The sequence below is a fragment of the Coregonus clupeaformis genome, chromosome 35 (genome assembly GCF_020615455.1).
Source record: "Coregonus clupeaformis isolate EN_2021a chromosome 35, ASM2061545v1, whole genome shotgun sequence".
In the NCBI taxonomy this organism is placed as follows: domain Eukaryota; kingdom Metazoa; phylum Chordata; class Actinopteri; order Salmoniformes; family Salmonidae; genus Coregonus; species Coregonus clupeaformis.
Window position 1 is genome coordinate 7,040,073 of NC_059226.1, and position 70,293 is coordinate 7,110,365.

Sequence of the window (70,293 nt, forward strand, 5' to 3'; positions counted from 1 at the left end):
CCCTCACTGTATGTCAATTGGTATTGGTATATTATGCTGATCACATTTACCATCCTCCTCCCTTACCTCTTCAATAAATATCCCATAGGCCTCTACATTATTGACATGGTATGTGTATGAAAACCATTATCAAAACAGTTTATTTCATTCACATTCACCACAAAAACCAAGGTATGAATTCTGTTATGTGCATGTTTTGTTAAATAATCTGTATAATTCAATTTTTGGGGATTTACAGACTTCTCTCCCTACACCTCTGATGAATATAACAGGAAACCTGTTCGATCACCATGCACTGCAAAATCATTCTGGCTATGGATACGGAGAACATCAACACATTAACATCAACACGCCAGAGGATATACCCATTTGACTTGGGGCTCTGCTGGGACTTTACCTCATATTTAGATTTTTTAATTCTGCTTTACCACTAAATCCTAAATTAACCCCAAAACGTTCTTCAAAAGGTTCTTTGAGGATCCATTAACAGGGGTTCTTTGAAGAACCCTTTTAAAGGGTTCTTCGAAGAACTTATAGGGGTTCCCCCACCGTTTCAATTTGAAGAAACCCTAAAGGATAGTCCAGGAACGTTTTCTTTTTAGAGTGCACATAGGAGATCTGCTGCACAACCCTGATCCTTGACATCTCAACCGCCTTCACCCTAACAGGGCACTCAAGGAAGTCCGGAGTATGATCCCTACCACAGTTGCAACATTTTCCATTGACAGATTCTTCAATACTATACTTCTCCCGTCTGCTAACATTTGACACGTGACAATATCCTTTACAATTCCCACACTGTAATGGTTTGGACACAAATGCTCTCACCGCATACCTCACATATCCAAGTCTCCTCAAACACCAATAATATCGATAGGCTTTTCTCCTTCCTTCCATTTACCATACGGGTCAGGCGATGTGCACTGACCACTCCTGGGATTTTGTGACTAAGGTCCTCGTCATCTATATCCAATGAGACTCCAGCTATAACTCCTTTGGCAGGCGCCCTGCTCCGAAGATCAATATGTTACTTCTGATGTGGACAATTTTGCCAGATCTAGTGCACGCTTCTTCTGTTCTTCATCAACACAATTAACCAAAACAAGGCCGCTTTTAGTCACCTTGATTGAATCCACCTTTCCCACTGCTTTCTTCAGTCCTCGATATTACAAATGGATTTCCCAAATGAATATCCTTGTCCAAAAAAACGCAGTTATTATTGGACCGGTCCTTGTCTTCTACTACAACTTTTGCTCGTTTTGTTCAATTCTTTTATTTCACTATTATTGGACCGGTCCTTGTCTTCTACTACAACTTTTGCTCGTTTTGTTCAATTCTTTTATTTCACTATTTTCCATTCATTGTCACACACTTCACTTGCCGCACTTTCAGATTCAAGCACAGTTGCCATTTCCTCTCTTTCCACCCAATTGTCACTTCTTCTTCAATGAGGTTTAACGGCGGTTGGCATCCAATTTGTTGCATTACCGCCACCTACTAGACTGGAGTACAACTCCCTTATCTTTTCTTGAAAAATAAAATAAAACAAAGCAAAGAAATATCCTACCATCTAACACTACACTCACAACTTCAAAACTAATAATAATAAGTAACCCCACCCTTCTCCACTATTTAAATATACTCACTCCTACCTCATGCCCTCAACCTGAAATGATGGGACATCACCACTTAACACTCCCTGTAACTCTTCTGCTGTCAAGTCTCGCACACCAAAATATCTCTCTGCAGCTGCCACCACAACCTCAATTTTCTTCGATTTGCGTTCCATCCCTACAGTACAATTAATAACCATTGCTATAAACGCTAAAAACCCAATCTTACTGAAACATAAATCACTTGCTTGCCTATCCCACTGTACTGGTATATATCTCCTACTCTCACCACTCCCCCCATTGACCTCTCTTCCTCTACTTTCTTCACTGCCTCCGCATATGACAACTTCTTCTCTACTCTTACCCTGGAAACCTCAACCTGCTTCTCTCGCACTGGACATGTCTGATCCCCAGCCCCATGGCCACCCCTACAATTAGCACATACCACCACTTTCCCCACTGCTTCACACTCCTTAGTCTCATGCCCTTCTGCACACTTCTCACACCTTGGAATCTCCCTCCTACATGCTGCTGCCACATGCCCATAAGTTTGACACATATAACATCTTAACGTACTCTGCACATAAGCTCGCACAGGATAACTTATATATCCTAACTTCACTTTATCCGGCAAAGACTCAACTTCAAAACTCAAAAGAACAGACAATGACTCTTCTGTTTCCCCACTCTCGCCATCCTGTTTACGTCGCACCAAACGACGAGCATCACACACACCGGGAATCTTCTCCTTCAGTTGATCCACTTTTACATTTACTGCTACCCCAGTAATCACTCCTCTCAATGGCGCCCTTTTCTTGAGAGCAAAACAATTCACAATTCTTTCCCCCATTTGTTTAACTCCAAGTGCCTTCTCCCTCTGCCCAACAGAAACACAAACAATTATCACTAGACCACTTCTGGTTACCCTCACCGATTCCAACGCTTTTTTCACCCATCTTGAAACCACAAATGGATCAGCCAAAAGGCAAGGATCCACTTTTTCCACAAACTTCACTCCTACTGTCACAGACTCATCTTTATCCTGACCCTCTGCGCAGGTCTCTGACTCCGAGCACTTCACCACACCTACCACCTCTGATACTTCACCCTCTTCCATTTCTACTCCTGTCTTCAGCTCACTTTGCTTACATTTCCTACCACTCTTCTTTAACAAACCTTCTCCCTTTTTCACGCCATTTTTTACCGACTCAAACTCACAGTCTTCCTCCCTCTCTCTCTTAGACCTCCTCTGCCTCTCTCTTCCCCTCCATTCCTCCTCATTCATCCAAGTATAATTTACATTTTACATTTACGTCATTTAGCAGACGCTCTTATCCAGAGCGACTTACAAATTGGTGCATTCACCCTATAGCCAGTGGGATAACCACTTTACAATGTTTTTTTATTTTATTTTTTAGGGGGGTAGAAGGATTACTTTATCCTATCCCAGGTATTCCTTAAAGAGGTGGGGTTTCAAATGTCTCCGGAAGGTGGTGAGTGACTCCGGTGTCCTGGCGTCGTGAGGGAGCTTGTTCCACCATTGGGGTGCCAGAGCAGCGAACAGTTTTGACTGGGCTGAGCGGGAACTATGCTTCCGCAGAGGAAGGGGAGCCAGCAGGCCAGAGGTGGATGAACGCAATGCCCTCGTTTGGGTGTAGGGACTGTTCAGAGCCTGAAGGTACAGAGGTGCCGTTCCCCTCACAGCTCCATAGGCAAGCACCATGGTCTTGTAACAGATGCGAGCTTCAACTGGAAGCCAGTGGAGTGTGCGGAGGAGCGGGGTGACGTGAGAGAACTTGGGAAGGTTGAACACCAGACGGGCTGCGGCATTCTGGATGAGTTGTAGGGGTTTAATGGCACAGGCAGGGAGCCCGGCCAACAGCGAGTTGCAGTAATCCAGACGGGAGATGACAAGTGCCTGGATTAGGACCTGTGCCGCTTCCTGTGTACGGCAGGGTCGTACTCTCCGAATGTTGTAGAGCATGAACCTGCAGGATCGGGTCACCGCCTTGATGTTAGCGGAGAACGACAGAGTGTTGTCCAGGGTCACGCAAAGGCTCTTCGCACTCTGGGAGGAGGACACAACGGAGTTGTCAACCGTGATGGCGAGATCATGGAACGGGCAGTCCTTCCCCGGGAGGAAGAGCAGCTCCGTCTTGCCAAGGTTCAGCTTGAGGTGGTGATCCGTCATCCATACTGATATGTCTGCCAGACATGCAGAGATGCGATTCGCCACCTGGTTATCAGAAGGGGGAAAGGAGAAGATTAGTTGTGTATCGTCAGCGTAGCAATGATAGGAGAGGCCATGTGAGGATATGACAGAGCCAAGTGACTTGGTGTATAGGGAGAATAGGAGAGGGCCTAGAACTGAGCCCTGGGGGACACCAGTGGTGAGAGCACGTGGTGCGGAGACAGCTTCTCGCCACGCCACTTGGTAGGAGCGACCGGTCAGGTAGGACGCAATCCAGCTCGGAGAGGGTGGAGAGGAGGATCTGATGGTTCACAGTATCAAAGGCAGCAGACAGGTCTAGAAGGACAAGAGCAGAGGAGAGAGAGTTAGCTTTAGCAGTGCGGAGAGCCTCCGTGACACAGAGAAGAGCAGTCTCAGTTGAATGACCAGTCCTGAAACCTGACTGGTTTGGATCAAGAAGGTCATTCTGAGAGAGATAGCAAGAGAGTTGGCTAAAGACGGCACGCTCAATAGTTTTGGAAAGAAAAGAAAGAAGGGATACTGGTCTGTAGTTGTTGACATCAGTGGGATCGAGTGTTGGTTTTTTGAGAAGGGGTGCAACTCTCGCTCTCTTGAAGACGGAAGGGACATAGCCAGCGGTCAAGGATGAGTTGATCAGCGAGGTGAGGTAGGGGAGAAGGTCACCGGAGATGGTCTGGAGAAGAGAGGAGGGGATGGGGTCAAGCGGGCAGGTTGTTGGGCGGCCTGCAGTCACAAGTCGCAAGATTTTATCTGAGAGAGAGAGGGGAGAAAGAAGTCAAAGCATAGGGTAGGGCAGTGTGAGCAGGACCAGCAGTGTCATTAGACTTAACAAACGAAGATCGGATGTCGTCAACCTTCTTTTCAAAGTGGTTGACGAAGTCATCCACAGAGAGAGAGGAGGGGGGAGGAGGATTCAGCAGGGAGGAGAATGTGGCAAAGAGCTTCCCTAGGGTTAGAGGCAGATGCTTGGAATTTAGAGTGGTAGAAAGTGGCCTTAGCAGCAGAAACAGATGAAGAAAATGTAGAGAGGAGGGAGTGAAAAGATGCCAGGTCGGCAGGGAGTTTAGTTTTCTTCCATTTCCGCTCCGCTGCCCGGAGCTCTGTTCTGTGAGCTCGCAATGAGTCATCAAGCCACGGAGCTGGAGGGGAGGACCGAGGCCGGCCGGGAGGATAGGGGGACACAGAGAGTCAAAGGATGCAGAAAGGGAGGAGAGGAGGGTTGAGGAGGCAGAATCAGGAGATTGGAGGGAGAAGGGTTGAGCAGAGGGAAGAGATGATAGGATGGAAGAGGAGAGAGTAGTGGGAGAGAGAGAGCGAAGGTTGCGGCGGCGCATTACCATCTGTGTAGGGGCAGAGTGAGTAGTGTTGGAGGAGAGCGAGAGAGAAAAGGATACAAAGTAGTGGTCGGAGACATGGAGGGGAGTTGCAGTGAGATTAGTAGAAGAGCAGCATCTAGTAAAGATGAGGTCAAGCGTATTGCCTGCCTTGTGAGTAGGGGGGACGGTGAGAGGGTGAGGTCAAAAGAGGAGAGGAGTGGAAAGAAGGAGGCAGAGAGAAATGAGTCAAATGTAGACGTAGGGAGGTTGAAATCCCCCAAAACTGTGAGGGGTGAGCCATCCTCAGGAAAGGAACTTATCAAGGCGTCAAGCTCATTGATGAACTCTCCAAGGGAACCTGGAGGGCGATAGATGACAAGGATATTAAGCTTAAATGGGCTAGTGACTGTGACAGCATGGAATTCAAATGAGGAGATAGACAGATGGGTTAGGGGAAAAATTGAGAATGTCCACTTGGGAGAGATGAGGATTCCTGTGCCACCACCCCTCTGACCAGATGCTCTCGGGGTATGCGAGAACACATGGTCAGACGAGGAGAGAGCAGTAGGAGTAGCAGTGTTTTCAGTGGTAATCCATGTTTCCGTCAGCGCCAGGAAGTCGAGGGACTGGAGGGTAGCATAGGCTGGGATGAAGTCAGCCTTGTTGGCAGCAGAACGGCAGTTCCAGAGGCTGCCTGAGACCTGGAACTCCACGTGGGTGGTGCGTGCAGGGACCACCAGGTTAGAGAGGCAGCAGCCACGCGGTGTGAGGCGTTTGTGTAGCCTGTGCGGAGAGGAGAGAACAGGGATAGGCAGAGGCATAGTTGACAGGCTGCAGCAGATGGCTACAATAATGCAGAGGAGATCTGAATAAAATGAACTAAACATCTGGGAAAGGAGAGAGCCACAACTCCCAAATATAACTCTCCCAACTTCCACCTCAGAAACTATAATTGTTGTAAACTACAGCGGTTCAATGTTTTCTAGGAATAGACTAACCTAGTTTATTCAGCTAGCTAACTAGGTGCAGTATTATTCCGTGAAAACGTCCGGGCACCTCGTCATAACACACGGCACGAACACACAGAGAGAGCCAAACTAACGTTAGCTAGTCACCCATGTCCCGAATTCCTTGAGCGACTCGGGCTATCAATATGTAAAAAAACAAAACAGAAGTGTAGGTTATGACTTACCCCTAGCAGCTAGTGTTAGCTAGCCAAGTGCAAAGCTAGCCACTGAATTGACTCAGCCAGTTCGCGTCTGTTCGCTCGGTCGTTCCAGCTATTGTTTACAAGTAGCTATCCAGGTTGCAACAAGCTTGCTAATTTTCAAGCGCAGTAGCCACTTGCTACCTAACGTTAACGGTTCAGACAATGAGGTTAGAAAACAGCTGAATGGTAGGCAATTATTGTATGTAATTATTGTAGGCAGCCAGCTGGCGTAATTATAGGCACTCTCAGGCGTGAAACAACTATACCGTTGCTAATAGCTACTCGCCAGCTAGTCCAGGTGGTGAGTTAGCTAGCTAGCTAGCTAGCTCAGTGCTACACCGGCACCGCCGAATACAATACTTAACCTACAATAATTACATACAATAACTACCTACAACAACCCACAATACCTACCTACAATACCTAACTACAATCAAAATACATAGTTTTAAGCCTTACTCGACAAAGCCAAGCTATGTATAAAGCCAAGCTTACCCGACGACCTCCTCCTCCTCTATATAAGGAGGAGGTTGTCTCCTTGTGATAATACTGCATTTCTCCTGACCAATATCTATTTCTTGCCTTCTCAAAGGACTCAATTTTCCCCCTCCTTTCCCTTCTGGTCTACTCTATCCTCTGCCTCACAGTCCACAATGACCTCTTTATTGCTCCCTCCGGCGTCTATTCTATCCTCTGGACTTGTGTCGACATCTTGACCTGCGTCTTCCATCGGAAAAAATGTGGTCCGCCACATAGTCCCCAATCGCCCGACGTCATCCCTGATTCAAATTCCAGTTTCGTTTGAGTTTGCGCTCTCTCCCTCCATGAACCAATTGTCACTGCTCTTGATCCTCCCATTTCTTAAACCTATTGCTCCCAATCCTCACACTTCTCTCGACACGCCCATTATGAGTCACTCCAGCGAGGCAGCCACCTACGATTCAGCGCGAGGGCTGAGGGGGTAAAAGTAACGCGATTGGACGGCTGCTTCTGACTCTTGTCGCGTTGACGTACTAGTCGGAACTACGAAACTCGGTCATTTCAGACCTGCTAACTGGTTGTAGTTGTACACGTGACGCGTTCAACGAATCATCAAGTCAGATATTTTCGAATTTCTTAGTTCCGACTACCATATGAACGCGGCATCTATGGATTTTTCTGTTAATTTGCGGGCGGGCATAGCGGGTTGGCCTATTGGTCACATGACACATATCTACAATTTATCACGTGACGTGTATGAGGAAATATCGCAGCCAAAGAGGAGAAAGGTGGATGTTCTACACATTTTGATTGATATCCGCCAAAATCGTCGAAAATGAGTGCTAGTTTGGACATCAGACTGAAAAGAGCAAATAAAGTATATCATGAGGGGGTAAGGGTCAATTTGCCTAAATCTACATCGTGAGATATACAGTATAGCTATCGATGCTAACAAACTGTAAGAAGAGCAGACATTTTTTCAGGCTTGTTTGGGTAGAAAGCTGTCATTCCAAATGGAATAGCTTGTACACGTGCATCAGTGACAGGTGATACAGTGAAGTGTCATATAAGTAGATAACCACGTGTATTTTAACCTCTTCTACCCACGACATGTTCTGTTAATAGCTCGTGTTGACCATTATGTTATACTCCAAACTTCACAATACAGTGGCTAGGTTAACCGTGAGTTAGATTGCTGTATTTCGTACCTCTGGCAACTTGGCAAGTCGTGTGCATGAGAATTGTTTTGCTTGCTTCTTGCTACAGAGCAATCTTTCGTGTGTGTGTGTGGTGAAGAGATGATAATGATTATTTTGACTGATCAGTAGTTATCCATTTCTTCAATGTGTAAGATTTCTACTGTGGATGTCCTGCGTTGTCGAACATGAGTTATCTATGACGATGACATACAGGTAACTGCCAAAATAAAGGAAACACTTGAATAAAAGAGCGATAGGAAGTATATTGAAAGCAGGTGCTTCCATACAGGTGTGGTATCAAAGTTAAGTAAGCAATTAACAACCCATCATCGTGTGTGTGTGAGTCACCAGATCTCAACCCAATTGAACACTTAAGGGAGATTCTGGAGCAGAGGCAGTGTTTTCCACCACCATCAACAAAACACCAAATGATGGAATGTTTTGTGGAAGAATGGTGTCGCATCCCTCCAATAGAGCTCCAGACACTTGTAGAATCTATGCCAAGGCGCATTGAAGACACTTTGCAGGTGTTTCCTTTATTTTGGCAGTTACCTGTATCATCTCACCAAATACCCCCTCTGGTCATAGTACAGCTTTATAAACACCCTAAACACCACAGTGTGATACTTAGCCACATTTCACATTTGTAATATCATTTCTGGTTTATCATGTCAGGAGGTCCTTGCCGGTGTTGTGGCGATAGTGAGTAAGGAGGCGGTCCAGCACCAGGGCATCACTCTCACCATGGAGGGCATTGTCAACCTACAGCTTAGCTCCAAGAGTGTGGGAGTCTTTGAGGCTTTCTACAACTCTGTCAAGGTGAGAGTCCAACAGTATTTCCAAGCCCAAGGATCACCACACGTTGAACTGCCTCTTTAACATTTTTTGATTAGAATGTTATTGTCATGGACTGTTTAGTGCCAACATGGAGGATAGATAGCTTGCCTAGGTCTGTATATCAATGGCTCTGATGTCACAGATTGTTCTCTCCCCTCTTTCTGTAACAGCCCATTCAACTTATCACAAGCAACATTGAAGTGGTAAAGCAAGGGAAGGTGCCTGGAGGCAAGACAGAGATTCCCTTTGAGTTCCCCCTGCACACAAAGGGCAACAAAGTGCTGTATGAGACCTACCATGGTGTTTTCGTCAACATTCAGGTAATGACCACAGAGCTGGGGCCTGCCCTGCACTTTGCAGATGGCTGTCTCCTGTGTTTTCAGACTATGACCTAGATTCTTCTCCATGTCAGACAAGGGCCAGACCAGCCAGAGAACCATACTATACCTCCCAAAGCAGATATTTCAGTGTCCAAAATTGATTGTGTATTCATTTTGTCTATTTTTGGGTCAGACCTGCTTCAGCTGACGCATTGCCTGTGCTATTTCTGAGGACTGTTTAAAAGATCCCTTTTATTGTCATGTCATCAAAAAAATAAAATGTAAACCCCTCTGTATCTGTAGCTAATGAGGTGTAATGATAGAGACAGAGAGGCACAGATTGACATTTCCTGTGTTTCAGTCGGTTGTCATCTCAAGGAAACTGAAAAAACTAAAAACTAAAGGGAAGTTTGCTTAAAAAAACATGTTTTCATCACTGCAGATGTATAGGCCTAAGCAATGAGATAATGTTATTAGCAGATGCTGAAAGGTCATTTTCCAGCAATCTTACATTTTGCTGGAGTAAAAATAATGGGACATTCTGTAGTTGCCGAGGCATTTTTTTGTCCCCTGAATCAGTCAAGCTTCAGAAAGGAGCTAGACGTATTCTCTGTCTGCTAAATTGATGAGATGTAGACCAACATTTGAATAGCCTAATGCTTGAGCATTAAACCTTTGGAAAACAATGCTCTAATAGGCTACATCTTCTTGTATTCATAGGCTTTGTTTTTGTCCAATAAGAATGTTTACCCTTGAAAACCTAAAGTTGTGTGTCTTCTGAAACAGCACTATCTAGTAGATTAGGTATTTTTTTATTGCTTTCCAGAATAAGCAAGGCATTCAAAGGACAGAGGGTAGGCTCTGTACTGCATCTAATATTAGACTTAAAATTCAGATAGTACTGATGAGGAACCTCATAGGGGGTGACTTGTCAGTCTCAATTCTACTACTGGAAAAGGTATCCAGCTTTATTTTAAGGCAGGCTTCTAACAATCACTCTGCCTGTTTCTCCTGACAAAATCATGTAAGAAAAAGTATTTGTATCCACAAAAGCCTTGTTACTAATGTTAATAATTGTATGGTGTTTATGATCTCAGTACACCCTCCGTTGTGACATGAAGCGCTCCTTGTTGGCCAAAGACCTGAGTAAGACCTGTGAATTCATGGTGCACTGTCTGGTGAGATCAACCATCATCCTGATTCAGACCACTATCTCATCTCTTCTGATACCATACAAACACACCAACTTAACATGATCTGACATTGCTTGATTTTAAGTTTCATGTAGCTACAGTAAGAAACAGGCCTGTAGATTCTCATACTTTTCTTCAATATACAGTGGGGGAAAAAATTATTTAGTCAGCCACCAATTGTGCAAGTTCTCCCACTTAAAAAGATGAGAGAGGCCTGTAATTTTCATCATAGGTACACGTCAACTGACAGACAAATTGAGAAAAAAAAATCTGAATCTGCAATAGGTAAGCAGCTTGGTTTGAAGAAATCAACTGTGGGAGCAATTATTAGGAAATGGAAGACATACAAGACCACTGATAATCTCCCTCGATCTGGGGCTCCACGCAAGATCTCACCCCGTGGGGTCAAAATGATCAGAAGAACGGTGAGCAAAAATCCCAGAACCACACGGGGGGACCTAGTGAATGACCTGCAGAGAGCTGGGACCAAAGTAACAAAGCCTACCATCAGTAACACACTATGCCGCCAGGGACTCAAATCCTGCAGTGCCAGACGTGTCCCCCTGCTTAAACCAGTACATGTCCAGGCCCGTCTGAAGTTTGCTAGAGTGCATTTGGATGATCCAGAAGAGGATTGGGAGAATGTCAGATGAAACCAAAATATAACCTTTTGGTAAAAACTCAACTCGTCATGTTTGGAGGACAAAGAATGCTGAGTTGCATCCAAAGAACACCATACCTACTGTGAAGCATGGGGGTGGAAACATCATGCTTTGGGGCTGTTTTTCTGCAAAGGGACCAGGACGACTGATCCGTGTAAAGGAAAGAATGAATGGGGCCATGTATCGTGAGATTTTGAGTGAAAACCTCCTTCCATCAGCAAGGGCATTGAAGATGAAACGTGGCTGGGTCTTTCAGCATGACAATGATCCCAAACACACCGCCCGGGCAACGAAGGAGTGGCTTCGTAAGAAGCATTTCAAGGTCCTGGAGTGGCCTAGCCAGTCTCCAGATCTCAACCCCATAGAAAATCTTTGGAGGGAGTTGAAAGTCTGTGTTGCCCAGCGACAGCCCCAAAACATCACTGCTCTAGAGGAGACCTGCATGGAGGAATGGGCCAAAATACCAGCAACAGTGTGTGAAAACCTTGTGAAGACTTACAGAAAACGTTTGACCTGTGTCATTGCCAACAAAGGGTATATAACAAAGTATTGAGAAACTTTTGTTATTGACCAAATACTTATTTTCCACCATAATTTGCTAATAAATTCATTAGAAATCCTATAATGTGATTTTCTGGATTTTTTTTCTTCTAATTTTGTCTGTCATAGTTGACGTGTACCTACAGTGAGCTCCATAATTCATTGGACAGTGACCATTTGTTTGTTAATTTGGTTCTGTACTCTAGCACTTTGAGTTTGAAAGGATACAATGACAATGAGGGTGAAGTGCAGACTGTCAGCTTTAATTTGAGGGTACTTTCATACATATCAGATGAACCGTTTAGAAATGACAGCACCTTTTGTACATGGTCCCCCCATTTTAAGGTACTACAAGTATTTGATAAATTGGCTTCACAGATGTGTGTCTTTAGGCAGGTGTATTCATTTGTGTCGTTAGTGAATGCAGGAGAGCTGTTGATGAATAGTATTGATTCTAGACTTTGCTATTGCCTTTGGAGGTTGTTGTTGGGGTGTGACAACATGAGGAAGACAGCAGTGTCGATGCAAATGAAGCTGGCCGTCATAAGGCTCAGAAATGAAAATCAATCAATCAGGAACATTGCAAAAACCCTGGCCATGCCCAAGTCAACAGTTTGGTTCATTATTATCAAGAAAAAAACAACCGGTGAACTCAATTATGTCAAAAGACCCGGTAGACTGAGGAAGACCACTGTAGTGGATGACCGGAGAATACTCTCTATGGTGAAGAACCCCCCTGACAACAGCCCAACAGATCAAAAACACTCTCCTGGATGCAGGTGTAGATGTGTCAAAGTCTACCATACGTAGAAGACTACATCAGCAGGACTACAGAGGGTACACTACAAGATGCAAACCACTTATAAGCCTGAAGAACAGAAAGGCGAGATTACAGTTTGCTAAAAAGCACCTAAAAAGAGCCCCAAGAGTTCTGGAAAAAAGTATTGTGGACAGATGAGACAAAGATTAACATGTACCAGAGTGATGGAAAGCGGAAAGTGTGGAGAAAAATAAGAAATGCCCATGATCCAAAGCATACCACCTCATCCGTGAAACATGGTGGAGGGGGTGTTATGGCTTGGGCCTGTATGGCTGCCAGTGGAACAGGCTCACTTGTCTTCATCGATGATGTGACTGCAGACAGAAGTAGAACAATGAATTCTGAAGTCTACAGAAATATTTTATCTGCTCAGATAAAACCAAATGCCTCCAAACTCATTGGACGGCACTTCATCATGCAACAAGACAATAACCCTAAACATACTGCTAGAGCAACGAAGGGGTTTTTGATGGCCAAAAACTGGAAAATCCTTGACTGGCCGAGTCAATCACCGGATCTGAATCCAATTGAACATGCATTTTACATGCTGAAGAGGAGACTGAAGGCAATAAGTCCCCGAAACAAGCAGGAACTGAAGATGGCTGCAGTACAGGCTTGGCAGAAGATACCCAGCGTCTGGTGATGTCGATGCATCGCAGACTTCAAGCAGTCATTGCATGCAAAGGATATGCGACCAAATATTAACAATGATTACTTTATTCTACATTATGTTAAACTGTCCAATGTCTTTTGATGCCCGAAAATGGGGGGGACCATGTACAAAAGCTTCTATAATTTCTAAACGGTTCATCCAACATGTATGAAAATACCCTCAAATTAAAGCTGACAGTCTGCACTTCACCCTCATTGTCATTGTATCCTTTCAAACTCAAAGTGCTAGAGTACAGAACCAAAATAACAAAAAAATTGTCACTGTCCAATTAATTATGGAGCTCACTGTATGTTGAAAATTACAGGCCTCTCATCTTTTTAAGTGGGAGAACTTGCACAATTGGTGGCTGACTAAATACTTTTTTCCCCCCACTGTAGATGCAGTTACAAGTGAAGTGATGTTGTAATCTGTAGTTACACAATATGACATCATACATGATTTCTAGGGGACTGTCCCTTCTCTGGGGCCATGGAGACCATTTGCTCATGCTTAGACTGTCTCCTTTCTCTACTCTCAGCCACAGAAAGCCAAGCTGCAACCCACCCCGGTGGAATTCACCATCACGCCAGAGACCCTGCAGAATGTCCGCGAGGTACAGCAGGCCTGTCGGAATATGACCAAAAACCTACAAAATGTTCAATGACATTTAATCTACACTGACCAAAAGTATGTGGACACCTGCTCATTGACCATCTCATTCCAAAATCATGGGCATTAATATGGAGTTGGTCCCCCCTTTTGCTGCTATAACAGCCTCCACTCTTCAGGGAAGGCTTTCCACTAGATGTTGGAAAATTACTGCGGGGACTTGCTTCCATTCCGCCACGAGCATTAGTGAGGTCGGGCACTGATGTTGGACGATTAGGCCTGGCTCGCAATAGTCGGCATTCCAATTCATCCCAAAGGTGTTCGGTGGGGTTGAGGTCAGGGCTCTGTGCAGGCCAGTCAAATTCTTCCACATCGATCTCCACAAACCATTTCTGTATGGACCTCACTTTGTGCACGGGGGCATTGTCATTCTGAAACAGGAAAGGGCCTTCCCCAAACTGTTGCCACAAAGTTGGAAGCACAGAATCATCTAGAATGTCATTGTATGCTGTAGCGTTAAGATTTCCCTTCACTGGAACTAAGGGGCCTAGCCTGAACCATGAAAAACAGCCCCAGACTATTATTCCTCTTCCACCAAACTTTACAGTTGGCACTATGCATTCAGGCAGGTAGCGTTCTCCTGGAATCTGCCAAACCCAGAATCGTCCGTCGGACTGCCAGATGGTGAAGCGTGATTAATCACTCCAGAGAACGCGTTTCCACTGCTCCAGAGTCCAATGGCGGCGAGCTTTACACCACTCCAGCCGACGGTTGGCATTGCGCATGGTGATCTTAGGTTTGTGTGCGGCTGCTCGGCCATGGAAACCCATTTCATGAAGTTCCCGACAAACAGTTGTTGTGCTGACGTTGCTTCCAGAGGCAGTTTGGAACACGCTAGTGAGTGTTGCAACCGAGGACATACTATTTTTTACACGCTTCAGCACTCAACGGTCCTGTTCTGTGAGCTTATGGCCTAACACTTCATGGCTGAGCCGTTGTTGTAGACGTTTCCATTTCACAATAACAGCACTTACAGTTGACCGGGGCAGCTCTAGCAGGGCAGAAATTTGATGAACTGACTTGTTGGAAAGGTGGCATCCTATGATGGTGCCATGTTGAAAGTCACTGAGCCTTCAGTAAGGCCATTCTACTGCCAATGTTTAACTATGGAGATTGCATGGCTGTGTGCTCGATTTTATACACCTGTCAGCAACAGGTGTGGCAGAAATAGCTGAATCCACTCATTTGAAGGTGTGTCCACATACATTTGTGTATATATAGTGTACCTTTGGCATTCTAGATGTTGGTTTCCTGGGTCTTAATCGGTCTACTCAGTCATTGATCAAAATTGATTTGAGGGAAACCAGCAGACACCGCAGCAGGAATGTTCAGACCGTTAACATCATCCCATTTTTGTATTACTCACCATCGTCTCCCTCAGAGGAGTTTGCTGCCCAAGTTCCTGATCCGGGGCCACCTGGACGCCACGAACTGTGTGATCACTCAGCCCCTGACTGGAGAACTGGTGGTGGAGAGCTCTGATGTCGCCATCAAGAGCATCGAGCTGCAGCTGGTCCGTGTAGAGACCTGCGGTGAGTCTGACGCTACTTAACCCATCGACACTGAACAAAAATATAAACGCAACAATTTCAAATATTTTACTGAGTTGCAGTTCATATAAGGATATCAGTCAATTGAAATAAATTAATTAGGCCCTAATCAATGGATTTCACATGACTGGGAATACAAAGTAGGGGCGTGGATCAGAAAACAAGTCAGTATCTGGTGTGACCACCATTTGCCTCATGCAGCGTGACACATCTCCTTCGCATAGAGTTGATCAGGCTGTTGATTTTGGCCTGAGGAATGTTGTCCCACTTCTCTTCAATGGCTGTGCGAAGTTGCTGGATATTGGCGGGAACTGGAACACGCACGTCGATCCAGAGCATCCTAAACATGCTCAATGGGTGACATGTCGGGTGAGTATGCAGGCCATGGAAGAACTGGGACATTTTCAGCTTCCAGGAATTGTGTACAGATCCTTGCAACATGGGGCCGTACATTATCATGCTGAAACAACATGAGGTGATGGTACGACAATGGGCCTCAGGATCTCGTCATGGTATCTCTGTGCATTCAAATTGCCATCGAGAAAATGCATTTGTTTTCATTGTCCGTAGCTTATGCCTGCCAATACCATAACCCCAGCGCCACCATGGGGCACTCTGTTCACAACGTTGACATCAGAAACCACTCGCCCACACGACGCCATACACGCTGTCTGCCATTTTCACGGTACAGCTGAAACCGGGATTCATCCGTGAAAAGCACACTTCTCCAGCGTGCCAGTGGCCATCGAAGGTGAGCATTTGCCCACTGCAGTCAGGTCAAGACCATGGTGAGGGTGATGAGCACGCAGATGAGCTTCCCTGAGATGTTTTCTGACAGTTTGTGCAGAAATTATTCGGTTGTGCAAACCCACAGTTTCATCAGCTGTCCGGGTGGGTGGTCTCAAACGATCCTGCAGGTGAAGAAGCTGGATATGGAGGTCCTGGACTGGCGTGGTTACACATGGTCTTTGGTTGTGAGGCCAGTTGGATATACTGCTAAATAATCTAAAATGACGTTGGTAGAGAAATGAACATGAAATTCTCTGGCAACAGCTCTGGTGGACATTCCTGCAGTCAGCATGCCAATTGCACACTCCCTCAACTTGAGACATCTGTGGCATTGTGTTGTGTGACAAAACTGCACATTTTAGAGAGTGGCCTTTTGTCTCCAGCACAAGGTGCACTTGTGTAATGATCATGCTGTTTAATCAGCTTCTTGATATGCCACACATGTCCGGTGGATGGATTAACTTGGTAAAGGATAAATGCTCACTAACAGGGATGTATACAACATTTGAGAAATAAGCTTTTTGTGCGTATGGAAATGTCTGGGATTTTGTATTTCAGTTTATGAAACATGGAACCAACATTTTTCCATGTTGCTTTTATATTTTTGTTCAGTATATTTAGAGGGCAGGCCCTGGTAGAATACTTTTAACAATGCATCCTTCAAGGGAATCGTTCATCTGAACTGTACGTGGTTGAATGAAAGTAAGATTCCCATTACTTTGCTTTCTCCAATCCAGATTAGTGTCTAAAGTGTTTGAACAGGCTCTAGTTGGTGTTAAAAGGGCACTGTTTTCCAAACAGACCCCTACCCACTCCTATAGAAGTTTAATAGCGTTTCTCCATCCGTGCCAGGCTGTGCTGAGGGCTATGCCAGAGATGCCACAGAGATCCAGAACATCCAGATAGCAGAGGGAGATGTCTGCCACAGCCTGCCCATCCCCATCTACATGGTCTTCCCTAGGCTCTTTACCTGCCCTACCCTTGAGACTATCAACTTTAAAATCGGTGAGGTAACCTGTAATAAATACAATTCAAATAGTGCAACAGTTGAGTGGTTTACCGATGACTGACGGGTGCGATTCTTTGTTCCTCTGTAGAGTTTGAGGTGAACGTGGTGATTGTCCTCCATGACGAACATCTGATCACAGAGAACTTTCCTCTGAAGCTGTGCCGAGCATGAGAGCCCAGAGGTCCACTGCAATCTGGAGGATAGTCAGGCATGCCTTTTACATGCCTGGGCAAGACCGACCTGAAGTGACCTGTTGACTGGGCATCCCTGTTCTGAATCAATGACACGGTCTATAAGTGCATGATGTTATATGGATGTATGTCTACAGTTCAGAAAACAAGACTGAAAAAGCAGAGGATGTTCAAGATTATGGGCTACCTTTCAATATAATAGTGCAAATGTCAAAATGGACCAAGTAACTTAATTGTGTAACAAATCATGACATTGTTGAAGCTGCATTGTTGCATTTCAGAAGGTTTTTGGAGACACTGCCCACCATTAGCAGTAATATGGTAATTTTCTAACAGAATGAATGTTGGCACTAGCCCAAATAACATTCTAAAATGGAGGCATTTCAAACTAACAAGAAGGTATACAAAAGCAACCAAGTTATTAAATGCATTTTAACATTCCAGTTATGTTGTCATGGAAATTATGTGTATTGGCTTAACCCCAAAGAGCATGCCAAAAGGACCTATTGTCCCAACAGCAGATTAAATTAATCTTCACTGTAAGCCTTAAATAAGAGATTTTAGGTAGCTACTTACATCACACAATTGACAGATTTTTTTTTGTTGCAAAGTGGAAACCAACAGTTTACGATCTTCAGTTGAGTGGTCTACTCTCTTGTGGACAGACTACATAAACAAATGCATCTGATCAAATTACGTGAGATTTTAGTTCTGGTTTACCCGAGATTAAGTGATACACTACATGACCAAAAGTATGTATTTATTATGGATCCCCATTAGCTGCTGCCAAGGCATCAGCTACTCTTCCTGGGGTCTGGCAAAATTAAGGCAGTTCTACAATTTTTAAAACATTACAATACATTCCATAACAGATTTCACAACACACTAAGTGGACACCTACTTGTTGAACATTTCATTCCAAAATCATGGCCACTAATATGGAGTTGGTCCCCCCTTTGCTGCTATAACAGCCTCCACTCTTCTGGGAAGGCGTTCCGCTAGATGTTGGGACTTGCTTCCATTCATCCACAAGAGCATTAGTGAGGTCGGGCACGGATGTTGGGCGATTAGGTCTGGCTTGCAATCGGCGTTCCAATTCATCCCAAAGGTGTTTGATGGGGTTGAGTTCAGGGCTCTGTGCAGGCCAATCAAGTTCTTCCACACCATCCTCAACAAACCATTTCTGTATGGACCTCACTTTGTGCACGGGGGCATTGTCATGCTGAAACAGAAAAGGGCCTTCCCCAAACTGTTGCCACAAAGTTGGAAACACAGAATCGTCTAGAATGTCATTGTAGGTGTTTCTGTATGATATGTTGGATTAAGGAATAAAGACAGACACCAATGTTCAGTTCAATAGCCTTGTTGAGCCTTGTACAAATCCCTACGCGTGGAGTCTGGGGAACAGTCCAACTAGTCGATTACCTATCAACTAGACTCCGTAACATCATCCTTTTCAATAGAAAGTGCAAACATAACGGCATAACATTGCGTTCTTAACAGTCAAGTCATAACAATTGAAAAGCATGACATTTTCTTTTTACTTCAGCTGTCATCTTCCTTTTTTAATTTTTTTTTTTTTTTTTTTTTTTTTTTTTTTTATTAACAGACAACAAGTTAAGTCTCTTGCTTACAGAGTAAGCCTGTCCGGTGGCTTGCACAGCCGACCCACCCGTGAGTAAGTATTGGCTCTGACAGGGGTAGGATTAGGGCCACGAGCTGGAGAGTTTGGTGGGGTAGAAGCTTCACCTTCAGTTGGCTCATGTCTCAATTCTGCACCCCTTACCCTTAGGCCTGGACTGTGATCCAGCTCATCTAAGTGAGTGTATGGCATGTTCTGGTTTGTCTGCTCTGCTACGCGCAGATCCACCCGATTGCGACGATAGAGGGAGCCACCAACATCCACCAGGTAAGAACGTGGTGCAACTCTCTGTAGGCATGTGCCCAGCCTCCAAAGTCCTGTGTGGTCTCCCGGCAGCGGTTTCATCCTTATAGTTTCACCCACCTCCAGCTCTGGTAGGTCTCGAGCAGTCCGGTCGTAGAAGCACTTAGCGAGCTGCTTTCTGTGACGCAGTTTGTCCGTGACGCCAACCATGACGCAGGGCTCAAGTAGCTTGTTAGCTACGGGGATAGTAGTCTTCAGACGTCTGGACAGAAGGCGTTGTGCTGGGCTGCTGTCCATGTTTTCGGTGGGTGTGTTCCTCCACTGTAAGATCGCTTTCCATGGGTCGTTGCTGTCGCGCAAGGCCCTGCTTAACAGGTTTTTTGCAATCTTGACAGCTGATTCTGCCTTGCCATTTGCTTTTGGGTGTCTTGGAGAGGAGGTCACGTGGTCAAACTCCCATTCTGGAGGCGAAACGCTTGAACTGTGCAGTGAATTGTGGGCCATTGTCCGTGATTACCTTGTCAGGCTGACCTTGCCTTGCAAACTGCGCCTTGCAGCGCTTTATGACCGTCTCTGCGGACAAGTCAGGGAGCAGTTCAATTTCCCAAAAGTCAGAGTAATGATCAACGAGGAGAAGATAGTCCTTTTGTCTGTGGCTGAATAAGTCCATGCTGATGATTTGCCAGGCCCTTGTGGGCAGTTCGTGTGACATCATGGTTTCCTTTTGCTGTTCATGAGCGTACTCGTTGCATGTGGTACAGTTGCTGACAAAGTCTTTAATTTCTGCTTGCATGTTTGGCCAGTATAATGTTTCACGAGCCTGACGGTAGCATGCGTCACCTCCGACGTGACTGGAGTGTATGCGGGTAAGCATCTCTGGACGTAGTGATTTGGGAATAATGACCTTCTGACCTCTGAACAAGACGCCATTTTGCACACTGATCTCATCTCGAAAGGTCCAGTATTCTCTCACTGTGAAAGGTGTCTCCTCTTTCAGATATGGCCAACCTGCTAGAGCCATGGACTTCAGTGACTGTAGGTGTTCGTCCTTGTCAGTATGTTGCCTGATCTGGGCTAGGCGGTGATCTGTCACGTTTAAGTAGTCTGCCTGATTGATCTGTTGAACATCTTGTTGTTCCTGCTGTAGCGAACAGATGGCCTGCCGCTGATAGGCAGTGCCTCTACCTGTACATTGTGCTGTTGCCCTGCTCAGTGTGTCGCTGATGTACATCTCAGGTCCTGGCTTGTAAATGACCTTCAGGCTGTAGTTTTGCAGAGTCAGGAGCATACTTTGAAGCCTCTTGGGCGCGTTGAGGAGAGGTTTACTGAATATGGCAATGAGTGGTTTGTGGTCAGTTTCAGCGGTGACCAGCTCTCGACCATATAAGTAGTGATGGAATCGCTGGCAGGAGAAGACGATGCTGAGGCACTCTTTCTCAATTTGTGCATAGTTTTGTTCGGTGGGGGTGAGCGCTCTCGAGGCAAACGCAACGGGCTGGCCTTCCTGCATAAGGCAGCATCCAAGTCCCCTTTGGCTAGAGTCGCTCTGGATTGTGACAGGCTTCGTGACGTCGTAGTAGCGCAACACTGGCATGGATGAAGCCAGAGATTTCATCTCCTGCACTGCGGCCTCGTGCTTGGGTAGCCAGTGCCATGGTGTGTCTTTGTCCAGCAACCGGCGCAGAGGCTCACAGACTGCTGATAGGTGTGGCATGAACTTTGCAAGATAGTTTGCAAAGCCGATGAGACGCTGTACTCCTTTTGCATCAGACGGGTTTGGCATGTCGAGGATCGCTTGGACCTTGTCTGGGTCCGGCTTCAGGCCTTTTGCCGAGAGAATGTGGCCATGGAAGTGGACGTCTTTCACCTTGAACTGCAGCTTCTTCAGGCCAAGACGAAGCTTAACTGATCGGCAGCGCTCCATCAGTGCCAGGAGCTTCACATCGTGGTCGCGTTCTGCTTCTTCGTCTGTTTCACCACAGCCTACGATCAGGATATCATCGGCGATGGGTTCAATGCCCTTGAGCCCAGCCAGTAACTCGTGCTGCTTGCGTTGGTATACCTCAGGCGCCACTGAGACACCAAACGGGAGCTTGAGCCAGCGTTTCCGACCCCAGGGGGTCCAGAAGGTAGTCATGAAGCTGCTTTCTTCGTCCAGCTTGCATTGAAGGAATGCATCTCGGGCATCCACCAAGGTGAAAATCCTGGCCTTGGGAAGCTTATAGAGGACATCCTCTAGTGTCGGCATGATGTAGTGGGATCGTTTCAGTGCTTGGTTCAGATGCTTTGGGTCGATGCAGACCCTCAGCTTCTCTGGTTTTTTTCACTATGACCATATTGCTGATCCAGTCAGTTGGTTCAGTCACAGATGTCATGTGGCCATCGGCCTCATACTTGTCCAGCTGGGCCTTCACAGCCACTTTCATTGCAATGGGCACATTGCGAGGAGCACACTGGACTGGAGTAATGCTCTCATCCACTTCAAAGTGTACCTCCCCAGGCACTGATTCAACGGGCATGTTGAATACATCGTCATATCTGCTGAGTAGTTGTTCTTTGGACAGGGGTCCATGCTGGACATGATCCACAATGTGCAGGTCATTTGGTACAGTGAACTGCATCAGTCCCAGGCGTTCGCATGTAGAGCCTGAGAGGAGAGGATTTTGACTGGTTTTCACAATCTCGAACTCCAGCTTGTGTTTGCGTCCCCGAATAACACATTCGGTCTCAAAGGTGCCCATAGAGCTCATTAGTTCTCCTGAGTACAGCTTTAGTCTAGTATCGCTGGGAAATAGATGTGTGTCAGGTGCCAGATTGATTTTGTCTTTTGTAGCTCATTACGTTGCATGTAGCACCCGAATCCAGTTGACATTGTTGTTGCTTGTTGTGTAATCGTAGTGTCACAAACCATTTCTTCCCTCTTGAGTGTACAGCCCCAATGGATTCATGCATGTAAATGTCACTTTCACTGTTCAGCTCTGAACATTGAGTAATATCATCAACACAGTGAATCTTGCCCTCACTCACCCTTCTTTTGCTTTTTGAGACACACTTTTGCAAAGTGATTATTAGTTCCACAAGCTCTGCATGGTTTTCCATAGGCCGGGCAGTGCACTTTGCCACGTGTGTGTGTATTCCCACAGTATTTACATGCTACGGGGCTCTCTGTGTTCACCGTTCGTGGTGAATTACTCTGCCTCGATTGGTTTTGTCTGAATGTCTGCCTAGCAACAGCGTGAACCGTATCAACGTCGGAGCGTGGGGTTTCCATTTCCATTGCTCTCATTCTCATGTCAGTGACTTCAGCAGTGCGGCACATTTCGATGGCAGTTACTAATGTTAAGCCTCTCTCTCTCAGTAGACGCCGGCGCGTATTCTCATTTGCAATTCCCAGTACTATTTTGTCACGAATCAGTTCATCTTTCAATCCCCCGTATTCACAAGTGGCGGATTTCTCTCTCAAACGGGTTACAAAGTTGTGTACTGACTCACCCTCTTCCTGTTTGCAGCTTCCGAAAACGAACCGCTCGTAAATTACGTTTCTGGCGGGTTTGAAGTAATTCTCCAATGCATCCAATATAGCCTTTGCATCACACTGTTGTCGTGCCGTGAGGGTGAGATTGTGCCGGTAGATATGCCTGCATTCGCTGCCCATTAAACTCCTCAGAGTTGCCGCTTGTACCTCGTTGGGTTTTGTCGTAGTAAATATATTATGTTATAGCTTGGTCTGGCTAAAATTTTGTGCATGACCCATCTTGTGTTGGGCCTTCGGATTTAATACAATGGACAAAGACTTCTATCTTGTCGGCCTTGTCAGCAGGTGGCTAAGAACAACACCCACGCCATAGGTCTCTCAGTCCTTCCAACTCACGAGTTCTCCCATGACACACACAAACACAAACACACACACACACACACACATTATTACTGATAACACACGCACACACAAAATCCCCTCTTTCGGCTGAACATTTTCCCAAAACACACACACACACACACACACATTATTACACACACACACATTATTACTGATAACACACGCACACACAAAATCCCTTCTTTTAGGCTGAACATCTGAAGACAGACAACCCGACTCAGAGCCAATGCAATGGAAGTGACCTCGACCAACTCATCAGGACCAATCAGAAGATCAGAACTCCTAGAATCAACCTACTTTATTTTATTGTATAAAATGTCAGCACACAATGTTTAGGGGCGCGCTCTCAGATATCTCCCTACGAGGTTGACGAACGGGTCCGTGCACGCTATTTACAGATATCTTTACCTCTGAATAAACTGCCTCATATTATACAATTATCCACCGTGTCCGAAAGTCTCTACTTGGTCTCCGTTCTCCAGTAAACTTGTTTTATCAACAGTTTCTCATGTAGACCGGTCGCCAGCTCATAGTCCTCGAATTCATCCCTGAAGTTGTCCCAATTAGTATTCCAGTCCCCTGTGAGAACCATGTGATTTGGTGGCGGAATGTTCGCTGCCATAGCAATGGAATAGGAGATTTCTTTGTCTTCAGTCATGGAGGTAGGTAGTGATGCTAGCTAGCCAGCTAACACGAGTTGATCAGTGTTGTGAGTAGGAAACGGCTTGTGTTCGCATATGGAACGTAACAGCGCCTATACTGTACTTAGCTACAAAAATAACAAACGTGTGTTTTCCGAGCCACTTCTGACACCATGTTTCTGTATGATATGTTGGATTAAGGAATAAAGACAGACACCAATGTTCAGTTCAATAGCCTTGTTGAGCCTTGTACAAATCCCTACGCGTGGAGTCTGGGGAACAGTCCAACTAGTCGATTACCTATCAACTAGACTCCGTAACAGTAGGTCCTCCTGTAGCTCAGTTGGTAGTGCATGACGCTTGCAACGCCAGGGTTGTGGGTTCGATTCCCACGGGTGGCCAGTATGAAAAATGTATGCACTCACTAACTGTAAGTCGCTCTGGATAAGAGCGTCTGCTAAATTACTAAAAATGTTTAAAAAAATGGTATGCTGTAGCGTTGAGTACCCTTTACTAGAATGATGGGGCCTATCCCAAACCATAAACTGCCCCAGACCATTATTCCTCCTCCACCAAACTTTGCAGTTGGCACTATGCATTGGGGCAGGTAGCATTCTTCTGGCATCTGCCAAACCCAGATTCGTCCGTCGGACTACCATCACTCCAGAGAACGCGTTTCCACTGCTCCAAATGCAGCGAGCTTGGCATTGCGTATGGTGATCTTAGGCTTGTGTGCAGCCATGGAAACCCATTTCATGAAGCTCCCGACAAACAGTTATTGTTGGGAGGCCGGCAGGTAGCTTAGTGGTTAAAGAGCGTTGTGCCAGTAACCGAAAGGTCACTGGTTCTAATCCCGAGCCGACTAGGTGAAAAATCTGTCGATGTGCCCTTGAGCAAGGCACTTAACCCTAATTGCTCCTGTAAGTCGCTCTGGATAAGAGCGTCTGCTAAATGACTAAAATGTAAATTGTGCCGACGTTGCTTCCAGAGGCAGTTTGGAACTTGGTAGTGAGTGTTGCAACCCAAGACAGATGATTTTTATGCCACTTCGCGGCTAGGCAGTTGTTGCTGCTAGACGTTTCCACTTCACAATAACAGCACTTACAGTTGACCGGGGCAGGGGCAGAGATTAGAAGGGCAGAGATTTGACAAACTGACTTGTTGGAAAGGTCAAAGCCTATAACAGTGTCACGTTGAAAGTCACTGAGCTCTTCAATAAGGCCATGCTACTGCTAATGTTTGTCTATGGAGATTGCATGGCGATGTGCTCGATTTTATACACCTGTCAGCAACGGGTGTGGCTGAAACAACCAAATCACTAATTTGAAGGGATGTCCACATACTTGTGTGTATATATATATATATATATATATATATATATATATATATATATATAGTGTACCTGACTTCACAGTCCATGAACAGAAGGAATCACATGCTTTTTATCTGGTAGGGAACAGTTGTAGGGGTCTCGTTAAAAACAAACTTCACAATCAAACTGAAAGCCATGAGTTTGGTTAAAACAGATCTTAGGGAAAAGGGAAGACTTGACATTGCAACAGATGAGACAGCAGTTGTTTTCTCAGGAAAATCCTTCAGGCCATGACTGACTGCTTCCAACTACAAACAGCATAACATTTGAAATCAACAAGTCTGCCAGATATTTTAATTAAAATAGTTATCTTAAAATGAATCATACAAACATTTGGCAAATGTTTTTAAAATTGCAGTGACAAAGTTGGTTTTCTATCCTCCAGTTCCAACTTTTCAAACAGCTTCACACAAAGTAACTGCCAATCAAACTTTATTACACCAGGCACAAGAGCCTTAAGACTTAAGAATTAGCTGAACCCATAACCAAACTTAATGTAAAAAAAAATTATAATAATTGCGACCAACTAAACAATTCCTTACAGAAGAATGTGTCTAATGACAACAGCGCTGTGATGAATGCTTATGAACAGATTTAACAGTCAAACATTGTCTAAGGCAAACATGGATGTCTACACACTTCAGCATTATAATGGCACATACGATAGAAGCTAAATAAAAAAGCTAAAACATTCCTTGCATGATACAGTATAAACCAATAGAATATATAATCATAGTAGGGAGCCAGATGGATAACTGGTTAATCACACTACTTTGGTCCAATTTATTTCTCTTCACATGCACATTTGACAGAAGCCTTTATTATAGAATGGAGCAGTTGACCATATAATGGGAAACAATTTGTGTTTGGAGTTTAGGTATTGGACATAGGGGAGGGTTAGGGGTTCAGGGTAGGTAGCTGGGGGTGTTTAAGAGAAGGCAGCAGGCGTGTGGCCCCTGCGTATTCTGCCGGGCAGCAGAGGGAAGTCCTCGGGCAGGAGAGCATGCTCTCTGCAGGTGGGACAGGTGCTCTGCTCCTTCAGCCACGACTTAATACACTAGAGAGAGAAGGGGAGAGGAAATTAGACTGACCATCAAACCAATCCCGAGTGAAAGAACAGGAATTCCCAGTTCCTGTGTCCTACTAGCCCTAAATAACCACAGGGCCATAGACGAAAGCGCTGGGCAAACTCAGTTGCAGACTACTTATGGGTGTGATGGAAGTGGCCTTACCTCTGTGTGGAAGCTATGTCTGCACTCCAGCACACACAAGTCCTCCTGGGACATGTCATCATGGCAGATGATACAGGGATCCTCCATGTTCAACTGTACAAGATGCACATACACCAATCAAAAGTATTGTAGTACACAACAGCAAACCCTACCATTAATACACTATATTTAGGCTTCGACTTGAGTTTGACCTCTTCTGCATCTGTACATTCATGTTATTGTCTGACCAGGAGCGTCGAGCCCTGCTGTGATTACTGTGTGTGACTGAGTCAATGTGTGAAGTGCGAGCTGAACTCACCGCCTTCGACTTGGAGTGTCCTTGGGCACCCACGCTCTTCCAGACGTGGGGTCCGGTGGAGTGGACGGAGCCTGGTGAGTCGGAGCGCGAAGGGGTCCCAGCAGTGTCACCTCTACCTGCACTGCTCAGCTGCTCCTGGACACACACACCACAGGTGTTACAGTTCATATGGAAGCCAACAGTTGTGGGCATATTCTAACCTAGGAGTAAATGTGAATGAGGACATCATCCATTTTCAATTGACGCTACCATTCAAGATACTTGGATTGAGATCCCTTGTAGTTCCCACGGGGGGCCAGTATGATTATTATTTTTTTTTTTAATAATGTAAGTCGCTCTGGATAAGAGCGTCTGCTAAATGACTAAAATGTAAATGTAAATGTATGATAATAATAATAATAATATGCCATTTAGCAGACGCTTTTATCCAAAGCGACTTACAGTCATGCGGGCATACATTTTTGTGTATGGGTGGTCCCGGGGATCGAACCCACTACCTTGGCGTTACAAGCGCCGTGCTCTACCAGCTGAGCTACAGAGGACCACGTACATCTTGATAAAGATCATCCCTGATAGAGGGGACACAGATCTAGAGCAAGTATGAAGACATTTGCCAACAGGTGTAGTATGGTCCTAGTCCTTGGTGCAGGTTACTTTGGGGCTCTTACCCTGGTGGAGTCCTGGTGGTCCAGGATAAGCTGGGCCACTCTGTTGATGACCTCCTGGTAGGACAGGGAGTTCAGGCAGCCTCTGTTGGCCGTGCGCATCTCCCCAATGAACTTGGACAGCACAGGCCTGAAATGTCAAACCAGTATTGAATACTAGAGCGCTCATACACCCATCATACCCATTTGTGTGTGCGCGTGTCTGTTACCTGCTATAGTGAGGGAACATGACGCTGAGCCGGTCTACGATTCTATCGTACACATTTGTGGGCTGTGGGGCCTGTGGCCTGGAAGCCTGGTTCTGCTGAGGTGGCCTCGTGATAGGATGGTTAGTGGTAGCACTAGTTGGAGCTCCAGCCATACTGGAGGGCAGTGCAACATTCTGAGCCATGGCTGGGGCCAGAGGGGCTCTAGGCAACCCCAGGTGACCATAGAGGGGGACTCTTATGTGCACTGGGTGGCAAGGGAGCTGCTGGTGAACCTGGGGTGGGAACAGCATCTGAGATAGAGTGGGAGCCGGTTAATAAGACAACTTGACAGAGAATACGACGGAAATGTTCCGAAACACCTTGACAAACTGACATATAATATAGAAAGTTAACATTTTACATTTACATTTTAGTCATTTAGCAGACGCTCTTATCCAGAGCGACTTACAGTTAGTGAATACATTTTTTTTTTTATACTGGCCCTCCGTGGGAATCGAACCCAAAACCCTGGTGTTGCTCTGGCCCCAGGGACCCTCTGATGGGGAAGTGGAGCCCCAGAACATGTTAAGGTTTGTGCTGTTCCTAGCTAGCTCTCTAAGTCTTTTTCAAGCAACATTGAATAGATTGTGGCCTGCCCCAGATAAAAGCAACATCTCTCCCCTTCCTTGACAGAGCTGCTCTGCCTCCTCTAGCTAGCTACCTGCTCTGGCCCCAGGGACCCTCTGATGGGGAAGTGGAGCCCCAGAACATGTTCTGCCTGCTGTGTGAAGCCTGCACTGTATCTCAAGCCTGGCGCCACTAGGGGAAAGCTCAGGCCCGGGGGAGGGCCAATGGAGGGGACGGGGTAGGGGAGGCAGAGGGGTACCAGGGATGGGTCTTCCTCTGGGACAGAGCAGATCTGGGAGAAGCAGGGGGGGGGGTCACACCACACACAGGCCTCACTCATTTGACAAACAACTTCAAGGTATAGGCTGAGAATAGCCAATGCCGTTTCAAAGCAAGTCGCTAGGTCAGAATAGCCCTCTTACAATTGTATTAAATAAACCCATGACATAGGATGCTGAGCTAACTAACATGCCATTTTCGTCAGAATGGACAACAAAATAAAGACATCAGCAAATGTAAACCTTTGCTAAACTTAAAGTAGGCCCGGTTATGCTGCATCTTACCGGTACAGGTGGGGGCCGGGGGGCGCTGGGGACTGCAACTGGGGGCAGAGTGCACAGCCTGGTCCCCCTCTTCACCTGTTCTATCTGATCCTGGTACTGTGCCTGTGGAGGAGGACAACAAAGCTGTCACACACACACACCCGGACCAGCCCTCACAAAAGCCTGTGCACCTTATGTCCAATTTCTGGTCCAAGGTCTTTTGTAATAGTCACATTGGAAATGGCATCCCAATAGTTGAATCAGTGTTTGTTAGTATTGTTCTTTTGTACCTCAGTTGAGTGGATTTTCTCCTCTGCTTCTTGAACACATGCTATCCAAGCATCTGTGGCTGACTGGAGAATTTGGGAAGGGAATCTGAGGAGGATGAATGAGATAAGATATTGAAACTGCTAAACTGGTTCTGGTGACAGCATGCAATTGAATCTATGGGGCCTCAGTCTGCCCTGTGGTTAGTGTTACCAACACCTACCTGGGAGCCACTTCCTTGAGTTTGGCCAGGATGGCCCTGGCATCAGACAGAGACCTGTAGAGGCAGCGCAGTCCGCGGCTACGCCGGTTCTCCAATTTAGACAGCTAGGGAACAGGAAGTCAGTCAGTTGGGAAAGAATGTTAGCGCACCAATGGTATGAGAAACACTCACTACCCACGCTAACAGACACCTCTGCCTAAGAATTCTGAGAAACATGCAAGTATCTCAACATACACATTCAACCCACATACCTCTGCTCCCCGAGACCTCCTAGTTGCCTTGGCACACAGGTCTCTGCACCGCTTGATCTCATCCTCCAGGCTCATCTTCTCAGCAGCTGACTGGTTACTGTGGGAAAGAATCACTGCACATTTAGCACACCAGCAGCACAATGCTCAGAAGAGTTAATGCCACTCATTAGGATGCATGTGAAACCACTGCAGGTGTTGTGATGCTGCTGTGTGTTTAAAAACATAACATGCCTCAGCACCAGGAAATTATTCAGCTGTGTCTCATACTCCTTGTTCTTCTCGTGGATGTTCTTAGAAATGCTGTGGAAGATAAAAACAAAATGAACCAAAAAAATTGAATCAAAGTTTATTTGTCACTCACACCTACACTACCAGTCAAAAGTTTGGACACCCTTACCCATTCAAGGTTTTTTTTACATTGTAGAATAATAGATAAGACACCAAAACTATGAAATAACACATAAGGAATCATGTAGTAACCCAAAAAGTGGTAAAAAAAAGTATATTTTATAGTTGAAATTCTTCTAAGTAGTCACCCTTTGCCTTGATGACAGCTTTGCATACGCTTGGCATTCTCTCAACCAGCTTCATGAGGTAGTCACCTGGAATGCATTTCAATTAACAGGTGTACCTTCTTAAAGTTAATTTGTGGAATTTCTTTCCTTCTTAATGCATTTGAGCCAATCAGTTGTGTTGTGACAAAGTAGGGGGGTATACAGAAGATGGTATTTTACCAAATAGGGCTAAGTCCATATTTTGGCAAGAACAGCTCAAATAAGCAAAGAGAAACGACAGTCCATCATTACTTTAAGACATGAAGGTCAGTCAATACGCAACATTTCAAGAACTTTGAAAAAGTTTCAAGTGCAGTCGCAAAAACCATAAAGCGCTATGATGAAACTGGCTCTCATGAGGACCGCCACAGGACTGGAAGACCCAGAGTTAACTCTGCTGCAGAGAATAAGTTCATTAGAGTTACCAGCCTCAGAAATTGCAGCCCAAATAAATGCTTCACAGAGTTCAAGTAACAGACACATCTCAACATCAACTGTTCAGAGGAGACTGTATGAATCAGGCGTTCATGGTCAGATTGCTGCAAAGAAACCGCTACTAAAGGTCACCAATAAGAAGAGGAGACCTGCTTCGGCCAGGAAACATGAGCAATGGACATTAGACCGGTGGAAATGTCCAAATTTGAGATTTTTGGTTCAAACTGCCGTGTCTTTGTGAGACGCGGTGTGGTGAACGGATTATCTCTGCATGTGTAGTCCCCACCGCAAAGCATGGAGGAGGTGGTATTATGGTGTGGGGGTGCTTTGCTGGTGACACTATGATTTATTTAGAATTCAAGGCACACTTAACCAGCATGGCTACCACAGCATTCTGCAGCGATACGCCATCCCATCTAGTTTGGTCTTATCATTAGTTTTTCAACAGGACAATGACCCAACACACCTCCAGACTGTGTAAGGGCTATTTGACCACGAAGGAGAGTGATGGAGTGCTGCATCAGATGACCTGGCCTCCACAATCCCCCCACCTCAACCCAATTGAGATGGTTTGGGATGAGTCGGACGGCAGAGTGAAGGAAAAGCAGCCAAAAAGTGCTCAAAATGTGGGAACTCCTTCAAGACTGTTGGAAAAGCATTCCAGGTGAAGCTGGTTGAGAGAATGCCAAGAGTGTGCAAAGCTGTCATCAAGGCAAAGAGCGGCTATTTGAAGAATCTCAAATATAAAATATATTTTGATTTGTTTAACACTTTTTTGGTTACTACATGATTCCATGATGTGTTATTTCATAATTTTGATGTCTTCACTATTATTCTACAATGTAACAAATAGTACAAATAAAGAAAAACCCATCAATGAGTAGGTGTGTCCAAACTTTTGACTGGTAGTGTATATTTCTTGCTTACACGCAATCACCGATATTGCACTTTTATGAAGGTCCCTAAACCACCTGAGCTCCAGAAATCAGCATATCGCCTCCTTTTCGGCTCTGTTGCGGGAACAGTTCGACCATCGGTAAAAACAAAGGTTGTACCTTTCTCTCTACCATCATCTGATTCTAGATATATCACCACCATCATCCTAGGACCTTCCGTCGGAGAGCTATTGACGAGCGAACTCCGAATATTGAAAGTAAAAACGAATTTACTACGGTCGCTCGTCTAGCTAAATCAATCAATGTCAGATTTTGGTTTTCACCGAATCTCCATTTGGATATTTAATAACAATTAGGCTGGGGAAATATTAGCTAAATTAATGATCATCTTTATTTTAGTTTGCTCCCTTTATTTTAGTGCATTTGGGAAGTATTCAGACCCCTTGACTTTTTCCACATTTTGTTACGTTACAGCCTTATTCTAAAAATTGATTAAATTGTTTTTTCCCTCATCAATCTACACACAATACCCAATGACAAAGCAAAAACAAGTTCTGCATTTTTTGTTTAACACTTTTTTGGTTACTACATGATTCCATGATGTGTTATTTCATAATTTTGATGTCTTCACTATTATTCTACAATGTAACAAATAGTACAAATAAAGAAAAACCCTTGAATGTGTAGGTGTCCCAAAACTTTTGACTGGTACTATATATAGACGCAACCAAATGTGCATCTATCAATGACTCGAATGTCGATCATGTTAAAAGGTCCCTTTGATGTTCACCCATGGTGCCCATTTGGATATTTACAGGGCAGGGCTAGACAGCCTCGGCCATACCTCTCCTGTGACTCCGCCAGCTCCTTTATCTCAGTCTTTAAGGCCTTCAGTATTTCCTGATTATCTTTCTTCTCCTGTTGGTCCTTCTTCACCTCCTCCTCCAGCTTCTGCTGGAACAAGCCCAGCTCTTTATGGGTGACCTGGAACACAAAACACTTTCAGTCACTGGGCAAAACATCATGGAGGTCTTCCGCCCACACTAAAACAGCACATTGTTTCAACTCCCTTCTTCCAGACAGAAGTAGGGTGAAGTGTTGCCCATAGACACTGATCTTGGGTCAGTTTTACATTACCCCACTAATGGTTAAGGTTAGGATTGGGGAAGCTGATACTAGATCTCTACCTAGGGAAACTTCACCCCGAGCCTTCCAGACACCAGTTTTGGAGAAACCCTTCCCTACCTGTATTGAATGGTTGATTTCCTCTTGCTCTCCTTCTAGGGCAGATATCTCCTTTTGGCGTCTTTGCTTCACAGCGCCGTAATCCTGCACCATTTGCTGGATCTGCTGTTCAAACTCTGCATTACTCTTCTCTTTCTTGTTCATGTCTCCCTGGAGCGTGGAAAACGGCATAATATCAAAAGCTCAATTTGATAGAGTACAATAATGTATTAGGTGCAAAGATAAAGGCTTATTAGGTATTCAAAACTCACATTATTCCCTTCAAAAGGCTCATAAGGCTCTGTGTTAACAGCCACTTCACTCAAGGTGTCACAAGTTAATACCTATACAAGAAGAAAAAAACACTAGACATTACACTTGGCCTTGTGATCGGTGATCTTAGAAACCTTCAAAATGAAGTGAGGACAATTCCCCACCTGTACTTCCACTGTAGTCTTTCCAGGTGCCTTGGCACCGCGAACGGGAGCATAAACAGCCTCCAACAATCCCTGTTCATCCACGTCTCTAATATCAAGGTCAAAATCCTCAAGGTTATCCGGATCATGGTTATTATATGACTTGTCCTCCGCTCTCAGAGTTTCAATGGCACCTGCTATTCCGTTGGCAGGTGGGGCAGCTTGAGAGCCAAAGGCAGGGAAAATATACGGGCTGGGGAGAGTGGGCATCCCTTGAAGATAGCCACAGACTTCAACCAGGTTAGGCTGCACATGAATGTTGGCAAAAGGCTCTTCATCATAATCCCTAGGTCCAGAGTCATGAGAGTTTGGGAGGAACTCCATAGCAGAAGGGTTTAGAGAGAGTCCATTGGGGATATCCCCTATGAAGTCCAGATCGTCCATTCTGTGAGTGTTGGCATCCTGCAGTGACACAGCGTGCTTCATGAGGCCCAGGAGGTTGTCAGTCCTGACGAAGCGCAGCGACTCGAGAAGGAAGGGCTCAAGGCCGCCTGCCTCCTGGATCTTCTGCTGGGCGTCAGAGGGGAAGTTGTTCAGCTCACCCACCAGCAAGGGGTCCTGGGCCCCTAGGGGACCGTACTCCTCCAGGATCTGGGCAAAGTAGCTGGGAGGAAAGACAGACTTACAGGTTATAGGAGCCAGAGTCCATACACATATGGATCAGCATGATATCTGAATACACAATGAAAACACAACCAATCCTTCAGGTCATTGCTTGGACTTGTGCATCCTCATGAGTCATTGATACAGGTTATAACACACACATTTATAGCAGACCAAGACCCTGTTGTCCAATACCCAAAGGATAAATACCAGAGGCACTTACTCGTACAAACTCTCCTTAGTCGGGTCGGGGTTGTTGTCCAATATTCTATTGTAGTGGCTACTGCGGCTGCCATTGTTGTACTGTCCCTCAAACTCTGCCACCTGATTTCGAAGATGATCGGGAATGCTGAATGGGTCACTGGAGTCAAAGAACATTCTGCCAAGAAAAATGATGAGCTGGTGAGAACAAGCTGGGGGTTGTCAATGGGCAGACTTAATGAAGACAGTGTTCTACAGAATAGACAACTTACAAAGAGTCGTCTAAAAAATCCTCTTCGTCCTCCTCTCTTGAGGTACCACCTCTCATTCCCGACAGCACAATAACCGACTAAGAAACAGAAAATAAAATACAATTAGATTGATGTCCAGAAAACACACAATTGCCTACATTTCTCTAGGTTTAAGGCTGGAGTTACACAAAGCAATTTTCATGCAATTTTAGTTAAAGGTTGCAAGTGACATCTCAAAACAACTTTGCTGTTACATGAAGCAACTCAAACACAATTAAAATTGCATCCAACATCCAATCAAATTGAAGCTGCTATTTTGAGAATTCTAAACTCACCCCATGTGATCTGCTGCATTACATCATGGTTTCACAAATGAGTTGTTTATCCAACTGTTTGGTTATTCTAACAGCAAGGATATAGAAGAAATGCAGCCTGTACAACAGCTAACCAAGTTAGCAACGAACTAAGCTAGCTAGCACAGTTCATGGTGGACAATTTCAGTTGAAACTGGTTAGGGAGAGGTTTGGGTTCACTTCAAAATTACACTTATTGACTGCTAAACCATGTACAATAATTTGTATACATCTCCTGTTGTGCCAGTCTCTGTTCTGTCAACCCTGATCACGGGTTGTGCTGCACAGCACTGACAGCTGTGTTGACATGACAACTGGGTCGGAATTCCGAACCTTCGAATGGATCATGTGACAAAAGTGTTTGTTTTAATTAGCTGTTGCTTGCAACTAGTTGCAAAAATGTGAAGTTACAACTAGATGCAACCAAGTTGCAGGGGGGTGTTTCACGAAGCAATAAAGAAGCAATTCCGTTGCAAGCAACTAAAATTGCATGCAAGTTGCATCGTGTAACAGCAGCCTAAGTCATAACGCTCACCCCCTTTGGCTCCTTCTGCTTCTTTTTGCGGTTTCTGTTCCTAGTCTTAATAGGGGAATTCTGAAATGAAATGAGGGTTTCGATTATTTGTATATTATGCCTTAGTTCAAACGCAACACTAAAAGACAAAGTTGGCTTAAAAAAAGTGTGGCATCCAATAATCAATACTTACAATTTCATTTTCAATCCCTGTCTTTTTAATCACTAAACAATCCCCATCTGAAAGAGGTGGAAACAGTTAAGTTAATATGGCTGGAAACAGGAACCAAAACACAACAGCAGCAAAACGTACTCAAATTGTAGCTTCAAGGGCACCTTTCCCCTGGTAAGGAATGTGTGCGGGTCGAAACGCTTACCCATTATTTCAAAATAGTAATCCAGCACAGTGTGGCAGGTGGTGTACTGGTCTCTGTGCTCCTCCAGAGTCCAGATAAACAGCCTCATTTCCTGGGGAGGGGCCTGCTTTAGGTACTCCGTTAGAGTCAACCCTTGGCTGCTAAAAAACTCAGGCATAGTCCCAAACTTCTCTATGAGCATGTCCTGCAGGGGGGCAAAATTTAGCAAAGGAGCGAGGTCGAGCTGCTCCAGGTGGTCTGCATAGCGGTCAATGAACAGTCCAGCTGAATTCAGACCTGGGGAGAACATCAGGGGAGGGAAGAGGAAAGGTGAAATGAGCCAAGATGGCACATAAAGCCATGCACATTTGTGTTGCTGCTGAGTACTTGAATATAACCAGTAATCTAGTGGTGAGAGGGTACACAGGTATGCAGCTGGAAGGTTGGCATTGCCCTTCAATACATAAGTTGAAGTCCTGATTAACAGGAAAAATGTAATGTGTGCTGACCTGCGCTGTTCAGTTGGTGGGCCCAGTTGTGCAGCTTGGGGCTGGTGTCCAGGCAGCCGCTCAGGCTATGGATAAATACGCGGGCCCACACCCGGTTCTTCCTTTCCAGGAGAAGCGCTACAACGTCCCCCAGCGTCTCCGGCTGCCTCCCAGCGTACGACGTGCCCAGCTCATTCCCCTTGATCCGGTCTAGGTCCATCCATGGCTTAAGGTTCTCCATCAGGACAGAGATGTTGTGGCTCTCGTCCCTGAATAGGTCTTTACTCTCACTGATCTGAAGCAGAACACGGTCCCCGTAAGCTAGCCAGGTGGGGGATGAAGCTGGAGAAGGGTGTTCAACAGTTAGGAACAGAAGGGTGTTTCCTCAGTTAGGAACTGAGGATAATGTGACTAAGAGAAGCTGTGGTGTGGTCAGGACAGCGTTTGGAATGTAACAGTGATGTGGATTGCATCATGCATTTATACTGAACAAAAATAAACGATTTTACAGAGTTACAGTTCATAAGGAAATCAGTCAATTGAAATAAATTCATTAGGCCCTAATCTATGCATTTCACATGACTGGGCAGGGGCGCAGTCATGGGTAGCATAGACCCACCTACTTGGGAGCCAGGCCCAGCCAATCAGAATATGTTTTTCCCCACAAATGGTCTTTATTACAGACATAAATATTCCTCAGTTTCATCAGCTGTCCGGGTGGCTGGTCTCAGACCATCCCGCAGCTGAAGAAGCCGGATGTGGAGGTCCTGGGCTGGCGTGGTTACACATGGTCTGTGGTTGTGAGCCCGGTTGGACGTACAGCCAAATTCTCTAAAACAACGTTGGAGGCAGCTTATGGTAGAGAAATGAACATTCAATTCTCTGGCAACAGCTCTGGTGGACATTCCTGCAGTCAGCATGCCAATTGCAAGCTCCCTTAAAACTTGAGACATCTGTGGCATGGTGTTGGGTGATAAAACTGCACAGTTTAGCATGGTCTTTTGTCCCCAGCACAGGGTGCACCTGTGTAATGAGCATGCTGTTTAATCAGCTTCACTAACAGGGAAGTAAACAAATTTGTGCACAAAATTTGAGAGAAATAAGATTTTGGGCATGTGGAACATTTCTGGGATCTTTTATTTCAGCTCATTAAAACATAGGACCAACACATTACATATATATTTATGTTCAGTGTTGTAGTCACACCCTTACATTCTTTAAGGGTGAGGTCATTGAAACAGGTTCCTTTGGAAAGGAACATGTTGAATGTACATCTGGTGGAATATAATAAATGTAAGATGTCTGTACCCTTCTGTCCAACGACAATTGTCTCCCCGTTCTCCAAAGGTATCTGATCATTCTTGTCTTGCGTAGACAAAGAAGCATCTTGCCTATGTTGCTTCCGCCTGAGTTTACGATCCTCTTTGGATTTCAACTTCTTGAGACTGGCAAACAAAAATGAAAAACATTGAAAACCTACAGAAACAATTGTGATGGTGTAATAAGATGTGCTTGACATACAAATCGTGTTCAGTCTGTTCAGTGTGCAGTCTGATAAAATGATTTGGGTATGGACATTCAGAGAAACTTGAGTACAAAAATATTGGGTCAACTCACCTTGTACATTTCTGATTTACTCTCAATGTTGCTGTACCCACAAGTTTCTCAATAGATGCTTCAAACTAAAGACACAGAATAATACATTCATTAGAGTGTTCTCCAAATTGGCAATGACATTTAATAACGTGCCAACTTTAAAGAAATTCCTTACCTCACATTTGACAAGCCCTGTTGAACCATAGATTTTAATATGACAGATTCTACCCAAACAGTCTGGAGTAAAGCACATTTCCTGCAGGAAATCCTGTGGGTAAAAACAGACATGAGTATACCAGTGGCAAGAGTGACCTAAAATAAAATGGTGTGCACTTTAACGTTGTAAATAGGTGTTACCTTTTCATTCTTATCAGAGAATGCTGTTGCTTTCAACTTCTTCCAACAGCTGATATGGTACTCAACTTTGCAGCTTTGGCAGCAAACCATCCGAATGAAACCCTATGAGTAAAGACAGCCGTTTGAGTGCTTAGTGAACATGTTAGGTCTTTGACTTTCATGGAGACAACTTAGGTTTAACACATTTGACATTTACCTTAAAATCTGGATCTGTGAAGTAGATTTCTATTTTGGAATGTCCGTGGCAATTCTGATGCAGACAAATGGCATCTGGTTTAGGTGGAAATTTGCACATCTCTATGGATTCCTCTAGCAGCTCCTGGTTCAGGGTTAAAATAAAACAGAACAAAATCTAAATGACAGCAAGCAATGACACATTTCCTGCCTCATTTCAACAGTTGAGTTGACCCATACGAGATCAATGAAAACGTACCTTGAAATAGCCCGGCTTAGTTTCCTCAACAATAACTTTTGTGGTGGGCCAGGTCAGTTTACCAGGTGTTATCTTTTTCTTAACCATTTGCATAGAATCAGAAAACTGTTCCAGAGCAAGTGGAAATCTACAGGGGTGAAGGAAAAAACATTTGTCAGTATACCCAGTGATGTGCAGCTAATTTCAGAGTGATCTATAAGCATTATTCCATTCGTATCTACCGGTTCTCCTTCTGATACGCCTTTCCAATGCCGTAAAAAACCAGACACTGAAACTTCCTCTCTTCAAAGGTTTTGATCTTTTCAAAGTCTCTTTGAGCTTCAGCAAGTTCCTAAATAGGAAAAACCCATTAGTACAAAGCCTAACTGAGTGCACATTTTATTTGCAGACCATATCAAAAACACACTTGAAAAGCACAGTAACGTTAGCCTCCCTTCATAGCTAGCTATTACACAGAATGTTTCTTACCTCAGGTTGACCAATCTCTATGAGTGCTGAGGCATGGCCATAAATCAGCACAACTTGGTCAAGAGCACAGAGGCCAAGTTCCTGGAGAGGAGAAAAAAAATAGTTAATTAGCTGTTAGCTACCTTAGACAAAAGCTACACTACATGACCAACATTATATGGACACCTGCTCGAACATCTCATTCCAAAATCATTGGCATTAATATGGAATTGGTCCCCCCTGTGCTGCTATAACAGCCTCCACTCTTCTGGGAAGGCATTCCACTAGATGTTGGAACATTGCTGCGGGGACTTGCTTCCATTTCAGCCACAAGAGCATTAGTGAGGTTAGGCACTGATGTTGGGCGATTAGGCCTGGCTCGCAGTCGGCGTTCCAATTCATCCCAAAGATGTTTGATGGGGTTGAGGTCAGGGCTCTGTGCAGGCCAGTCAAGTTCTTCCATACCAATCTCGACAAACCATTTCTGTATGGACCTCGCTTTGTGCACGGGGGGCATTGTCATGCTGAAATAGGAAAGGGCCTTCCCCAAACTGTTGCCACAAAGTTGGAAGCACAGAATCGTCTAGAATGTCATTGTATGCTGTAGCGTTAAGAGTTCCCTTCACTGGAACTAAGGGGCCTAGCCCGAACCATGAAAAAGAGCCCCAGACCATTATTCCTCCTCCACCAAATTTTACAGTTGGCATTATGCATTGGGGCAGGTAGAGTCAACTTGCTAATGCAACCGATACAGTATTTGAATCAGGCAATGTCACCTGGTTGGCTAGCCTAGGCAGCCGATAGTGGCCGCTAGATCTGCACGATCGTCTAGGATTGATGTGCATTCCCGATAATACATTAGTGTCCCCGTGGACCAGCTCGTACATAAAGCATCCTCCATTCAGGCTGCAAAGGCATAATTTTCCTCTGTACCATCTTCATAAAACAATTTCCACCACCATTTTCAGACAACTTAAGATGTTGCACACCGCGTTCAGCCAAGGGTGTGGCAACATCATAAATTGTCAGAAAATCAGAAAATTGTGTTTTATTAAGACAGTACACGTGTTTTTTCGGCAGCTCGCCATTAAAACCCATCAGTCTAAGCCTTGTCTAAACCGGGGGCGGTTCTACTAAGCTAAATGGAATTGTTTTAAGAAAGTCATACAAAGGATCATTGATTTTCTATTAAGACCCCTTGAAGTATCAAAAAATATCAACAATTATTTGATGAAAACGTACTTGGTCTTACTGCTATTAGCCCATACAAACTCATTGAATAACAGATTCACTACATGGAACAGATTGTCCCAAAAAAATATCAGAAGGAAGTTTGTTCTGAAGGGTCTCTCCTATATCTGAGAGAAAGATCAGGAAACATTTTTTTATATTTTTTAACCCCATATTTTTGCCATTAAACAGTCTCCATATATACTTATTATTTTCAACTGGTACCGGGGGACCTTCAAACTAGTCTTGTGAGGCCTGTGGGCGTCCTAGAGCAAACCAACCGACATGTACATGTTCGTGATAGTCTCACCTTTGCACAGATTAGTGTAGCCCAAACGGTTCGGACGCTACAGATGATTTTGTGAGAAGACGGCTTTTCGGGATATCTCATGGTCTGACAAAAACCGCTCTAGCTCTGTCACCTTTCACCGCAGATGCGGAAGTGCGACATAGGCGGAGGAATGAGACGCATCCAATGCAAAAAAGACAGATGTAGCTTAAACTGACAGATTTTTAAATGGGGATTTAAAAAGAAATGCTAATTAGATTTCCACGGGGGTGGACATCAATCTTAGGGGGTTAAAGCTAGTTAAGGAAGAAGCTGCCTAGGCTACTGGTTGGCAAGCTAGCAAATATAAGCAAACATGCTTGCAAGCTAGCTAAATTGCGTTGGTTAGCCATCTAAATTGTCAAGACTTTGTTGTGGCAACAACAACAAAACTCAGCTTCACAGAATGCTCACCATGGCTTCTCCTCCACATCTGAATGAGGTCTAGCAAGTGAGTGGGTGTCTCGCATGAGCAAGTCAACTGTCCTAAATGGTTTTGCTCGAAAACAAAGCCCAGGGGCGTATTCATTCTGCCAATTATGACCTACCTGAATTTGTCCAACAGAAACTCTCGTTTTGCTCCACTGTAAATGGTTTCTGTAATGAATACACCCCAGTTGTTATGCTGCACCCTTCCTATTGCATATCAATCGTTTTAGAACAACTACTCATTCAAGGGTTTTTCTTTATTTTTATTATTTTCTACATTGTAGAATAAGTGAAGATATCAAAACTATGAAATAACACATATGGAATCATGTAGTAACCAAAAAAAGTGTTAAACAAATCAAAATATTTTTTATATTTGAGATTCTTCAAATAGCCACCCTTTGCCTTGATGACAGCTTTGCACACTTGGCATTCTCTCAACCAGCTTCATGAGGTAGTCACCTGGAATGCATTTCAATTAACAGGTGTGCCTTCATAAAAGTTAATTTGTGGAATTTCTTCCCTTCTTAATGCGTTTGAGCCAATCAGTTGTGTTGTTACAAGGTAGGGGGGTATACAGAAGATAGCCCTATTTGGTAAAATACGAAGTCCATATTTTGGCAAGAACAGCTCAAATAAGCAAAGAGAAATGACAGTCCATCATTACTTTAAGACATAAAGGTCAGTCAATACAGAACATTTCAAGAACTTTTAAAGTTACTTCAAGTGCAGTCGCAAAAACGATCAACCGCTATGATGAAACTGGCTCTTATGGAGGACCGCCACAGGAATGGAAGACTCAGAGTTACCTCTGCTGCAGAGGATAAGTTCATTAGAGTTACCAGCCTCAAAATTGCAGCCCAAATAAATGCTTCACAGAGTTCAAGTAACAGACACATCTCAACATCAACTGTTCAGAGGAGACTGTGTGAATCAGGCCTTCATGATCAAATTGCTGCAAAGAAACCACTACTAAAGGACACCAATAAGAAGAGACTTGCTTGGGCCAAGAAACACGAGCAATGGACATTAGACCGGTGGAAAATTGTCCTTTGGTCTCTAGTCCAAATTGGAGATTTTTGGTTCCAACCGCCGTGTCTTTATGAGATGCAGTGTTGGTGAACGGATGACCGCATGTGCATTTCCCACCGTAAAGCATGGAGGAGGTGGTGTTATGGTGTGGGGGTGCTTTGCTGGTGACAGTTCGTCAAATTTCTGCTCTGCTAGAGCTGCCCCGGTCAACTGTAAGTGCTGTTATTGTGAAGTGGAAACGTCTAGGAGCAACAACGGCTCAGCCGTGAAGTGGTAGGCCACACAAGCTCACAGAACGGGACCGCCGAGTGCTGAAGCGCGTAAAAATCGTCTGTCCTCGGTTGCAACACGCACTACCGACTTCCAAACTGCCTCTGGAAGCAACATCAGCACAAGAACGGTTTGTCTGGAGCTTCATGTGTTTCCATGGCCGAGCAGCCGCACACAAGCCTAAGATCACTATGTGCAATGCCAAGTGGTGTAAAGCTCGCCGCCATTGGACTCTGGAGCAGTGGAAATGCGTTCTCTGGAGTGATGAATCTTAACGCTACAGCATACAATGACATTCTAGATGATTCTGTGCTTCCAACTTTGTAGCAACAGTTTGGGGAAGGCCCTTTCCTGTTTCAGCAGGAGTTCCATACAGAAATGGTTTGTTGAGATTGGTGTGGAAGAACTTGACTGGCCTGCACAGAGCCCCTGACCTCAACCACATCTAACACCTTTGGGATGAATTGGAACGCCGAGCCAGGCTTAAATCAGTGCCTGACCTCACTAAATGCTTGTGTTTGAATGGAAGCAAGTCCCCACAGCATATTAATGCCCATGATTTTGGAATGAGATGTTCGACGAGCAGGTGTCCACAAACACTACATGACCAAAAGTATCTTCTGAATGCTGTTGGGCCAATGACAACATCACCTGTGGTGCGCTCAGTTTGATTGAACGTTTGCTATGTTGCGTAACAGTTTGTACTGAAAGACACATTTCCCAAAAACATTCTTGAACAGACTGAGGTGTGGCAGGGTGTGGCTTGAAGCAGTGAGTGGGTTAGCGTTGATTGCACTTGATTTGGAACCGGGCTGCCTCCCGGCGTGAGCCGGTTGCACCGTTCTGGCCGACAGCAAAGTCGGCTCAAAACAAAAGTGACTTAGGTTAAGCACGTGGGGTATTGTATAGGATTCAGTGTTCACATGCAAAAGTGACACTATGTGCCTTCCCAATGAAAACGTCTGAAAATTCAAACATATGTTTCTGAACGATTCACCATGCTGTATTGATGACAATATGACCAAGCGGCATAGATTATAGTTTCATTTGAGCAGGGCGCGCCTTCCTCCGGCTTCGCCCGGTCACGTGACGACCATAGCCTGGTTCAACCCGGGGCAGCTTAAATCGAATCCCATCAATGAATGACATATTTAAAAAGGGGATATATGCAATTGCTACATCCATTTTTTTTTTTACTTAGAAATTATATGTACCCATTGATTCTTTAAGAATATAACTTATAAATGCCTCATGAGCTTAGTTCAGCTGGCATACCCCAACAGAACACAAAATATAACCTTGTTTTACTTCAATATTGGTAAAGAAAGTAGACGTAAACAAACACTATCACAGGACGCTGCTGAGGGGGGACAGCTCATAATAATGGCCAGAACAGAGCGCATGGAATGTCATCAAATACATGGAAACCATGTGTTTGAAGTATTTTATACCATTCCACTCCTGCCATTACCACGAGCCCATCCTCCACAATTAAGGTACCACCAACCTCCTGTGCACTATATAGCCTTAAAACATGTTTAAAACTATAATTTGGATATCTTGGACAGTCATTCCTTGCACCCTTGGCTCTGTCTATGAATTTGAGTGATTATATTTCTCCAGCCCCACCCCTCAGTTTTTTACCAAAACAGGGGCGGGGAACCTCTTATGGTTTCAACTCCTGATTCCCGCTTTAAAAGTGCAGCGGTGCATTTTGAACCCACAACCCCTCCTAGTTTTTCAACTGGAAGTTCAGAACTGCATCATTTCCAATTAATTGAACGTTACACTACGTTTCTTTCATACTGAACGCAGCCCTGAGGATGATCTCATTTTGGGAACCAATTAAACATCCGGTGAAAATAAAAGGGCAGTTTAAAACTACCACTGACAACCATTGCATTTGATAGAAAGTCATTTCACAGGCTAAAGAAAATTGGATGGAAGTGGAGTACAGTTTGAGCTGAAATTGCCCAACACCTCTGTGATAGTTTCACTGAGGGCTGATTGTGAGAGGGACACAGTTCTGTGCTGTACCTTTGGTGTGCTGGTCTCCAGGATGCTAAGGGCCTGGGAGAAGGCCTGCTCTGCATTGCGGCAGCGCTGGTCGGTCAGGGCCGTGTGGGCTTCCTGCACAGCTGACACCAGTGCATCCCGCACACTGGGGTCTCTGGAGCTGCCTGATACCGTCTGAGTGGGAAGGGATATCAGTGAGTCACTAATAACACACAAAGTTCTCTAAACAAACATGTAGGTGAAAACTACTTCTGTAGAAAAAAACAATTTAATGGGATGAATATACTATGTTTCAGAGCCAGGGAGGTGGTGGGTTAGACTCGCAGGAGGGGAGGCCACAGTACATTTTGATAATGAGATGCATGCCATTAGTACGGAGGAAAAGTTCAAAAGTTATGGCAAGAAATACAAGGCAGGAAATGCACCAGCATTTGTTTTGCGTTGTGAAACCAACTGAAATTCTGTTTGAGCTGTAACATGAGATCATTGCCACACGACGTGTCTACCTTTTCCTTTGACTGCTTGTTTCTGCTCTTCCCTTTCGATTTCTCTGAAGCGCTGGGCTCTGGCTTGCTGATCTTTTTATCAGCCATTTCACTGAAAAGAAACATAACTTTTAGGAGTTGAAAATGCTAACTTTCGCTGAGTAGCCTACTGTAGTCAATGGCACTGTACAAAAAACTTGACTGAATATCTCCAGTGTTACTTGCACAGATCTGTAGGCAGTTGGTGTACAACATGATTCAACAAGCACTGTCAAGCATTAACCAAGTTAGCAAGAACACACATACCACACACACGCACCCCACAAAACTTCTAATGTAAACTAACGCGTGTCTTACGTGCTTTTCCTATACACAATTTTAAAAAGAACAACGATTCAGATTCTTGGTAGTGTTCAATAAAGCAGTTACGAAGTGAAACAGAAAATATCCATTGCTTCAGATAAAGCCTGCATTCTTTTTCCACTGCAGGGGTGGACCAAAACACTTAATTTGCCATCATACTGTTCATTAGTGTTGTCACGACACCATATATTTAAAAAATAAATCAGGTTTGGTATCACGATACTTGATACAATACTCCGGCAAAAAAAAAAAGGCGTATTATTAGCCATAGTCACAGAATGGCACTTGATCCAGACAGATCTTTTGAGTTCAATATCATTACATTTTTTAATGCATGCATTAATGAACCTATTTGGCTGTTTTTTTAACCAAAATACATAACGGTAATCATTCATTTGAATGGCAAATCTCTATTGATAAACTGGGTAAATTAAGTAGCATATGACTATTCACAATACAGGTGAAAGCATATTCAATAGGAATGTGTGCATGCATTGAGTTATTGAGCTTGTTTTGGCTGATTTCATGGGGCTACAGATGAGAAACAAATCTGCTTCCCTTCCATCTGGGACTTCTATTATACTGATCAACAATATTTACATAGAAGAAGCAATCTCTTTTATAAAAGTGTGCTCTCTCTTTAAGACCCATGATGTCATTCACACACCGTCAGTTCGAGGTTTGAACAAAGATAATCTGGAGGAGGCGGGGAGACTGAATAAAGTTGTGACAATCAGCTTTGAAATCTGAAATATTTTGAGTTATGATTAGCATATTATCAAAATTCAAGGTACTGAATTTATGTTAGCTTCAGCTGTAAGCTAGCATAGAAAGTTAGCCTACAAAGCTGGAACCTAGCGGTATCTTCTTACATTTTAAAGTGTTCTAGCCTGTAATGGAATTTATTTTGCCAAGAGTAATTAACAGTTTCAACATCCCGTGTTGCACTATTCAAGTGTGTTAACTTCTGTGCAGCATAAGTGGTGTCAGGGTTGGGTAGGTTACTTTCTAAATGTAATCTGTTACAGTTACCTGTTCGATTGTAAACGGTCACCTAACTTTTGGCTTACCCAAACTCAGTAACATGATTACTTTCCCCGTAAGAGGCATTAGAAGACAAAAACGAATATTACCAATTGAACGACATCTATTGCAGGATAAAATCAATGTTAGCGTTTACATAGCTGGCCATAAATGAATGTTGCATTTGACTCTTCTAACGCATTGCTTTCTACTACAAATAGGATTAGGCTATATCTTTACATTAAAAACCTCTCTCAATCAGTAGATGACATGCAACCTCTGACAGAAGTACCGAACCATTTTATGTTCTAGTATCAAAAAAGTACTGAAGTTTCGGTATACCGTGCAACACCCTACTGTTCATATGCACCAACTTTACCACTAGTTGAACGGCATTGCTTTACGCCAAAGATGCCCATTTGGGATCAATATACTGCAATAAATCGTTCTTCCCCACTCAACAGAAGACCTGGTCTGTTGGTCTGGCAGTGAGGTAAGCCTAATGTATTACAAACCCTGAAAAAAGATTGAACATAAAACTCACCCTTTCGTCTCTTTAGGCGCCTTGGTATTATTATCCACCGAATGTGCTCTTCCTGCACCTTTCACTAGGAAGAAAAGGGTTAGCTTCTGAAAACTCAGAGAAGAAAACATGATGCTCCCTGTGCAAAACCAGCAACTTGGCAAAGAAAGTGGTGGCATGTGCTCTTAAAGAGACAGCTCAAGGAAGTCAAAAACAACCAGAAGGTTATGATAGGCTGCAAGACAACAACTGGCTGAACTTGTTAGGTATTGACATAAGCAACTGACTTACAGTACCAGTCAGAAGTTTGGACACACATACTCATTCCAGGGTTTTCTTCATTTTTTACATTGTAGAATAATAGTGAAGACATCAAAATTTTATATTTGAGATTCTTCAAATAGCCACCCTTTGCCTTGATGACAGCTTTGCACACTTGGCATTCTCTCAACCAGCTTCATGAGGTAGTCACCTGGAATGCATTTCAATTAACAGGTGTGCCTTCTTAAAAGTTAATTTGTGTAATTTCTTCCCTTCTGAATGCGTTTTGAGCCAATCAGTTGTGTTGTGACAAGGTACGGGTGGTATACAGAAGATAGCCCTATTTGGTAAAAGACCAAGTCCATATTATGGCAAGAACAGCTCAAATAAGCAAAGAGAAACAACAATCCATCATTACTTTAAGACATGAAGGTCAGTCAATACGGAACATTTCAAGAACTTTGAAAGTTTCTTCAAGTGCAGTCACAAAAACCATCAGGCGGCATGATGAAACTGGCTCTCATGAGGACCGCCACAGGAAAGGAAGACCCAGAGTTACCTCTGCTGCAGAGCACAAGTTCCTTAGAGTTAAATGCACCTCAGATTGCAGCCCAAATAAATGCTTCACAGAGTTCAAGTAACAGACACATCTCAACATCAACTGTTCAGAGGAGACTGCGTGAATCAGGCATTCATGGTCGAATTGCTGCAAAGAAACCACTACTAAAGGACACCAATAAGAAGAAGAGACTTGCTCAGGCCAAGAAACACGAGCAGTGGAAATCTGTCCTTTAGTCTGATGAGTCCAAATGTGAGATTTTTGGATCCAACCGCCGTGTCTTTGTGAGAGACAGTGTAGGTGAACGGATGATCTCCGCATGTGTGGTTCCCACCGTGAAGCATGGAGGAGGTGGTGGGATGGTGCTTTGCTGGTGACACTGTCTGATTTATTTAGAATTCAAGGCACACTTAACCAGCATGGCTAACAAAGCATTCTGCAGCGATACGCCATCACATCTGGTTTGCGCTTAGTGGGACTATCATTTGTTTTTCAACAGGACAATGACCCAACACACCTCCAGGCTGTGTAAAGGCTATTTGACCAAGAAGGAGAGTGATGGAGTGCTGCATCACATGACCTGGCATCCACAATCACCCGACCTCAACCCAATTGAGATGGTTTGGGATGTGTTGGACCGCAGAGTGAAGGAAATGCAGCCAACAAGTGCTCAGCATATGTGGGAACTCCTTCAAGACTGTTGGAAAAGCATTCCAGGTGAAGCTGGTTGAGAGAATGCCAAGAGTGTGCAAAGCTGTCATCAAGGCAAAGGGTGGCTATTTGAAGAACCTCAAATATAAAATACATTTTTGATTTGTTTAACATTGGTTTTGGTTACTACATGATTTAATGTGTTATTTCATAGTTTTGATGTCTTCACTATTATTCTACAATGTAGAAAATTGTAAAAATAAAGAAAAACCCTTGAGTGAGTAGGTGTGTCCAAACTTTTGACTTGTACTGTATATCAAAAGCATCTCTAGAGGAACCTAAACATCTGCATTGTATTTAATGCATTGTTATGATGAGTTTCTCTGGTGTCAAGTAATTCAGGATGCAATAGTATACTTAAACAATTATATGGGTAGTTAATACAAAAATATTTAATAGAGACAGTACCGGGTTCGTCTAACAAATGGCACATGCTTTGCCTCTTGTCATCCGAACTACTAGACAAAGAAAATCTATCTTCTTATAGTCCATGTTATATATTAAATAAATATATTATAAATAATATATATAAAAAGTTTAAAAATTTTGTAAAGTGGTTGTCCCACTGGCTATCATAAGGTGAATGCACCAATTTGTAAGTCGCTCTGGATAAGAGCGTCTGCTAAATGACGTAAATGTAATATTGCTTCCACAACATCTGGTAACCATCAGTTGGCACTCCCTTCTTTGATGGTATTAACTTGTACCCCAAGTCAGTATATTACATCTATCAATCATTCTAAGATAAACTTCAGTAAGCTCCCTCGACATACTGGAATCCTTGGTATTCAGACCTTGTGGTTCCCAAGAGTCACCTATCTAATAGATTTAACCTTGTTCCCACAACACCATAAAAAGACATAACATGCATAAAAACAAAAAAGCCAAACTATATTTGCTTCCATTTAAACTGAACAAAAAGAAACGCAACAACTCCAAAGATTTTGCTGAGTTACAGTTCATATAAGGAAATCAGTCAATTGAAATAAATTAATTTGGCCCTAATCTATGGATTTCACATGACTGGGCAGGGGCGCAGACATGGGTGGGCCTGGGAGGGCATAGGCCCACCCACTGGGGAGCCAGGCCCAGCCAATCAATGATTTTGTCCCCACAAAAGGGCTTTATTACAGACAAATACTCCTCAGCAGCCCCCCCTCTTTTAGTCCCCAGAACAAGGTGCACCTGTGTAATGATCATGCTATTTAATCAGCTTCTTGATATGCCATACATGTCAGGTGGATGGATTATCTTGACAAAGGATAAAATGCTCAATGACTGGGATTTAAACAAATTTGTACACAACATTTGAGAGAAATATGCTTTTTGTGCATATGGAACATTTCTGGGATGTTTTTCAGCGCATGAAACATGGGACCAGCACTTTACATGTTGCGTTTATATTGTTGTTCAGTGCATTTCAACCCTAACAGAAGAGTTAATTTCTAGCAAATTAGAAATAGTAGCCAAAAACCTCTTACCTGGTTGTGTCTGGCTTTCCACCTTGACTTCTGAGCCCTGTGTTTGGTGACATGAAAAACAATTAAGAAATAAACAATTATTCCTAAAACATGGATGACAGACTGAACAAAAATAGAAAAACGCAATATGTAACAATTTCAAAGATTTTACTGAGTTACAGTTCATATAAGGAACATCTGTGAATTTAAAATTCATTAGATCCTAATCTATGGATTTTATATGAGCTGCTGGATATTGACGGGAACTGGAACACGTCAATCTAGAGCATCCCAAACAAGCTCAATGGGTGACATAGGTCTGGTGAATATGCAGGCCATGGAAGAACTGGGACATTTTCAGCTTCCAGGAATTGTGTCCAGATCCTTGCGACATGGGGCTGTGCATTATCATGCTGAAACATGAGAAATGGCGGCGGATGAATAGCACGACAATGGGCCTCAGGATCTCGTCACGGTATCTCTGTGCATTCAATTTGCCATCGATAAAATGCTATTGTTTTCGTAGCTTATGCCTGCCAATACCATAACCCCACCATGGGGCACTCTGTTCACAACGTTGACGTCAGCATACCACTCGCCCACACAACGCCATCTGCCTGGTACAGTTGAAACCGGGATTCATCCGTGAAGAGCACACTTCAACAGCGTGCCAGTGAGCATTTGCCCACTGAAGTTGTCGTAGAAATGTTATCAATATACTTATTAAAAATCAAAGTTCTTAAAGAGTTTTTGTAGAATCAAGATATACTTTATTACACAGAGCAACAAAAGCCGAGCTGATCTGCAGAGCAACTAACTCCCAATACTTGGCCCTCAGTTTATATACAATTTCCATTTCTGCTCATTTTACATACTTTTTAGCTTAAACCTTCCCAGTTCAGTTTCTCCACTATTGTTTCCAAACTTTCATATTTTGACTGCTCCGCCCACTCTATTTATGATAGTGGCGAAATCTGACTTCTCCTCCTATATATTCAGTTTGAAAACAATAGTGGCAGAACAAAGCTTTCTCATGTACAAAATAACAGAGCCATCTCCTGGCTCTGCTCTGTTTATTCTAAAACATATTTATCGATACTTAAATATAGTTTAAACATGGCAGGTCTATAACCAATTCTCGACTATATACATTTAAGACATTCCTAATGCAATGCCTCATACATAACAGTATATCAATCAAGAGCCATGTCCTGACTCTGGCTCAGACTCCCTCCTTGTGTACCACACTCCGTATTCACCTAGTCGTACTGCTTGTCTTTATGATTAACTATGTTTTAATCTTTATAGTCTTAAAATATTTACTATGTTTAACCTATGGTCTGACCTTGTGTATCACTCGGTACAATGGCTCTGTATGGTCTACTGAAAAATACCCAACAAAGTCTGTTATGACGCCAAGCTGCAGTCAGGTCAAGACCCTGGTGAGGACGACGAGCACGCAGGCGTCCCTGAAATGATTTCTGACAGTTTGTGCAGAAATTCTTTGGTTGTGCAAACCCACATTTTCATCAGCTGTCTGGGTGGCTGGAGAAATGCTCACTAACAGGGATGTAAACAAATTTGTGCACCAAATTTGAGAGAACTAAGCTTTTTGTGCCTATGGAAAATGTCTGGGATCTTTTATTTCAGCTCATGAAACATGGGACCAACACTTTACATGTTGCATTTATATATTTGTTCAGTGCATTTGGTCTGCAAAACAGTCCTAACAGTATTACTCACAAAAGGACTTATTTAGAAACATTACAATGTCCATGAGATGATGTCAATTCTATAGCTGATCAAACAGCTCATTGATCAGTGCACAACACAATCACCAGTTGCTGTACTTAAAACTACTCTTGGATTAAGTCCTGTTTGTACTCTGCAAGGACTTTTTTGTGGACAAAATGTGTCACCCTGAATGTAATTCATAGATTAGGGTACTGAAAGTTGAGGCTGAGGTCTGAGTAACTGACCTTGTTCTCAGGAGCAGTGTTTTTAGTGGAAGGCTCAACCTTACTGGTGGGTTTAGCAGTCTGTTGTTGTGACTCTGTTGTGTCTGCTCTGGTGGTACTCTCTGTTCTGTAGATAACAGTAAAAACACCAGGGTTACACAAATTAAAAATGATCCACAAATGCATGATTGCCATTGGTTCGTAAACACTATTGTACATACCTTCTACTTGAAACTTTCTTAGCTGCAGTTTTATTCAGTCTTCCAACTAGAAATGAATAGTTTATACACATGAAAAGAAACATCACAATCAAAGATATTACATACAGACTGAATGATCTAGCAAAACCAGACTAGATCTTTCAACAAACAATTCTAAACTTAGAACAATTTAGAGGAAAAACTGCTTTTGAGGAACAAGGAACAGAGCTGGTAAAACAACCACAACCTACCCAAGACTCAGATTACAAGAGTAATGAAAGGAAATACATACCGTAAACCAATGGCAGGACATTGTAGGCTACTTCTGTTTGACCACAACATAAACAAAGATGTTTCTCCTCCATATCTTCCCCCAAAGGACCTGAACTTAATGTCTTAATATGAAGGCACCCTCTGGGTAGGGTTAGGATTAGCCACCCCCACTTCCTACTATTGGTTATGCAAAAAATCTATGGCCACTGTCAGCATATGACAGAGGTGTATCGGTCTTCGCATGAAGAATGCACTGCAAATGGGACAAGCTCTTGTGAGGGTTTTTAACCGTCCCTCTGATTGGTCATGGTAATCGCTAGGAGTTTTACAAGGCGCCAAATTAGTCTTGGTAACCACAAGCCACATTTTACAATCACCCCCGAATTTATCCTAGTAATTCTTATGGTTTCCTACAAGATCAGCTGGTTTTAATATGAAGTTCAGTGGGTGAATTTCCCCGTTACCTTTGCGTTCCTCTGCCTGGTGGCGCTTGCTCTCCTCGATCTCTATGTTGAACTTGGCATATTGCTGCAGCAGGTCCTTCATGCCCTCTGAGTCAGCCTTGCACAGGGTCTGGCCCCACTCGTTGGCCTCTATCGCCCGCTTGTGTTCCCCCAGGAGGAACAGCGCCTCACAGTACCGGTAGTGACCCTGCCATACACAGACCACAGGGGAGGGGAAGATACCATAATTCACAGCCATACAGACATCTTTTTAGGAATGTTGGTACTTTGGGCATTAACATTCCATTACAATCACGCCACATATCCTTTTTGTAGAGTGTTGAGGCATCTCACACTGAAAAAAACATTTCGATTTCAGTTCAATAGAACTAGCTAGCTTGTCAGTCAATCAGAACAAAGAGCTCATTAAAATGTATTCATTTCACCACCATCAGTGGGTTTGATCCTCAGAAATTTCTGATAAACCTTGCTTAAAGGGATAGTTCGGGATTCTGGCAACGAAGCCCTTTATCTACTTCCCCAGGGTCAGATGAATTTGTGGATACCATTTTTATGTCTCTGCGTTTGAAGGAAGTTGCCAACTAGCTTTAGCAGAATTGCTAACTAGCATTAGCATGACTGGAAGTCTATGGGAACAGCTAGCATACGCAGAGACAAAAATGGTATCCACGAGTTCATCTGACTCTGAGGAAGTAGATAAATCCTGAAATATCCCTTTAAGCTGAGGGCAATCGCACTGGAAATTCAGATGTGACTGGGAGAATTACATTTACATTTGCGTCATTTAGCAGACGCTCTTATCCAGAGCGACTTACAAATTGCTTACCTTTGCCCACTCTGGTTGTATTAAAGTGGCTCGTTTTCCATCACCAACAGCTTTTCTGTAACAACAAATAATGCCTTTGATCAGTAAACATGTTTAACAGGTCTGTGTAACAGTGTCCTACACAAACAGGTTTGTTTATAGTTTGTGAAGGACTTACAGATATTTTTCACTACGGATATAGCAAAGCGCTCGGTTCCCATAGATAATGTGGTTTTCAGGGCTGAAAAATAGATAGGATTATGTTATCAAACAATAATGAATTCAATGACATACAAATAAAGATTATTTATGAGTAGTCAAAGTATCCCATTCTGGTCCATTTTGACAGACAAAATGGGAAAGAAAGTCGTGATAGAGGTCAAGTAGTGTTTACACTTCAGAGACATTTATGGTGCCATAAATTGACATGTTCAGCAGGGTGTTAGTCACTTGAATAAAACACATGGATACCCCATGAAATCAAAGGTACCTTGACACCAGGGACAATAACACATTGGGAAGAGGTAATGCACAGATAATCAGAGAACATGGGAAACTGCCTGACTTGTTATATTGTCCTCAAACATACAAATAGTATGTAAATCAGATGTTAAAACCACTAAAAAATACAACTTACTGATATTTGATGGCTTTTGAGTAACACTTGACTGCTGCATCATATTTCTTTTTCTGAAATTGATCATTTCCTCTAGTCTTCATCTCTTCACTTTTCTGAGCAAATAAGGAGGGGGAAAAAGTTTACAAAATCCTAATAGAAAACACGTCAACAGAATGAATGTAATGTAAATCCAGAGATATGATTTACACTAACCTATCTATCAACTTAGTTAATCACAAAAATACATTATCTGCTGTACTGTACATCTTCTAAAACATTATCAGGGGTTGGATCCGGTTCAGGGAATAGAACAGAAAACTGGAAAATAACAAAATTGTTGAAGGAATATAAATGGAAAGAAAGTGATCCATACCGTTCCGGAACGTCGCCGTTATTTTAAAAGCATGGGAACCGGTTAATAAAGTTATTTTACGTTCCAGGAATTTTTTTCTAGTCCCACAACACACCTTAACAAAGTGCCTATGCAAAGCCCTCACTCGGTTACTCAGAAACTTATTCCAGGATCTGCCTGCAAAATGAAAACCTTTGCCTGTGCATGTTTAGGCTACCTGCCCCTCCCAAAGAATAGACTACTGTGCTGACGTTACAAGCTTGATTCAGAAGATAGATTTTTAATTAGCTACAGAAGAATGGATTAACTTTTTCAATGCTAGTTAAGGATTCTATAGACCTAGTTATCACATTTCACGTTGGATTTATTAACAACAAAAAACATTTTTTATTCTGGTACCACTCTGCACACAAGCTTGTTAGCTAGCTCAAAGGAAATGCAAAGTTCCTCTATAGAAGCCACTCTTCCTAGGTATAATTTTGTGGACGTAATTTAGATAATGCATGTCATAACAAGATTCCCAGCGCTTCAACCCTCCTCAACCCTCTCTCGCTCTCTCCCCACCCGCATAATAAAATAAATATGTTATTTCACAGGCTAAAAAAAGGAACAATATAAACAGTACTTTTTTGGTTCGAACCGGTTCAGAACATTATTTGCTGATCGGAACAAATTGTGGTTCTGTTCAGAAATGTTGGTTCCAACCGAATTACTACAATCGTCACCATCTTTACATAAAATAAGGAGAGGGCATTGGGTCCTTAAAGGATGACAAATTATGATAAATTACAGGGGTTTTTTCTTACCTCAATAGACCATTGGCAGGGGCCCTGTGCAAGCTCTCGCATCATTTTTTTTCTGTTGACTCCCATAGCCTGTGTATAGTGGGAATCTGATGAGAGAAGAAGTTCATGTTCGTATTGGGACCCATTCACTGTTAACCAAGTAGCCAGAGCAGGATAAACCATGTCATATTTTATTCCCAGTAACCTGTCAAACCTCTAAACTCTAGCCCAATGGATTCAAAGTCGGGATCACAAGGGAATTGCAGTGGGGGTCACCAAATAAAATACAAATTGTATTTTTTTTTTTTTTGGGGGCAAACAGTTAAGAATACAGATTGTATGGGACAATATACAAACATTTCAGAAATAACCTCAGGTATTTATTGGTTCTTAATTTTGATTACAAAAATTACATGTAATGAATTGAACGTTATTTGATTTAAAAAAAAATTGAATTGGTAATCAGCTGAAAAAGTTTGAATACCACTGCTCTAACATATCTACCATGTTTTACCTTTCAGCCTCTAAGCTACCTACCACTAAGCCCTAAATGGGTATAAGATCTAGTGTGAGAAGGCTGTAAAAACACATCGTTATGAGGCTTACACAGACAGTATATCATCAGACCACCATATTAACAGCAATGGAGGACACTGCCTGACTGAGTGGTTCTTACACTCAGTGAAGATGAGCTGCAGGGCGGCAAAGCAGTTCCCTCTGGGGCCCAGCTCCTCAACCCGCTGCTTGATGCGGGGCTCTCCTGTCCGCTCCAGCCAGTGTATCGCTTCGTCCAGGACCTCTGGCACATGCTGCCACAGAGTTACCAGTCAACAAAACACATTTTAGTCTTAACCATCCTCCCAATAATTATTAACTTGTATAGCGCTTTTTACTACAGAAAATAAATTCAAAGCACATAAAACATGTTTGTTTTTTTAAATTGAGATGGTACAGATGGAGATTGAACGTCTCCATTTTGGCTTCGGATGAAAGGGTGGGGGTTGAGGCAGTTTGTATTGGAAAGGCAGTGTAGCTTCAGCGGAGGGGGCATCGATGGTACAGCCTGAGAGAGACAAAGTCTGACAAACAGGCCCGGGCCGCTTCATCAGTGTACCACTTCCGCTTCTCCGACAGTCAGTTCCTCCATAGGACCCACTCTTCCGTAGGTACTGGTCCTCACCTGGGTGATGCCACGGCTGCTGAAAAGCCACCACATCTTGGCAGTGGGCAGCAGGTAGCTTAGTGGTTAAGAGCGTTGTGCCAGTAACCGAAAGGTCGCTGGTTCTAATCCCCGAGCCGACTAGGTGAAAAATCTGTCGATGTGCCCTTGAGCAAGGCACTTAACCCTAATTGCTCCTGTAAGTCGCTCTGGATAAGAGCGTCTGCTAAATGACTAAAATGTAAAAATGTTAACGGTTAAGAACAGTTCCTGAGCCTCTTCTGCAATCTCTGGACACAGCATGCAGTACTTACTGCAATTCTTCCCGACAAATTAAACAAATCCGGGGCTGCATTATTTGAATCCAAACAACCATCCAGCTTGCTAGCTATAAGCCAAAAAATATATACTTTTCATCCCGATTCTGCAACTGAGTCAAGACCAAAAAAACCTAAATATATATAATTGTGTACAATATTTACAGAGCTCTCTGCCTAGGCGACTCCACGGCAACCATAAGACAATACACCAAATCGGCAATGGGTGGGAAGATAATGCGCACCAGGTTGCTAGATATTCCATGCGACAAATCAGGTTGAGGGTGACTTATAACCGGTGCCCCTGCACATTGACTCTGTACCAGTACCCCCTGTATATAGCCTCGCTACTGTTATTTTAATGCTTTTATTTTTTACTTACAGTTGTCGGAAGTTTACATACACCTTAGCCAAATACATTTAAACTCAGTTTTTCACAATTCCTGACATTTAATCCTAGTAAAAATTCCCTGACTTAGGTCAGTTAGGATCACCACTTTATTTTAAGAATGTGAAATGTTAGAATAATAGTAGGGAGAATAATTTATTTCAGCTTTTATTTCTTTCATCACATTCCCAGTGGGTCAGAAGTTCACATACACTGAATAGTATTTGGTAGCATTGCCTTTAAATTGCTTAACTTGGGTCAAACGTTTTGGGTAGCCTTCCACAAGCTTCCCACAATAAGTTGGGTGAATTTTTGCCCATTCCTCCTGACAGAGCTGGTGTAACTGAGTCAGGTTTGTAGGCCTCCTTGCTCACACATGCTTTTTCAGTTCTGCCCACAAATCTTCTATAGGATTGAGGTCAGGACTTTGTGATGGCCACTCCAATACCTTGACTTTGTTGTCCTTAAGCCATTTTGCCACAACTTTGGAAGTATGCTTGGGGTCATTGTCCATTTGGAAGACCCATTTGCGACCAAGCTTTAACTTCCTGACTGAGGTCTTGAGCTGTTGCTTTAATATATCCACATAATTTTCCTTCCTCATGATGCCATCTATTTTGTGAATTGCACCCGTCCCTCCTGCAGCAAAGCACCCCCACAGCATGATGCTGCCACCCCCATGCTTCACGGTTGGGATGGTGTTCTTCGGCTTACAAGCCACCCCCTTTTTCCTCCAAACATAACGATGGTCATTATGGCCGAACAGTTCTATTTTTGTGTCATCAGACCAGAGGACATTTCTCCAAAAAGTACGATCTTTGTCCCCATGTGCAGTTGCAAACCGTAGTCTGGCTTTTTATGGCGGTTTTGGAGCAGTGGCTTCTTCCTTGCTGAGCGGCCTTTGAGGTTATGTCGATATAGGACTCGTTTTACTGTGGATATAGATACTTTTGTACCCGTTTCCTCCAGCATCTTCACAAGGTCCTTTGCTGTTGTTCTGGGAATGATTTGCACTTTTCGCACCAAAGTACGTTCATCTCTAGGAGACAGAACGCGTCTCCTTCCTGAACGGTATGACCGCTGCGTGGTCCCATGGTGTTTATAGTTGCGTACTATTGTTTGTACCGTTTTCTGAGGTCTTAGCTGATTTCTTTTGATTTTCCCATGATGTCAAGCAAATAGGCACTGAGTTTGAAGGTAGGCCTTGAAATATATCCACAGGTACACCTCCAATTGACTCAAATGATGTCAATTAGCCTATCAGAAGCTTCTAAAGCCATGACATCATTTTCTGGAATTTTCCAAGCTGTTTAAAGGCACAGTCAACTTAGTGTATGTAAACTTCTGACCCACTGGAATTGTGATACAGTGAATTATAACTTAAATAATCTGTCTGTAAACAATTGTTGGAAAAATGACTTGTGTCATGCACAAAGTAGATGTCCTAACCGACTTGCCAAAACTATAGTTTGTTAACAAGACATTTGTGGAGTGGTTGAAAAACGAGTTTTAATGACTCCGACCTAAGTGTATGTAAACTTTCGACTTCAACTGTATCTATTGTTTACTTAAGACTTATTTTTCTTAAAACGGCATTGTTGGTTAAGGGCTTGTAAGTAAGCATTTCACTGTAAGGTCTACACCTGTTGTATTCGGCGCATGTGACAAATCAAATTTGATAATGCAATCAGCGATTCACATTTAAGAGCACCAAACAGGACGTTTCTGTTTCCTTTGCTTGGCTATGTACCAGCAGGGTGTAAATAGATTCCTGAGTTCTTAAAACAATGAATATTGGCACCCCACTCTGTGGCTGCCTCACAAACACTAAGTAGCATGTTGCCCCATTTTCCAGGCATGAAGAGCACATTATTGTTTTCTTATGAATAACTACTGTGCTGAGTGGATACTTCAACATTAGAAAATAGAGAAGACACCATGTTGCTCAAACATTTTTGTAAGATATGAGCAAGAGAAAGCACTGAAAATGTATCATATTTTCATTTTCAATGCGGCATAGGCATGCATTACACTTACCAAGTTAAATTTATTGCTTATCCAGATCATATGCCTTGTTTGATCTTCTAATAACTGGAAGAGAAAACAAGTGACAACATGAGCATTCTCAGATTCAACACTGCAATTCCTGTATGGTTCAATTTTGATTTTAACAAGGAACGTACACATCCTTTTTCCATCGCTCTGAGGATAGCTTCCAATATTTCTATCTTGTGCAGTCTCTTCAGACTCAAGTCATTGCTGACGCTAGAGAAAGTGAAAATAAAAAAAAGTGGGCATTAACACTCTGTACTAAGGAATGACAAATGTGAGGCAGGGGAGTTACAATTAGTTTGCAAGTCATTGGTCTTACTTTGAGTCTAGGAAGCCCACTTGAACAGCCCAGCGTGTGGTGTTGTGATTCTCTTGACGCAGCAGAATGTGGTACCAAAAGGCACACAATTGCATCAACTGGGCCGCCTTCTTTTTCAAAATGACAGGGATTTTATTCCATCGCTCATATATAACATCTGCAACATAAAACACAGAATGTGTTTACAAATGAAAATTTAAGTTATTTTTTCCATTTAATCTTCAATCACACATCAACCTCCACCTTGAAAATATGTTTGTACTCTCTGATAGTGGAGGGTCTGGATCACTCCTGTCCACTCCCAATACCCATTTCCAACCACAGTGAGTGTGTGTCAGTACTAGCTAGCTAGGTATTTATGTGTAAGGAACTAGTTAGTGTTCTCAAAATCAAATCGTATTGGTCACATACACATGTTTAGCAGATGTTCTACTTCTTACCTGGAGGTTGTAGGGCTACAAAGGGACTGTCTATGTCATAGATCTGGTGAAGAAAACGATGTTAATAATATAATGACGTACTGATACATTATATTTATTACATTGTCTATTTTCAAATGTATCTAGTAAGCTCTCCTGCCCTAAATTACTTCACTATTTCAAATGACAGTCAACCATCCTTGTTACTCACAAGTTTCGCCCCGTGTCTGATGTCGCAGTCCACAAACTCTGGACCGGAGTCTGAATCTGACATTTTGGGAAGTCTGAAACAACCAAACTAAATCATACAGATTTAGTCCAGTGACAATACACACTAAATGTTAACTAGTTAGATAACATTAAATGATCTAGCTACCTAAATTATATCAACAAACTAGCCAACTTAGCTAACTAGCTAATGCTAACTAGCTAATGCTAACTAGCTAATGCTAACTAGCTAGTACTACTCAACGAACGTGTACCAAGTTAACGTACCACATGACGGGGCTAAAACAGGCTAACTAGGTAGCTATGTTTGGAGATGGCTAACGACGTTAGTAACGTTACGTTACGTTAGTTAACTAAACCAAAATGATAGCTAGTTCCGCGTTCAAATAACTTGGCTAACAAACGTTACAACTCAATTGTGTTTCCTAACAAAAGTATAGATGAATAGATAGCGAAGTTATATATCCATCTAATAGTGAATCATTGTTTGGTTAGCTAACTGTGGGGGGGGCATCTGGCTGACTGCAAGGACCCTCGAACTCACCTTGAAAGTTAGCTAACGTTAAGCAATCGTTTGGCTAGCTAGCAACTTCGCGCAATTCTTACCTGTCTTTGCAGCGGAAAAAAAACATTTAGCTATCTCGAGCGTGAAGCACAGTTACACAAGCTACAAAAAAAGAATGTACAGCATACACCAACCTGCCTTTCTTGTTCTCTTCCTAAAATAATTTTCACTTGTATTTTATGGCGACATGCTCAGTTTACCACAGGTCAGGCGTTGCTGGCATTGTGAACATTGTGACATGAATGTCACGTCAACATACATGCGGCAACATTTCAAAATAAAAGTCTCACTGATTTTTATTTTACTTGACTCCTACAGGACGTTTTTCTGATTTAAAATCACAATAATAGTTTAAAGGGACAAACATACACGTATTGAAAAATATAATTTATTAGTGAAATCAATTAACAAAGATCGTTTTACTGTCTCATTTTTTATTTATTTTTACTACTACACCAGTTAAGAGTTGTAGTTTCAAAAAAACTAAAACAATACCAACACTGTTGCTGGAAGTATTAATGGTTTTGAACTACTGTCAACTCTTAACTGGTGTATTGCGTGATTTTAGGCATGCTCTCTCTCAGTGGCGACGTGTCATTCAGGGCAGGTGGGGCTGCCCCACCATTGTTGTTTTTTCTTCTTCTGTTTTGCATGTTATTTTGGCATTAATACATGACACATATCAGTTTGCCAACAATGTCTCCCGAGTGGCGCAGTGGTCTAAGGCACTGCATCGCAGTGCTAGCTGTGCCACTAGAGATCCTGGTTTGAATCCAGGCTCTGTCGTAGCCGGCTGTGACCGGGAGACCCATGGGGCGGCGCACAATTGGCCCAGCGTCGTCTAGGGTAGGGGAGGGAATGGCCGGCAGGGATGTAGCTCAGTTGGTAGAGCATGGTGTTTGCAAAGAGCCAGGGTTGTGGGTTTGATTCCCACCGGGGTATGAAAAATAGTATTAAAAAATATCATGTATGCACTCACTAACTGTAAGTCGCTCTGGATAAGAGCGTCTGCTAAATGACTAAAATGTAAAAAAAAGTCATTGAGTTAATAAAGCCGCATACAAACTTGGTCTCTTTTTTGGTTTCTTGAGTAAGGCAGCTCCAAAATGCAGGTGTTTCAGCCTAGCTCAGTGCTTTCTGTAGTGGGGCAGCCAGCGGAAAATACGGAGCGTAGGGGCTGGTAATGTTCTCTAGTTGCGCCGTGATTGGCTCAGTGTTCTGTCACTCATGGGGACACTACGTCACCGCAAAATCTACGGGTAGAGATCGAAAATTCAAGCCCCTTGGGTGCTGCCATAGACTTACATTAGAAGTGCCCATCCAAGAAGGCTCAAGGTCATTGGCCACAGATAAAGTGATGTAAAATCATGTTATATCTACCTTAGCTTTAATTGGACTGATCATGTCAACATCATACTTTCTAAATCTTAGCTAGCAAGCTAGACAAGCAGTCATCATCATGCATCAAGTCGGCAATCTACTGGCAAATCCTTTTTAAATCCTTGTCATATGAAGAGAAATTATAGATAAAACGTATCGGTGCTCATCGGCCATTGGACATAAACATTACACAACAAGTTGGAAATCGCAAATTCAACAATGAGTGCTAAGGCACCACTGCAGCCCAGGATTCGATACCAGGCTGTGTCACAGCCGGCCGTGACCAGGAGACCCATAGGACGGCGCACAATTGGCCCAGCGTCGTCCGGGTTAGGGGAGGGTTTGGCCGGCCGGGATGTCCTTATCTCATCGTGCTCTAGTGACTCCTTGTGGCGGGCCGGTCGGTCGACTTCGGTCGTCAGTTCGACAGTGTTTCTTCTGACACATTGGTGCAGCTGGCTTCCGGGTGAAGCGAGCAGTGTGTCAAGAAGCAGCGCGGCAGCATGGTTCTCGACCTTCGCCGAGTCCGTAGGGGAATTGCAGCGATGAGACAAGATCGTAACTACCAATTGGATATCACGAAAAAGGGGGTTATGCCATGGGCCACAAAAGTTTGAATACATTGGCCATGCTGTCAATCCAGAATGACTTCTGCCACGTTCAAAACAACTGGAAACTCGGATCTGGGAAATCTCAGACTTCAGTGAGTTCAAGACAACTGGGAACTCAGATAAAACTAGCTCCGACTGGGAAAATAATTTTGAACGGTCATCCAACTCTGAATTCCAAGTCGGGATTTTGGGCCTCTTTCTAGAGACCACAAGAAGGACCGCTGCGCCACCTTCCTGTTCAAGTGAGCACAGCACAACAAGGTGAGTCCAGAAATGTATTGTATGCTGCTGCATAAATGATGTAATATGCCAGGGAGATATGTATACTGGAGCTAAGAAAGTAATACTAAGTGTATGTTGTGTAGTAAGCTGTTAGTAGCCCATGTGCCTCACTCTAATAATTTGCTCCCTTTTCACCTCATAACTTAGCCTACTGTTGACTTGGTGGTGCACATTTAGCTTATAGCCTGTTCTAGAGAAATGTCATCATCGAATATTGTAAGAGCTTTCATTGTCTGCTTATATGCCCCCTTTATTTATCCTACGGTTCTGACTTGGTGTACAGGGAGAATACTGTAAGAACGGCCCATGTTCTGAATTCTGTCGCCGTACATTTCAAAAGGGCTGAACAAATAGTTATATTGACTACGTCCGTCCTAGCTCGCTCATTAATGTCTTAATCTAAATTACGGATTGCCTCTTATCCGCTTGTCATCCCCTTATGCCATAGTTTGTACATCTCAATTGTGAGTAGAAACCACATTTGATTAAGCAAGTCAGCCATATCAGCTATGTTTTTTTAAAAGGCAGTAAATGAGGCTGAATTAACTGTTTCGCTGCCAGACAAGGCTCCGCTGATCGCCAGGTGTAGCAGTGGTAAGGTGTTGGGACTCTAACAGTTTGTCGGCATCGTTTGGCACCCTTATAGTGCAATTAATGTATTGTTTAGTGTTGTGTAGTGGCTATGCTGGCATGCATCTAAAATAAATGTGGGGAGTTTGCCCCACCAAGATTTACATGCTAAAATCGCCACTGCTTTCTCTAATTCCCCTCTATCGCTCTCTTTCTCTCTATGTCTCCCCTCCCGGAGGACCTGAGCCCGACCATGCCTCAGGACTACCTGGCCTGACGACTCCTGGCTGTCTCTGTCACCAGTCCACCCGCGGTTGTACTGCTGATCCAGTTCTGTTGTTCTGCCTGCAGCTGTGGACACCTGACCTGATTCACCGGGCATGCTACCTTGTTTCGGACCTGCTGTTTCAACCCCTTCTCTCTCTCTCTCTCTCGGACCTGCTGTTTCGACCTCTGAGTGCCTGGTTATGAAAAGCCAACTGACATTGACTCCGGAGGTATTGAACTATTCCACCCTCTATAGCCACTATGGTTATTACTTGACCTTGCTAGTAATCCACACTGAACAAAAATATAAACACAACATGCAACAATATCAGAGATTTTACTGAGTTACATTTCATTTAAGGAAATCAGTCAATTGAAATAAATTAATGGATAAAAGTGTCTGCTAAATGGCATATACAGTTGAAGTCGGAAGTTTACATACACCTTAGCCAAATACATTTAAACTCAGTTTTTCACAATTCCTGACATTTAATCCTAGTAAAAATTCCCTGTCTTAGGTCAGTTAGTGTTATGTCATTTCATAGTGTTGTGGGAACCAGGTTAACTTTAGTAGATAAGTGATTCTGGGTGCCGCACAGTCTGAATACCAAGGATTCCATTATGTCGAGGGAGCTTACTGAGGTTTATCTTAGAATGATTGATGGACATGATATACTGACTTGGGGTACAAGGTAATAACATCAAAGAAGGGAGTGCCCACTGATGGTTAACATATGTTGTTGAAGAAACGTGTAACATGACGTATATAAACTGAGAGGTTTTCTTTGTCTGGTAGTTCGGATGACAAGAGGCAAAGCATGCGCCTTTTGTTAGACGAAACCGGTACCAAATCTATTAATTATTTCTATGAACTCTCCATCTAAGTGTTAAATATCTTCTTGCATCATGAATGACTTGATACCCGAGAAACTCATCATAACAGTTAGGATCACCACTTTATTTTAAGAATGTGAAATGTCAGAATAATAGTAGAGAGAATTATTTATTTAAGCTTTTATTTCTTTCATCACATTCCCAGTGGGTCAGAAATTTACATACACTCAATTAGTATTTGGTAGCATTGCCTTTAAATTGTTTAACTTGGGTCAAATGTTTCGGGTAGCCTTCCACAAGGTTCCCACAATAAGTTGGGTGAATTTTTGCCAATTCCTCCTGACAGAGCTGGTGTAACTGAGTCAGGTTTGTAGGCCTCCTTGCTCGCACACGCTTTTTCAGTTCTGCCCACAAATTTTGTATAGGATTGAGATCAGGGCTTTATGATGGCCACTCCAATACCTTGACTTTGTTGTCCTTAAGCCATTTTGCCACAACTTTGGAAGTATGCTTGGGGTCATTGTCCATTTGGAAGACCCATTTGCGACCAAGCTTTAACTTCCTAACTGATGTCTTGAGATGTTGCTTTAATATATCCACATAATTTTCCATCCTCATGATGCCGTCTATTTTGTGAAGTGCACCAGTCCCTCCTGCAGCAAAGCACCCCCACAGCAAGATGCTGTCACCCCCATGCTTCACGGTTGGGATGGTGTTCTTCGGCTTGCAAGGCATCCCCTTTTTCCTCCAAACATAACGATGGCTATTATGGCCAAACAGTTCTATTTTTGTTTCATCAGACCAGAGGACTACGATCTTTGTCCCCATGTGCAGTTGCAAACCGTAGTCTGGCTTTTCTATGGCGGTTTTGGAGCAGTGGCTTCTTCCTTGCTGAGCGGCCTTTCAGGTTATGTCGATAAAGGACTCGGTTTACTGTAGATATAGATACTTTTGTACCTGTTTCCTCCAGCATCTTCACAAGGTCCTTTGCTGTTGTTTTGGAATTGATTTGCACTTTTCGCACCAAAGTACGTTCATCTCTAGGAGACAGAACGTGTCTCCTTCCTAAGCGGTATGACGGCTGCGTGGTCCCATGGTGTTTATACTTGCCTATTATTGTTTGTACAGATGAACGTGGTACCCTCAGGCGTTTGGAAATTGCTCCCAAGGATGAACCAGACTTGTGGAGGTCTACATTTTTTTTCTGAGGTCTTGGCTGATTTCTTTTGATTTTCCCATGATGTCAAGCAAAGAGGCACTGAGTTTGAAGGTAGGCCTTGAAATACATCCACAGGTAAATATAATTAATTAATATGCAATTTAGCAGACGCTTTTATCCAAAGCGACTTACAGTCATGTGTGCATACATTTTTGTGTATGGGTGGTCCCGGGGATCGAACCCACTACCTTGGCGTTACAAGCGCCGTGCTCTACCAGCTGAGCTACAGAGTACACCTCCAATTGACTCAAAGATGTCAATTAGCCTATCAGAAGCTTCTAAAGCTATGACATCATTTTCTGGAATTTTCCAAGCTGTTTAAAGGCACAGTCAACTTAGTGTATGTAAACTTCTGACCCACTGGAATTGTGATACAGTGAATTATAAGTTAAATAATCTGTCTGTAAACAATTGTTGGAAAAATGACTTGTGTCATGCACAAAGTAGATGTCCTAACCGACTTGCCAAAACTATAGTTTGTTAACAAGAAATTTGTGGAGTGGTTGAAAAACTAGTTTTAATGACTCCAGCCTAAGTGTATGTAAACTTCCAACTTCAACTGTATTATATATTATATCATATTATATTGTGGTTTCTGGCTGCTTCCCTGCAGTATTGAAACCATGATATCATAGCCTCTGCAGGTTCATATATTTGCCATTTACTAGGACAATGTAAGAGAGCAGCCACTTTCACTGCTAGACCTCATAGCTATTCTTTCAGCTGAGATTAATCTAATAAAATATATAAATCTAAATTAATTTTGTAAAAAATAATAGTCTGCATCAACATCATTTATTAAACCATAAATCAATGGTAAACGTGGGTGTCACGATCGTTGACTGATGAAGCGGACCAAGGCGCAGCGTGATAAACGTACATACTTTATTCAGTACTTAACACGAACAAAACAACAAACGAAACGTGAAGTCCTAGGTTAACACAAAACCTAAACGGAACAAGATCCCACAAATCTAACATGCCAAAAGGCTGCCTAAGTATTGTCCCCAATCAGAGACAACGAGCTACAGCTGTCTCTGATTGGGAACCACCCTGGCCAACATAGAAACTAAACGATCTAGAACAAAAACCAATGAAAACTAAACATAGAAAATCCACACCCTGGCTCAACAATTAAGAGTCCCCAGAGCCAGGGCGTGACAGTACCCCCCCCCCAAAGGCGCGGACTGCGACCGCGCCACACCAACACCACAGGGTAGGGGCCGGGTGGGCATTCCGCCTCGGAGGCGGATCCGGCTCCGGGCGTGACCACCACTCTCTCTCTACCCCCCCGTTGCGCCCCTGGTCTGGTCTGGCCCCGCTGGCCGGAGCTGGACTGAACACCGGTGGAGCGGATTGCTCTGGCTCCGGAGTGGAGCAGCTGACCGGTGCCGGACCAGGCACCGGTGGAACAGGCACGGACCGTGCCGGACTGACGACGCGCACCACTGGCTTGGTGCGGGGAGCAGGAACGGGCCGGACCGGGCTGACGACGCGCACCACTGGCTTGGTGCGGGGAGCAGGAATGGGCCGGACCGGGCTGACGACGCGCAACACTGGCTTGGTGCGAGGGACAGGAACAGGCCGGACCGGGCTGGCGACGCGCACCACTGGTTTGGTGCGAGGGGCAGGAACAGGCCGGACCGGGCTGGCGACGCGCACCACTGGTTTGGTGCGAGGGGCAGGAACAGGCCGGACCGGGCTGGCGACGCGCACCACTGGCTTGGTGCGGAGAGCAGGAACAGGCCGGACCGGGCTGGCGACGCGCACCACTGGCTTGGTGCGAGGGACAGGAACAGGCCGGACCGGGCTGGCGACGCGCACCACAGGCTTGGTGCGAGGGACAGGAACAGGCCGGACCGGGCTGGCGACGCGCACCACAGACTTGGTGCGAGGGACAGGAACGGGCCGGACCGGACTGTGGAGGCGGACTGGAGGTCTGGAGCGGAGAGCTGACACAACCCGTCCTGGCTGAATGCCTACTTCCACACAATATGTGTGAGGCCTCAGCACAGGACGTATAGGGCTGTGCACTCGTACTGGCGCTACAGCACGTGGCACTGGCGCAGGATATACGGGACCGAGGAGGGGTACTGGAGGCCACGAGCGTTGAGCCGGCACACTCCGTCCTGGCTGCATGCCCACCTTAGCACGACAAGTGCGTGGTGCTAGCACAGGACGTACAGGACTGTGCCGGAACACTCGCGGCACAGTACGTGGCTCCGCCAACCACCCTTTTAGCCCCCCCCCAACATTTTCTTGGGGCTGTCTCTCGGGCTTCCTCCTCGGCCGGTACCCTCTGTGTTGCCGCTGCTCATCTCTGTAGCGCGCCTCCACAGTCTCCTCTCCTGCCTGGGCATACACCTTTGCCCATGGCCCTCTGCCCGCGAATATCTCCTCCCATGACCACCATTCGCCCACCTGAGCCATCGCCCTCTTCTCCTCCTGGGCACGCTGCTTGGTCCTCTGGTGGTGGGATCTTCTGTCACGATCGTTGACTGATGAAGCGGACCAAGGCGCAGCGTGATAAACGTACATACTTTATTCAGTACTTAACACGAACAAAACAACAAACGAAACGTGAAGTCCTAGGTTAACACAAAACCTAAACGGAACAAGATCCCACAAATCTAACATGCCAAAAGGCTGCCTAAGTATGGTCCCCAATCAGAGACAACGGGCTACAGCTGTCTCTGATTGGGAACCACCCTGGCCAACATAGAAACTAAACGATCTAGAACAAAAACCAATGAAAACTAAACATAGAAAATCCACACCCTGGCTCAACAATTAAGAGTCACCAGAGCCAGGGCGTGACAGTGGGTGAATCTCTGAATGAAAATGAGTGTCTTCTTCTCATAGGATGATGAAAAACAGAAGCCGTTCTGGGTGGGACCATTCAATAGCAGGTGCAGCAGCTGCGTCAGGCACAAAATAGTGCTAATGTTGGGCCATTTTAGTGAAGAAATGTAATGTCTAAGTGGTGAAAGGACAATGCTGTCTATCCAATGTTAGCATACAGTGGGGAAAAAAAGTATTTAGTCAGCCACCAATTGTGCAAGTTCTCCCACTTAAAAAGATGAGAGAGGCCTGTAATTTTCATCATAGGTACACGTCAACTATGACCGTAACCCCCAAATTGAGATTTTTTTTCCAGAAAATCACATTGTAGGATTTTTAATGAATTTATTTGCAAATTATGGTGGAAAATAAGTATTTGGTCAATAACAAAAGTTTCTCAATACTTTGTTATATAACCTTTGTTGGCAATGACACAGGTCAAACGTTTTCTGTAAGTCTTCACAAGGTTTTCACACACTGTTGCTGGTATTTTGGCCCATTCCTCCATGCAGATCTCCTCTAGAGCAGTGATGTTTTGGGGCTGTCGCTGGGCAACACGGACTTTCAACTCCCTCCAAAGATTGTCTATGGGGTTGAGATCTGGAGATTGGCTAGGCCACTCCAGGACCTTGAAATGCTTCTTACGAAGCCACTCCTTCGTTGCCCGGGCGGTGTGTTTGGGATCATTGTCATGCTGAAAGACCCAGCCACGTTTCATCTTCAATGCCCTTGCTGATGGAAGGAGGTTTTCACTCAAAATCTCACGATACATGGCCCCATTCATTCTTTCCTTTACATGGATCAGTCGTCCTGGTCCCTTTGCAGAAAAACAGCCCCAAAGCATGATGTTTCCACCCCCATGCTTCACAGTAGGTATGGTGTTCTTTGGATGCAACTCAGCATTCTTTGTCCTCCAAACACGACGAGTTGAGTTTTTACCAAAAAGTTATATTTTGGTTTCATCTGACCATATGACATTCTCCCAATCCTCTTCTGGATCATCCAAATGCACTCTAGCAAACTTCAGATGGGCCTGGACATGTACTGGCTTAAGCAGGGGGACACGTCTCGCACTGCAGGATTTGAGTCCCTGGCGGCGTAGTGTGTTACTGATGGTAGGCTTTGTTACTTTGGTCCCAGCTCTCTGCAGGTCATTCACTGGGTCCCCCCGTGTGGTTCTGGGATTTTTGCTCACCGTTCTTGTGATCATTTTGACCCCACGGGGTGAGATCTTGCGTGGAGCCCCAGATCGAGGGAGATTATCAGTGGTCTTGTATGTCTTCCATTTCCTAATAATTGCTCCCACAGTTGATTTCTTCAAACCAAGCTGCTTACCTATTGCAGATTCAGTCTTCCCAGCCTGGTGCAGGTCTACAATTTTGTTTATGGTGTCCTTTGACAGCTCTTTGGTCTTGGCCATAGTGGAGTTTGGAGTGTGACTATTTGAGGTTGTGGACAGGTGTCTTTTATACTGATAACAAGTTCAAACAGGTGCCATTAATACAGGTAACGAGTGGAGGACAGAGGAGCCTCTTAAAGAAGAAGTTACAGGTCTGTGAGAGCCAGAAATCTTGCTTGTTTGTAGGTGACCAAATACTTATTTTCCACCATAATTTGCAAATAAATTCATTAAAAATCCTACAATGTGATTTTCTGGATTTTTTTTCTTCTCAATTTGTCTGTCATAGTTGACGTGTACCTATGATGTAAATTACAGGCCTCTCTCATCTTTTTAAGTGGGAGAACTTGCACAATTGGTGGCTGTCACGCCCTGGCTCTGGGGACTCTAATATGTTGAGCCAGGGTGTGTAAAGTCTATGTGTGTTGTTCTAGGTTTCACATTCTGGTATTGTGGTTCTATGTTGGCCAGTGTGGTTCTCAATCAGAGGCAACGTGATTCAGCTGTTGCTTGTTGTCTCTGATTGAGAACCATACTTTAGCAGCCTGTTTCCCCACAGAGTTTGTGGGATCTTGTTTCTAGTCTGTTGTGTTAGACCGTGAACTGTCACGTTTTCGTTTTGTTGGTTTTGATCGTGTCTCTAATAAAGAGTATGTTTGCCTGCAACGCTGCGCCTTGGTCCTCATCTCTGTTCGACGATCGTGACAGAAGATCCCACCAAGACTGGACCAAGCAGCAAGTCCAGGAGCCAGCGCCTGAGAGATCTCTAGCGGATCTCCTTCG

At 43.9% G+C, this 70,293-nt stretch overlaps 2 protein-coding genes across 6 annotated transcripts; one reads left to right on the forward strand and one right to left on the reverse strand.

Annotated features, from left to right (window-relative positions):
* Nucleotides 1–7,500: 7,500 nt before the first annotated feature.
* Nucleotides 7,501–17,705, forward strand: vps26c (VPS26 endosomal protein sorting factor C). Of its 3 annotated transcripts, XM_041862382.2 has the most exons (8): nt 7,506–7,723; nt 8,706–8,849; nt 9,038–9,187; nt 10,285–10,365; nt 13,593–13,667; nt 15,105–15,255; nt 16,915–17,067; nt 17,160–17,705. In XM_041862382.2, exons 1-8 carry the CDS (start codon nt 7,667–7,669, stop codon nt 17,240–17,242), a joined length of 894 nt encoding a protein of 297 aa, XP_041718316.1. In that variant the 5' UTR covers nt 7,506–7,666; the 3' UTR covers nt 17,243–17,705. The 3 variants fall into 3 exon arrangements, with proteins under 3 accessions (XP_041718318.1, XP_041718319.1, XP_041718316.1); XM_041862384.2 differs by lacking the exon at nt 10,285–10,365 and having other exon boundaries at nt 7,501–7,723; XM_041862385.2 differs by lacking the exons at nt 10,285–10,365; nt 13,593–13,667 and having other exon boundaries at nt 7,502–7,723.
* Nucleotides 17,706–25,314: 7,609 nt separating this feature from the next.
* LOC121550221 (E3 ubiquitin-protein ligase TTC3) lies at nt 25,315–60,344 on the reverse strand. Of its 3 annotated transcripts, none has more exons than XM_041862379.2 (47): nt 60,242–60,344; nt 59,526–59,612; nt 59,336–59,378; nt 58,896–59,052; nt 58,708–58,789; nt 58,562–58,615; nt 55,337–55,469; nt 54,682–54,767; nt 53,542–53,636; nt 53,083–53,145; nt 52,926–52,980; nt 52,100–52,286; nt 51,384–51,429; nt 51,184–51,289; nt 49,226–49,262; nt 46,235–46,298; nt 44,326–44,416; nt 43,841–43,993; nt 38,536–38,616; nt 38,289–38,398; nt 38,068–38,194; nt 37,831–37,953; nt 37,635–37,736; nt 37,453–37,545; nt 37,299–37,363; nt 36,990–37,126; nt 35,703–36,023; nt 35,215–35,490; nt 35,031–35,077; nt 34,859–34,918; nt 33,992–34,068; nt 33,742–33,897; nt 32,877–33,519; nt 32,712–32,783; nt 32,461–32,610; nt 32,060–32,199; nt 29,562–29,630; nt 29,331–29,427; nt 29,080–29,183; nt 28,880–28,964; nt 28,611–28,712; nt 28,142–28,339; nt 27,442–27,731; nt 27,236–27,362; nt 26,568–26,702; nt 26,270–26,362; nt 25,315–26,094 (listed from the first exon to the last, which is right to left on the reverse strand). In XM_041862379.2, exons 2-47 carry the CDS (start codon nt 59,586–59,588, stop codon nt 25,966–25,968), a joined length of 5,724 nt encoding a protein of 1,907 aa, XP_041718313.2. In that variant the 5' UTR covers nt 59,589–59,612; nt 60,242–60,344; the 3' UTR covers nt 25,315–25,965. The 3 variants fall into 3 exon arrangements, with proteins under 3 accessions (XP_041718313.2, XP_041718314.2, XP_041718315.2); XM_041862380.2 differs by lacking the exon at nt 60,242–60,344 and adding an exon at nt 60,149–60,212; XM_041862381.2 differs by lacking the exon at nt 28,142–28,339.
* Nucleotides 60,345–70,293: the final 9,949 nt, after the last annotated feature.

What these genes read in the sequence shown, in the direction of transcription:
- vps26c (XM_041862382.2), top strand. Translation starts at nt 7,667, where the DNA reads ATGAGTGCTAGTTTGGACATCAGACTGAAAAGAGCAAATAAAGTATAT. An exon ending in CTTTCTACAACTCTGTCAAG is followed by an intron (nt 8,850 to 9,037) that starts GTGAGAGTCCAA and finishes TTTCTGTAACAG; the next exon opens with CCCATTCAACTTATCACAAG. An exon ending in GGTCCGTGTAGAGACCTGCG is followed by an intron (nt 15,256 to 16,914) that starts GTGAGTCTGACG and finishes CATCCGTGCCAG; the next exon opens with GCTGTGCTGAGGGCTATGCC.
- LOC121550221 (XM_041862379.2), bottom strand. Translation starts at nt 59,588, where the DNA reads ATGTCAGATTCAGACTCCGGTCCAGAGTTTGTGGACTGCGACATCAGA. An exon ending in GCAGCTCATCTTCACTGAGT is followed by an intron (nt 54,768 to 55,336) that starts GTAAGAACCACT and finishes TTCTCTCATCAG; the next exon opens with ATTCCCACTATACACAGGCT. An exon ending in CAGGGATTGAAAATGAAATT is followed by an intron (nt 34,919 to 35,030) that starts GTAAGTATTGAT and finishes ATTTCATTTCAG; the next exon opens with AATTCCCCTATTAAGACTAG.